The 62,579-nt window shown below is 38.9% G+C and overlaps 2 protein-coding genes across 2 annotated transcripts; both read left to right on the top strand.

The window, feature by feature from the left end:
- Positions 1–29,833: 29,833 nt before the first annotated feature.
- npm2a (nucleophosmin/nucleoplasmin, 2a) lies at positions 29,834–37,926 on the top strand. The gene is made up of 5 exons (XM_067413255.1): positions 29,834–30,046; positions 30,128–30,210; positions 31,031–31,141; positions 31,222–31,315; positions 37,663–37,926. Exons 1-5 carry the CDS (start codon positions 29,947–29,949, stop codon positions 37,764–37,766), a joined length of 492 nt encoding a protein of 163 aa, XP_067269356.1. The 5' UTR covers positions 29,834–29,946; the 3' UTR covers positions 37,767–37,926.
- A 219-nt stretch (positions 37,927–38,145) lies between these two features.
- On the top strand, positions 38,146–62,245 carry got1l1 (glutamic-oxaloacetic transaminase 1 like 1). Its single transcript, XM_067413254.1, has 8 exons — positions 38,146–38,427; positions 43,699–43,880; positions 54,233–54,356; positions 54,497–54,714; positions 55,169–55,319; positions 56,104–56,263; positions 58,720–58,862; positions 58,998–62,245. The coding sequence occupies exons 1-8, from the start codon at positions 38,301–38,303 to the stop codon at positions 59,135–59,137; spliced, it is 1,245 nt and encodes a 414-aa protein (XP_067269355.1). The 5' UTR covers positions 38,146–38,300; the 3' UTR covers positions 59,138–62,245.
- Positions 62,246–62,579: the final 334 nt, after the last annotated feature.

The following is a 62,579-nucleotide window of genomic DNA, read 5'->3' as shown; positions in this document are numbered from 1 at the left end:
TTTATATATATATATATATATATAAAGTTTAGATTTTGTATAATATCTATCCTAAATTATTATTATTTATTTTAATCCCCACATTTTAGCTGTGAATGTGTAAAATGCCTGCCACATCAATATTTCTGTGTTGTACAGGTTTAGTATCCACTGATTTTTCCCAGCCCAGCAACCTTAATATAAGCTAAGAGATTTCCCACTCCGCTGCAGAAAAAAAACTGAACTTTCCAGAGAACGTTGAGAGCATGTGGACAGCTTCACCGATTTGAATGGGATCAGTCAAATATGGTTGCTGTAAGCTGTTGTAAAAAGTTGAGGAATGCCAATTCTTTACTCACTTAAAAATAGGGATGCAATGATATTAAAATTCGATTGTATACTGATAAACCAGATGAATAGCCAATGATACAATTCTACAAGATTTTGTCTAAAGAAATAAACACTAAAATCAATTGTGAATTTATAATATACAGTATGAAAATTGATATTTTGATATTGTGATGTGCTGTTGATAAATTCTTACTGTGTCTAAAAATTGAGTGTTAGATAATGGCAAAGGTAATCAATTATACACAATAATATATCTAATATTATGGCATATCAATAAATGTTATATATATATATATATATATATATATATATATATATATATATATATATATATATATATATATATATATATATATATATATATATACACACACACACACACACACACACACACACACACACACACACACACACACACATGTAGTATCATCCGACAATCAATATATCATGCATTCCTGCTCAAAAAAAACAAAAAACAAAAACAAAAAAAACATTTACTTTGACCCTCATCAGATTTATATGGAGAACCTAAAGGAATATGGCGAAGGAAAAAAAAATGAGATGGAGGAAAAATGATTTGTAAATGCTTTTGCAGTCTCTCGCAAATGTTTTGCGTTCCCCCCAAGAAACTTTGTGTTTTCTCTCAAAGAGCTCAAGAGGTCTCGGGGGAACACAAAACATTTTGCGAACGAACACAAAGTTTCTCAGGGGACCGGGAAACATATGCTAGAGAACGTTAAAGCACTGACTTATTACTTTCTCTCCAATCTCATTTTTTATTTTCCACTGCCATGTCCCTATAGGGGCTCCGTAGATTGATCTGTTTTACTGGCTCATGTTCAATGCTGCTATTTTTCAGATTATTTTGGAAATTTAGAAGAAAAAAAAAATAGAAAAAAAAACAAAAACAAAAAAACTTTCCACTTCTCCAACCATTACAATATACATATTTGTTTCTTACCATTATAGGCCTACAACATAAGCAATCACCTGAACCTCACATTAGAATGTATTTTTGACATAGTGGGCCGAGAGGGAACACAGTCATCTATTTGTTGTATATCACTTTCTATGCTTAATGTGATGCTTGCCAAAAAATCTTGTTTTTGAATTTTTCCTGTTTGCGCTGATCACAATTCCATCTCATTCAAAGCAGAAACAGACCACTTCCTCTTTCCCTGATTTCCTCTGCAACAGCTTGAATTACAGTTTCTAGCAAGGATTGTACAGTTGTGGCAACTTTCTTTAATATGTTATCCAATGATGGAGTTTTGATGTTATGTTAACAGGACAAATGTAAGAACAGGATTTTAGGTACATTTGTTTTTGTTCAGGTTTTTGATCAGGTACAGTGGTAGAGATAAATGTGTTATTTAAGTGAAAATACAAAGGGAAACCAAAAATGAAATATCAGATGAATACTTATTGATATTAAATACATGTTAAGCAAGCACATTAGTCTACCTGTTAAACTCTGTATATAAAATTGTGTAATTGTCTATGTGGTGCAAGAGAATGTTGACAGAAATGGTCAAAATTATGAAATAATAAAAAAAAATCTCTTAAAATACATTATATTTGTTATGTGGCTTCAGATTGACTGTGAGAAATACATGTTTGATGGTTTAAAACAGTGGTCACCAACCTTTTCAAGCCAAAGATCCCTGATAAAAGGCAAGATCTACCGATAGATTTTTCATGCCCGATTCAGAGTTTGTTTGCTTTTTCTGACACATCTGTCGATTTCTTTTTGTCTTTGTTTAAGATAATTCATTTGTTGTTTATTTGCTCTACAACAAACTGGCCTTAAAAATAGCCTCTTGAAATAAGAGGCAACCAATGCATTTTAATCATTTTAATCATCCAAACAAAGATACACACGTGCCATGAGCAGTTTTTTTATCTTTATTTATTTAAATTAGATTGCACAATTTCAAGCTTTTTGAAATTGTTTCTTAAGACACCCGCATACAACAAAAATAGATGGCCTGAATACAAATGCTAATTCCCACTCTTACAGTAGGTGATGCTTATGAGAAATAAGTATTTTTTTGGGTAACCCTGTAAAAATTATATAATGCTGATTGTGATACGTTTCGTAGAGGGTCAGGAAGGAAGAAGACTGGGTCAGCGTGACTGGGACTCGCACCTCTTTATTAGTTTCAAACAGAAAACAACACGCTCGGTGGCACAAATACTCAAAAGCTCCCGATATGGATCGCTCCAGTTCACTTCTTTTTGACAAACATCTCTCTTGGTCTCTCATCAACAGTTGCGAAGTCCCAGTCCAACTCTCTCTCCTCTCTCTCCCAGCAGCAGCTTATAAGTGCTCTCTCCACACCAATTACTGCAATCAGAGACAGGTGCTACTTACTCACCGCTCGGCTCTGCTCTCTTCCTCCCACTGCAGACCTCAACCACGCCCCCTCCGCCACATACCCCCACCGCCTGACTCAGGACAGGGAGCCATCTGGCCTGCAGACCACCTTGAACTTAAACCTAGCATCAAACTTACCACCGCAAACTTGACACCGCATTGACTTTTCGATAGTCCACACAGAATCGGACTGAACTGTCAGGTTTAGGCACTAAAACTATCGGGCTCGCCCAATCACTGCTGGACCCTTCTATTACTCCCATCTCTAGCATTGCTTATAATTCCGCCTGAACCACTTTCTTTTTATGTTCCGGCAACCGATATGGCCTGCTGCGTACTACGCCCGGCTCGGTCTCAACGTGGTGCTGATTAAGGTCAGTCCCCATGCACTCCCCATGCACACACCTTAACCACGCGGCTTTTACCCCACGCCTCAGGCTGAACCAGGCTTTGATGGATGGAGGTCTGGTTACAACCTGAATCCACCAAAGCCTGATAAGTACCCCCCTTGATACTTACGGGTATTTGGTACAGGCCAGCTTGTCCCCACCACCATCACCGGACTCTGATCAATAAACGAAAGTATAAATAAGGCTTGAGACGGGGCTACGCGGAGCTGAGCTTCGAGGCTTGGGTGTGACACCCTTAAGACATAAAAGAGACGAGAGGCTAATATTAGGTGCGTCTTAATCAGCTCCCTAGTTCAGTAGTCAGGGCACTGATCAGGACATACCGGTAAGTCAATGGGCTCACTCCTTGATCAGTGCCCTGACTGCTGACGGAGCAGATTGAGGCGCACGCATTGTGAAGATCGATATTTGTAGCCTGCGGCATTTAGACACGGCATTTTCACAGACGTTGCATCTCTCATAGAATACAGTAGCCTATTTAAAACGGCACATGCAACCGTTATGTTCTCAATTGCATTTACAAAGCAATCCCTGTAAAGTGTTTAGGTTAACTATAGAAGAGACCAGGATTAGTGTGTGTCGCACTGGCATGACTAGCATCGGGGCGCATGGCATCAGGATGGTTTTGCAATAAATGAACGGCATTTAGGAGATTATCCACTAGGGTTGTGCCGATAGACGATAGTATCGTGTATCGACGATAGGCAGAGAGATCGCCGAAAGCTGAAGCTGTTGGCGATTTCAAGGCGATATTTGGCTCGCTCCCCATGAATATAATAAATAAATAAAAATCATTATTAAATGAAAATATTATGATAATAGTTATTATTATTATCATCATCATTACATTAATTGTCCTTATTCTGCTTAGCCTTACTATTCACATCAACATCAAAGCGCGTGGTGTTGCACTCACAGCTAGGCTATGTGCCGCATATATCCTACTGCGAGTGCAACACCACACGCTTTTAAAATGTAAAAATGAGTTACTCTTCAGTGAAAAAATGTTTTTTTAAAGACTAAAAAACTACGTAGTTTCAGAATTTAATTGCAAGGTTATCAACCTAGCCCTATATTCACAAATTCACATAAGCCACGGCGAAAACGGCATCATCATCATCATCATCATCATCATCATCATCATCATCATCATCATCATCATCAGGCTAAAGCATTTTTTTTCATAAATGTACATTTATTTTATACTTATAATAATACAATAACAAATTGCTATATTATAATTATAGGCTATAGCCTATACATTTGAACAGAGCAGTCAAAAAGTAAAAGCAGCTTGATTTCAAATGACTTAACGACTGAACAACAATGAATAAAAAATATTGCACTGGCCGTTAAGCTAAGATTTCTTGTTAAAGTGCAATGAAATACTTAAATGTCAGCAGACAATGTATTTTCTAATAATGTGTTTTAGCCCTTGCCCGCTGTATGGGCTACAGAAATAAATAGTCCATTAAAATAGACAGGCTGCGACACCAGGTTGACGGTAGCCTAAAAATAATAAATAACGAGATAGGCTTTAATAAATAAAAAACACAATGAAAGAACTCAAATAAATCGGCAAAACAATTAAATCACCTAGGCTACTCGAATGAACTTATTGCTAAAACAAACACAAGGCCACAAACAATTAAGACAACAATTATTGTTATGCAATTCAGGTATCTATTCCCAAAAATGTTTTGTATAAAGAAAACCAGCTGGTTTACTCTCTCGGGTTTGAGAAGGTTGCGGTGGGGAGTTATGTTGCCCGCTGCACTGAACACGCGTTCCGATGGAGCCCGTTTCACACATACGCCCGTTTCACACATACTCCGTCTGCAGTGCGTGTGCGGCGCGTATTTTTTTCCGTACCCATGTTAACGGATGACCGTTTTCACACTGCACGCGAATGCTGTCCGTTAGTCCGTTCCAGGAGCGTTGCATCTGCAGCAGTGCACGGATCGTTTTCGTACCGAGTCTATTCTTTGCTGCGCTGCGTTGCTGCATTAAAGAACAGAACATTGTTCGCATTAAAATAAACATGTAGGCTACTGACGCGAAAATCTAGTAATTTAACCACAGATGCATATAATTTAAAATATAGGCCTACTCTTGTTTCAAAGTCAACACATGGATTTTTTTCTCAAGTTAAGCAAGGAAACGAGACTGCAGGATTTCCTTTAAAAGGTTTAAAAACGAAAGAAAAGACGAGAGTCGGCTGTTTTTGAATAGCCTATTGTAAGTTTCTAATTTAAAATGTTTGTGATTTAGGCTATAACCTATGTTTAAATGTTTTGCCACTTGTGTGAGCTAAATCTAAATATGAATAAATGAATTGAATAAAATGCTGTTTATGTAGGCTAGTACGTTAACCTGACTTAGAAGAGTAAACACAGAGAATTGCAATTCTGAGGAGCCATGTTCAGTAAAAACTTTTGGATTTTAAATAAAAAAATAATGAATAAATGCTGTTTGTGGTATGCAACAGCGGACCAGTTGCAAACGGATTGCTTCTCGGATGAACATAATACAAACACAACACATCTGGTTAACAAGAGCATCATTTCGTTTGTTAAATAAGAGGCGATCTGGCGCAATTGCCGCTGTTTTCAGTGGTGGAGATTTCTCTCGTGGCTCGTGCATGTGCAGAGCACTTTAATCTAACTTGTTTATTCGTTCCGGTAAAATCACGAAACAAAATGCACAAAAACTGTCCCTGCTCTTGATGTAAATCACTGATGATATTCGGTTTTAATGAGAAAAAAATACGAGGATTTAAAGTGTGCAAATCTATGCCTTTATTCACGTGAAAAATCTGGACACTAACGCTATATTGTGTTTAAATGCATCCCCTTATAATACGCCATAAAGTGTGTATCATATGCACACAAAAAACTGCGTAGCCTACCATTTGTAAGCCAAAGCTCATTTGGACGTATACATTCCACGAGATTGCACACACAATTTATACGCATTTTCGTGTGACTGTCCCACCCACTTTTTAAAACAAAGTTACACCACTGAATGCTCCGCCCCGACGCGATAAGATCGTGTATCGGCGATCTCACAGGCTGACGATATGACGATTGGAAAATTAGGCATATCGCCCAACACTATTATCCACTCATTTTGCCCTGGCCTTTATTTGAGACCGGCCTTTATTTGTTCGTGTTGACCACGCCCCCGGCCACTATCAGAGGCCCGCCGTTTATTTGACTAAAAGGCTTTTATTTGAGGAAACACAACTAATCTAGTTGCTCAAAAGCAGTCTTGCATTTGAATAAATATTTAGATCAAACACTAGATTTATTTAAATGTGATATTTTAAAACGTTAATAATTTATGCATCATATTAGAACTTAGTATCCTAATATTTTAATGAATAATGATACTTAAAAGCACACACAAGTGAATATTAATGAATGCGAGCACATATATTTGACCATTTCAAATAGAAACATTTAAAATAGTGTTAAAATAGTGCCAAGACAAACTAATTTTTCCTTATTATCTACAGTAAGCTATATATTACATATGAATTGATACAAAATTAAGTTCGAAATAGACCCCCCCCCCCCATCTCCCAAAAAAAAAAAAAAAATCTCACTCCAACCTGAACATAAAAGTTGGCAACCCTGAGACAGATTGATTTATCTGACATTATTGTGAATTGAGGAGAAATGTTTTTGTAATAAAAAAATAAAACATTCAAGCTGTTCTTGTGCAAAATACAGTGTTTTCATTTAAACAATATTGAATGATTTTTTTTTTTTTAATTTACAACTTGTAATGTATTAAATGTTTTACTAATTATTTATTTTATTACAAACTGAATTTTGTAGTATGTCTTTACAGACATAACACAATTCTTACTGTTCTATTCCTCTTTACTGCACTCTCCCGCATTACTGCAGATACTGCACTGATCCGTCTGTCCATCTCCCGTTCCATCCTTCCCTCACTCGTGAACAATACCCCAAGATACTTAAACTCCTTCACTTGAGGCAGGAACTCTCCACCAACCTGAAGTGGGTAAGCCACCCTTTTCCGACTAAGAACCAAGAACCGAGGCGGACTTGGAGGTGCTGATTCTCATCCCAGCCGCTTCACAATCTGCTGCAAACGGTCCCAGTGCATGCTGAAGGTCCTGGTCTGAGGTTGCCAACATGACAACATCATCTGCAAAGAGCAGTGACAAAATCGTGTGGTTCCCAAACTGGTCACTCTCCGGCCCTTGGCTGCGTCTAGAAATTCTGTCCATAAAAATTATGAACAGAACCGGTAACAAAGGGCAGCACTACTGGAGACCAACATGCACCGGGAACAAATTTGACTTACTGACGGCAATGCGAGCCAAAGCTCCTGCTCCGTTTGTAAAGGGACCAAACAGCCCTAAGCAGGGGGCCCTGGACCCCATATTCCCAGATCACCTTCCACAGGGTGCCACGAGGAACACATTCGAAACAGGTCGAATGCCTTCTCCAAATCCACAAAACACGTGGACTGGTTGGGCAAACTCCCATGAACCCTCCAGCACCCTAGAAAGGATACAGAGATGGTCCAGTGTTCCACATACCGGACAAAAACCACACTGTTCCTCCTGAATCCGAGGTTCAACTATCGGCCGAATTCTCCTCTCCAGTACCCTGGCATAGACTTTCCCGGGGAAGCTGAAAAGTGTGATCCCCCTGTTTCAACTCAATTTTCAACTCAATATTTAAATAACTTTTCAACTAAATTACTGATATGCCCGCATTGTCACTATATGATAATTGAAATAAGCTGAATCATCATTTTCTCTAGCCTAGAAATCTAGACGCACCCTAGCGGCAGCAAATTTAATTTGCCCGCAAGTGTGGTCTAGCAACTCTCAATTCCTATCTGAGCTGTATTCCTCAGAATCTGGACGGCCCAATCACATCGTATATAGAGTCGGTGGGCGGGCCATAATGACGACGGCCGAGTTGTGTTTGCGTGCTTCTAGTAACACAGAAACTGCCGAACGGCGGCGGTCTTTCGAATCAGCTCTGCCCATGCCTCCGGAAGACTTGGAGTTAAGCTTTCCTCTGAGAAAAGAACAAAGAGCGGCACTGAAGTCATTCTTAAAAAGGGAAGATGTGTTCGGAGTTTAGCCGACCGGATACAGCGAATGTTTAATCAGTCAGCGAGCTCCCCTTCACCGTCGTTGCTCCGGTTGGTGTAGCGCTATCCTATCGCGTGCAGAGGGAGTTTGAAAGACAACCGTTTATCCCGCCCCTCTGATTGAGCCCTGTCTATGGTGAGTTTCCAGACCAAACATCTTGATGTGGGTCTGGCTTGTCAGGCTACATTTTCTCCACAGCAGCTGTACAAACCGAATCAAATTCTGTTGAATTATTTTTCTGTTCACACTGCAAATCAGTATTGCAAAAAGCGCTATAAATAAAGGTGACTTTATAACAATTGCATCAGTAACACTTGCTTTTGTACTATAATGCAAAAAATCCACACCACTGGACTATTGCAATGCCCTTCTGGCTGATCTTCCAAAATATGCAATCAGACCTCTTTTTGTTTATCTCTTGCACTGGTCATTGTTTCCGGTTTGCATCAAGTTACCCTTTAGCACCCTCCTACAGCCACTGTTGTAAGTCTACGTCCCCTCCAGAAGCCTGTGGTCAGAAAGTGAGCCGCACCTTGTGTCATCACAGAGAAGAACAAAATAGCTTTCAAGAACATTTTGGTCCACTGTTGATTGCTGGTGGAATGATCTTCTCAACCCAATCCAGACAGCCAAAAATCCCTGAAAATATTGAAGAAACAGCTGGAAACTCATCTCTTCCATGAGCACTTAACTGCACCTTGCTGGAAAAACAAACACAATCTTCGTCTATGCTTATTCATCTATCCACTTTCTAGCTTGTAATATTCTGACCGACGTCTGAAAGTACAAGCAGTTCTTCTGTTTATTGCCTCCCTAAGTTGAATTGCTTGTTTCTTCTCCTCATTTGTAAAAGTGTCTGCTAAATGAATAAATGTAAATGTAGGTGTCAGTATAAGTCCATATGACTCAGCGAAACACAAACAAAAGTTGCACCATAAATAAATTCAATACATCTCACCAGACATATATACTGCCGTGCAAAGGCAAAAGGCCGTAACTTCGTTTTTGGTCGAAAATGAGTTATTGACATTTTTGGGACTTTCAAGACCTCCTTTATCATGTGGATAAATATCGTTAGTCAATTATGTTGTTTTTTCGAGAAAATTATGGATTGTCTGAACAGTAACTTCCAAAAGCCCAGGAGAAACCAAGGCAGAACACCGTAACAGCAGTTACCGCTCTTTGCCTTGGTTTTAGAACACTCAAACTGAGTTACGGTACTCTGCCTTTGTTTAGCCATGCGTCTAAATTAAGTTACGGTACCGACATGCAGTTATGGTGTCCCGCCTTTGTATTAATGTCTATTAAAGTTTGCCGCGTTTGAGTTACGGTGTAGCCGGTGTACTGTCATACATGTTTTCATAATGCAGAATATTCTCTCAGCGCGCTGTCAGGCAGTCTGGGGCTGCCCACTGCACGAGTGTGTGTAGGCTACTCGAATGCAGTGACAGCGTGCGATCACGCATACAATCAGTAGGCTAGTAACAGTTCGCAATTATATGCATATATCCTACCTTTTCTTGTAAACCCGATAAAATCCATGCCAATGAACGTCATCGGAGATGTTTAATCCACAAGCATTCTGAGAATTATTCCTGTCGTTCACATCAATCTAAAAGTTGTCCTTTTAGGCTTGGCGATTTTCATTCATAGATGTAAAAGTATAAGCTATGTAGCCTATTGTATCTTTTTTTACTAGATAAAAACATTAAAAACATATTGCAATAAATAATTACTCTGTTTAGCCTATGAATGGGCAATCCGATCCAGTCAGCGCTGTCATTAGCCAAAATATAATAGCGTGATAGCCAAACTTAACCCTTGATTAACCAGCGGCACTGTTTGCTATTTATCTTATTCCAATCCCATGCATTTTTACAAGATTTTTTATTTGTTCTATTTTTTATATCTTTGCATTATATATGCAAATGTTTACTCATTAGAAATAATCTTATCTTGTTCATATAATTCAGTGTCACCTATCAACCTGTAAGTTTTGCTGCACACCAATGAAGATTCTCTTTACTAGAGGTATTGTGTCCTTAATAATAATAAGATGGCTATAATTAATTGTAAATCATCCAAAATAAATGCCATGATCATTAGATTTTATAAAGGTGTTACTATATTGATTTTGCAAATGGTGATCAGCAACCAAATATTGATAATATGGAAGTTACTGCCTTTTGCCTTGGCATGACTCCACATTTTTTGCAGACAATACAAAGGCAGAGTGCCGTAACTTCAAAATAGGGGTCAAAAGTCAAGTTTGAGTAAAAAAAAAGTGTATGTAGATAATTGTCATTACTAAAACATCGAAATGCCAGATTTCCAGTGTCCTACCTATAACTAATTTGGCTGGACAACAAAAAAATCTTTAAAGTCATTTTTCTCAGTTCCACACTCCAGTGAGTTAAGGTCTTTTGCCTTTGTAGGGCAGTATAGATATAGCATGCATGAGTATTCTTGTTTACCAGTTCATTTGGTGAATGCTGCATTAGAACAACCCAGGATGTAACAGCAGTCTTATCACTCTAGCTTAACTGGATGGAAACAATTAAAGGAGAAACTCTATTCACAGCATAAGATGAGCTGACGACAAAAGCTTGTTGGATACGGTGCAAGGCGAAACAATATCCTTAGGAAAAACGTCAGAACTGGCATTTAGACTGGCAGGGCGATATTTTAACGTCACCACTGTACCTACTCCCGGTCAATGACCTCCACCAAGACCGGCCTAAGTACTGAAAAAGAAAAAAATAATCTCAGGAGATACTGATCTCCAAACCTCCCATGCAGCTCAAAGCCATAATAAACAGCATCATGTCAGGAGGGAAGATGAATTTTCCTAAAGAGGTATATCAGATCATGGATGAAGATGAACTGAGCTGCTCAGAATCTCTAAAACAAATAAATGTTGGAATGTAGGGGATTCAAGATTCAACTAAGGGAATCAATGAAAAAAAAAAAAAAAATCAATCTGTTACAGATGTGTTTTAACTAAATCAGAATTATACTAGTGGGAAAATAATAATTTGAGTGGTTCTTCACAATAAGCAACATTTTAAAAAGTCACAATAAAAATGGTAACACTATTTTAGGGCTCAATTCTCACTATTAATTATAGTTGCTTATTAGCTTGCATATAATGATATTGGCGGTTTATTAGCACTTATAAACAGATATTAATGCCTTATTCTACATGACCTTATACCTTACCTAAACAATATCTAAACTTATATTAATACATTGAGGCAAAAGTCATAGTTGATACTGCATGTGTTCCACAAACTAAAGTGTGGTGTTGGATAATTCATAATATTTATGTTTTACCAAGTTTAAAAATATTTGAATATATGACTCAAAATAACCCAAACAACTTTAGTTTCATGACTAGCATGAAAAAAAGAAGATAATTTGAGTGGTTCTTCACTAAGCAAAGTTTTAAAAAGAGCTGTTAAAGGTGCACTATGTAGTATTTTTGCAGTAAAATATCCAAAAACCACTAGGCCGGTGTTATATATTTTGTTCAGTTGAGTACCTACAATATCCCAGATGTTTCCAACTAGGGCTGGCCGATATGACGAAATATATCGTCTGGACGATAGAAAATGTCTATCGTTTTATATAAGGCTCTATCGCTTACGCCACAATAAAGCGTTTACGGCAGAATTTTATGTCAAGATGCACCTCACGCCACGGCATGCCCATGCACGCTGCAATACATAAACAACAAACATGGAGTAGTAGACGCGGTTCAGACCAGGGTAATTCTCAGAGTAATTAGCCTATGCCAGAGTGGTGGCATAAGCGCTCAAAACAAACTTCAGACACAGACGCGACAACAGGCTTTTACGCGTGGCACACCAGCCATACATTGAAATATTTTAATGGCAGGTGTACGGATGGCGAAAACGGAACCTTTTCTTGACCGACCACCGAGCCTCATTAGCCGGTTGAAACCGGTTAACGAATTAGTTTAAAATATGCTGCGCTATTTGAAATAACAGCTGCGCTCCTGCTCTTTCTCTCTCTCTCTCTCTCTCTCTCTCTCTCTCTCTCTCTCACACACACACACGCACACGCACCTCACTGTCCTAGCGCTGCCGCCTCCCTTCCACTCACGTCACTTTTTTTAAATCCCCCACAGCGCGAAACATGAGTCCCGCAAACGCGCCGCCGATAAACTTGTTTGTAATCTGAGGACAAATGGCTCCTTAGTTTCGAAATGGTTTGGGTACAAGGTGATCGCGTTGAAAATAAAGGCATTTGTCTAGCGTTAGAAGCTCATTTGTAACATTGCCGCGGATCATTTAAGAAAATGACAGCTCCGAAGAGATGCCGCTTTAGTTCGAGTTAGAGCTAACAATAATAAAGAAAGATGATCAACACCTTATGTGTTACCACCTAAATGTAGATGTAATATACATTTCCAAATGTAAGCCCATCTTAAGCAAAATGCACGCTTCATACTGTCGTCTGCCCTGGCTCTAGCCTCGAGTGTTTTAGCCGGTTTACTTTTTGCAAACCTTGTGAGCGCGCAAACCCAACCGCTGTGACCTCGCGCCAAATGTTTTTATTGGTTTATTAAGTACAAACAGGCGAGTTATGAAAAATTGAGTGCGAGGGATATGTTCACTTCACACAAAAAGATTTTGGAATGAGATGGCTAACTGTAGTAGCGTTTAGTCCACTGTATAATAGCCTAATTTAGAGATCACTTTTTTTTTTCAACCGACAACTTTGATCGGTTAGCGTTGATACGGTCAACCATCGGTCAAACGGTCATCGGTTAACATCCCTAGGCAGGTGTTAACTTTACCAACAGTCTTGCTTGAAAAAAGGTTCTAAATAAAATAAAAATGTAGTCCATACTTCCTTTATTTGTTTTGTATATCATTTCAAACTGCATTTCCACATTGCAATTTTGTATAGACTATTCATAAACTGAATTAACAGAAAAATTGCTATATCGTTATGCATATCGTTATCGGGATATCAAATTAGCTATATCGTGATATGAATTTTTGGCCATATCGCCCAGCCCTATTTCCAACTATTTGTAAATTGTGAGAAAATTGCTATTTTAACTAAGGACAGGGACGTTTCAGCATTGCATTTGAGGGAGTCGCCTGTCAATTGCGTCATATCTGCGCTACCCTCGGTTTCGGCTTTTATTTGGCAGGAACGCTTTACTCTTAGCAGTGTGAACAAGTGAACGCATGGAGTAACGTCATAACATCGTTTTAAACACACTTAAATGTATCTAAAATGATAAACAGAGCTGCATTACCTCAAAATCAAAACCGGAAGAGCGGATCTGTGCAGGCGCCCGACGACTGTGTCCCGTCCCGTCATAATAAAAGTCCCGGTATTCGCGAGGCGTTTATTTGTTTAACAATCGCTCCAGCAGCTGTGCTCAGGTCCAAAACACTTGGTCCTGCTCTGCTTTAGACTACAGTAACGTTAATAACCGCATGCATGAACGTGATTTCTGCCCGAGTCCTATTTTCCACCGGCTGTAATGAGAAGACCACATCTCCCAAGATGCTGCGCTCACACTTTAAGTCATCAAACTACACATTTGTTTTGAATAGGCGCCCTCCAGTGGACGGAAAGTTGCATAGTGCACCTTTAAAGTGGAAAGACCTATTAATGTTTGATGTTCAGATGTGTAGAAGTTTTTTTTTTTTTTTTTACTTGATCATTACTTGCATGCTACAAATGTAGGACTTGGCATGTGAACAAATGCTGTGCTGGTTATTAGTTTTTTTTTTATTAGAATAATATGATAATTTAGTTTGAGGGCAAGCAAATAATTTACAGTCTATATGGTCATCAATTCTAAACCTCTCAATCAAACAATCATGGAAGATGTATGTGTATATACCACAGCTCCTCACAACCTAAGCACAAGCTGACCTCTTTACCACAGTGGTAACCCCCCAACCCAAAAAAAGTGTCCAAGTGCTCAAAATAACATATATAAGTTGCACTGGACTATAAGTCGCATTAAGCCTTGTTTAAGCCTTTTTTATACTCGACGCGTCTGCATGGGAGCAGAAGCAGAGCGGGAGCCGCGTCCACATGCGTGCACCAGCTCGCGTGCACTCGCTCACGCCCACTCACTGTGCATCAGCCGCACGAGACAAATACTGTGTGAATCGTTCTTGGCTGCATATTTTACTTCATGCAGTTTGTATTTTGCGGAATAAGATTTTCTTTATGGGGGCATTTTGTTTGTGTTCAGTCTTTCTAAATTGTAGTTTAAGTTAATATTTCAGTTAAGAGTTATTTTTCTGTTTTCAGTTATTTTTTTCAGGGGTAACGTTAGGCTTAGGGCTGTGAATCTTTGGGTAGGCAGCGAATCGATTCGATTCACAATTCATAGGTTTTCGATTCGATTCAAGAACGATTTTTGCCAATTCAGACCGTTTCGATTCGAGACTATTCACATTAAAATTCGATACGATACGATTCGATTCGATTCTTCTGAACACCTGCGCACCATCACCAGTCACACTACATAAGCACTCCTCACCTTCACACTCACTGTCTGGTCTTGCATCGATCCAACCTTGACTACCCGTCCTTCCTCTAAGCCCTCACCTGTACCCATCCATGTCTTTACCATCATCATCATCTTCATCTTTATCGTCCTTCGTCTGAGCGTCACCACCCTTCTAAGTATCACCTGTGTCCGTTACCTCCGATAATAAACTTAATGGTTATCTGCCTGTGGCCTCTCCTCACCCACTGCCTGCAAGGAGACTCCCCGAGGGCAAGCTGGTCCCTCTTCCGATCCCCGAGTGTCCTTGGAGCCCTCTGGGGATCAACTTCATGACTGACCTTCCATCATCCCAAGGATTCACCTGTATCCTAGTCATCGTATACCGATTTTCGAAGTCCTGCAAACTCATCCACTTCAAAGGTTTACAGGCACTCTTCACCCAAGTCTTCCAACATTTTGAGGACCCCAATTCATTTCTAGAGTGTGGACCGCCTTCTTCCGTCTCCTAGGGGTATCCGTCAGCCTCTCATCAGGTTACCATCCTCAGACCAATGGCCAGACTGAACAGAAGAGCCAGGAGATCTGGAGATTCCTGAGGGTATACTGCCACCAGAATCAAGAGAGCTGGAGCCAGTATCTGGCCTGGGCCGAATATGACCAGAATACACTCCAGCAGTCCATCACAGGGCTCACCCCGTTCCAATGTGTCCTCGGCTACCAACCACCGCTCTTCCCCTGGATGGGTGAGCCCACGGAGGTCCCAGCAGTGGATTACTGGTTCCGCCAGAGCGAGAGGGTCTGGGACTCAGTGCACGTGCAACTCTAGCAGGCAGTCCGGAGACACAAGCACCACGCTGACGCCAAACGCGGACCCACGCCGCGGTAAAAGCCAGGCCAGAAGGTCTGGCTTTCCACGAGGGACGTCCGTTTCCAGCTGCCGTGCCGTAAGCTGAGTCCCCGGTACATTGGACCGTTCACGGTAGACAGGCAGCTGAACGAAGTCACCTACTGCCTTCACCTTCCTTCCACCTTCATTAAATGTGTCACTGCTCAAGCCCTTCACTGAACCTGTCCCTTCTTCACCCACAGATCCTGGTGATGGTGCAGTACCTCCTCCTCCTACCATCGGAGAGGACCCATCAGTCTACCGGGTGAGAGCCACCCTCGACTCGCGGCGACAGGGTTCCCGGATGGAATACCTGGTAGATTGGAAGGGACTACGTTCCTGAGGAGCAGAGCTTGATCTCCAGGAATGATCTGCTGGACCTAATCTTCTCACTCAGTTTCACCAAGACGTCAGGAGCCGCCCGTGGAGGAGGGGGTACTGTCACACCCTCACAGCCATCAGACACTGCCACGCCCACTCGTTCCCCATCACCAGAATTCTGAACACCTGGGCACCATCACCAGTCACACTACATAAGCACTCCTCACCTTCACATTCACTGTCTGGTTTTGCACTGATCCAACCTTGAATACCCGTCCTTCATCGAAGCCCTCACCTGTACCCATCTTCGTCATCATCATCATTGTCCTCACCTTCATCGTCCTTCGTCTGAGTGTCACCACTCTTCTAAGTCTCACCTGTGTCCGTTACCTCTGATAATAAACTTTGCACTTGCAGTAATCCATCCTCGTCCTCGTCTGTCTGACAATTGGATTATTAATATGCTTCCCCTAATGTGTCTTAGTCAGGGTGTGAATACATTAAATACATGAATACATGAATTAACAGCCTTCAGAGGTCAGAAAGTGGGCAACAACCCAGTAACACTTTACAATAAGGTTCATTAGTTAGCATGAACTAATAATGAACTGCTCTTATAAAGCATCTATTTATCTTTGTTAATATTAATTTTACCATTTACAAATGCATTATTCAAATCTTGGTAACATTAGTTAATGCACTGTGGACTAACTTGAACAAACGATGAACAGCTGTATTTATATTAACTAATATTAACAAAAGATGAACTAATGCTTAACAGAGGTGTTGGTTCATGGTAAGTTCATGTTAACGAATGCATTAACTAATAAAACTTGTAAAGTGTTACCAAAAAAAAACTAAACAATAAGGTTTCAATAGTTAATGTATTAACAAACATGAGCCGTACATTTGTTACTGTATTTGTTAGTCTTTGTTAATAAAAATCCAGCTGTTCATGGGTTGTTCACGTTAGTTCACGTGTTCACAGTGCATTTGTAACGAGGACTCAGGTGGATTGGGATCCATGTGCAGTTTATTGGAAACACACAAACTCACAGTAATAACAGGCGGAGGTCGGTAGCCAAGAATTAACAGTAGTATCACAGGCAAGGCGTAAATCTTAATCATACCAGGCAAGGGTCAGGGCAGGCAGCAAACAGTCGAATAACCAGAGTCCAGGCAAACACAGGTTAAGATGGCAGGCAGCAAGAATCAGAGTCGATAAACAGGCAGGTTCGTAAACAGGCAGATCAGAAATAACAATGGGAAAACGCTCAGAAATGTCGCCGGGGCAGAACAAGACTTCGCAGTGTGTGTGTGTGTGCTCAGAGAATATATAGGCCAGTTGATGGGGAACAGGTGGATGGTAATCAGTCCCGGCATGTGGGATTATGGGAAATGAAGTCCGTGAGTGAGTTAGTACTCTGGTGAGCACGACCTCTGATGGCCGACGGTGGGATCTTCACCAGCGGTTGTGACAGAGCCCCCCCCCTGCGAGCGGCTCCTGACGCGGGCGCACATCCGACGCCGGGGTCTTCCTCGGGGTCGTGGGGCCGGTTTCTCCGGGTGGGTCCTATGAAAGTCATTGATTAGGTTGGGGTCCAGAATGTCCTCTGAGTTGACCCAAGACCTCTCCTCCGGGCCGTACCCCTCCCAATCGACCAGATACTGGATCTGCCGCCCCCGGCGTCTGGAATCTAGCAACTCCCGCACGGAAAACGCCTCCTCGCCATCCACGATCATCGTGGGGGGCCTGCTTCACTGGACTCTTGCTCCACCCTCGGACCATCAGCCGGTTTCAACAGAGACACATGAAAGGTGGGAGAGATGCGGTAAGTGGCAGGTAATTCTAGACGATATGAAACTGAGTTAATCTGTTTGACTATTTTGAATGGACCCACATACCTGGGACTGAGCTTCCTACACGGTAGCCGTAATCGTAGATCCCGAGTGGATAACCACACCCACTGTCCTGGTGTATAGTCAGGATGAGGACGGCGATGACGATCCGCTTGTTCCTTGACCCTGTTTATTGCTCGTTGGAGATGTACATGAGTTTGGTTCCAGATGGTCTCGCTGCGTTGAATCCAGTCGTTTACTGCAGGAACCTCGGATGGCTCCCCGGACCATGGGAATAGTGGTGGTTGGTATCCTAGGATGCATTGGAATGGCGTTAACTTGGTAGCAGGTTTGAGGATAGAGTTTTGCGCATACTCCGCCCAGGGAAGGAAGCGACTCCAGTCTGTTTGGTTCTGCTGGCAGTACATTCTGAGGAATTTGGATATATTCAGGCGTTCAGTTTGTCCATTAGACTGTGGGTGGTAACCAGAGGTGAGGCTTATATTAACATTTAACAATTTGAAGAAAGCTGACCATACCCTTGACGTAAATTGAGGTCCTCTGTCCGAGACAATATCCTCTGGAAGACCATAGTATCTGAATACGTATTGAAGCAGGTGTTCAGCAGTTTCGAAGGCTGTGGGTAACTTAGGTAGAGGGATTAGTCGACATCCTTTGGAAAACCGATCAATCACAGTTAGTATAGTGGTGTTACCTTGAGATGGCGGTAGATCAGTAACGAAGTCGATAGCTATGTGAGACCATGGACGCTGAGGGATGGGTAGTGGTTGTAATAGACCTGCTGGGAGTTGTTTTGGGGTCTTTGCTGCGGCGCATGTGTGGCAAGCATTGACGAAGTCTGCAACATCTGCTTGTAACGAGTCCCACCAGAATCGGTTCCTTATTAGCCTGGTTGACGTGGTGATTCCCGGGTGACCGGAGCTTGTAGAGGAGTGTACCCATCGAATTACCTTCTCCCTGAGCCCTGGCGGCACAAAGGTACGATCGTTGGGACATGCAGCGGGAGGCGGGTTCTGCTTGTGTGTTTGTGCAATCTCTGACATGATGTCCCATTGAACTGGAGCGACGATGAGGGTGGGTGGGATAATTGGGTCTTGCAAGGTATCCTGTGGAGCGCTGTCAAACTGACGTGACAACGCATCTGCCTTGATGTTCTTGGAACCTGGAATGTAGGTGATAGAGAAATCAAATCGGGTAAAGAAGAGTGCCCATCTAGCTTGCCTGGGGTTTAGTCTCTTGGCTGAGCGCAAGTACTCGAGGTTGCGATGATCCGTCAGCACCAGGAATGGATGTCTCGCTCCCTCAAGCCAATGACGCCACTCCTCAAAAGCTGCCTTCATGGCTAGAAGTTCGCGATTGCCCACGTCATAGTTTTGCTCCGTTGTTGACAGTTTTCTGGAATAAAAAGCACAGGGGAATAATTTAGGCGGGTTACCTTGCCGTTGTGAGAGAATGGCGCCAATTCCCGTGTTAGAGGCGTCCACCTCCACCACAAAGGGTAGTTGAGGGTCCGGGTGGTGCAGGATGGGTGCCGATGTGAATCTATTCTTCAGGTTACTGAATGCTTGCAAGGCCTCGGCGGACCATCGTAGCTTGTTGCCTCCTCCTCTTGTCATGGAAGTGAGTGGTGCGGCGACTGAACTGTAACCTCTGATAAAGCGCCTGTAGAAGTTGGCGAACCCCAAGAATGTTTGGAGCTCTTTCAGAGTGGTGGGTTGAGGCCATTCCACGACTGCCCGAACCTTTCCTTCATCCATCGCCACTCCCTCTGGGCTAATGACATAACCAAGAAATGTTACTGAGGTTTGGTGGAACTCACATTTCTCTGACTTGGCGTACAGCTGGTGCTTGATGAGGCGCTGCAAGACCGTTCGTACGTGTTGAATGTGTTCTTCCATGGTGTTTGAATAGATGAGGATGTAGTCGATGTATACCACCAGACATTGATGCAATAGGTCTCGAAAGCTGTCGTTGACGAAGGATTGGAACACCGATGGACTGTTGGACAGGCCGAAGGGCATGACGAGGTATTCATAGTGCCCATTACTAGTGGAGAATGCCGTTTTCCATTCGTCACCCTCCCGGATGCGAATGAGGTTATAGGCAGACCGAAGGTCCAACTTGGTAAATACTTTGGCAGATCTAAGTTGTTCTAAGGCAGCGGGTACCAGTGGCAGAGGATATCTGAACTTCACCGTTATATCGTTAAGCCCACGGTAGTCGATGCAAGGACGAAGGCCTCCATCCTTCTTCCCCACGAAGAAGAATCCCGCAGCAGCAGGTGAGGTAGATGGTCGGATGAACCCCTTGGCCAGCTCCTCTTGAATGTATGTTTTCATTGCTAGATCCTCCGGTTCGGACAGAGGAAAGATGCGACCCCTAGGCGGAGTGGTACCAGGTAGCAGTTCGATGGCGCAGTCTGTGTTGCGATGAGGAGGTAGTTGTGAGGCTTTGGTCTTGCTGAAGGCTTCTAAGAGGTCCGCGTATGCCGAAGGAATACCTGGTGTGGAGTCCTTGGTGTGGTGCATGCTGGTAGATCGAATGGGTAGTAGCCTGACAGAACGGATGCAGCGGGAGTGACATGAAGGACCCCATTGGGTGATCTGCTTATCCTGCCAGGAGATCTGCGGGTTGTGGTCTTGTAGCCAGGGGAAGCCCAGAATAATCGGGTTGTGTGGAGAATGAATGACGTAGAACTGGATGGATTCAGTATGTAGAGCACCCACTTGTAAGTGAAGATCGATGGTGGTGAACTGTACTTGTCCGGTCCCCAGGGGGCGCCCATCTAGCGCTGCCACTGCCAGAGGAAAGTTGCATGGGTTTAGCGGTATTTCATGTTGACGAACCAGACCTTCATCAATGAAGTTGCCTGCAGCTCCAGAGTCTATTAATGCCTGGGTTGTAATTACTTTGGACTGGTAGGTTACTGTGACTGGAAAATCGAGGCAGTTGTGGTGAGAAACAGTGGAAATGAGCAAACTCACCCGGCGGGGCTGTGGTTGCGATGGTCGGGTCGGGCACTCGGCTCTGCGATGTCCGGAAAGACCACAGTAGAGGCACAGATGATTTCGGATGCGGCGCTCTCGTTCCTCAGAAGAGATGTGTGTGTGACCAATTTGCCTTGGTTCATCACTGCTGTCGAGGGGCTGAGAGAGCATCGGATTGCCACCACTTCGTGGTCCTCGGCGAGAGCGGATGAGGTTGTCAATGCGAATCGCCAGTTCGATGAATTGATCCAAACTCTTGTCCTCATCGCGGCATGCGAGTTCTGACTGTAGTTCCTCATTGAGGGCTTGGCGAAACAGGGTTTTCAAGGTGTCCTCTACCCACACGGTTTGTGCTGCTAGGGTGCGGAAAGTGAGCGCAAATTCTGCTGCCGTACATCTCCCTTGCCGGAGGGCGAGCAGCTGTTCACCTGCGTTTCGTCCTCCCTCAGCATGGTCGAAAACTATGCGTAGGCGTTGAATGAAGTTGGCATATGTAGTGCTCTCGCGGGTTCGTTCGTCCCAGACTGCTGTTGCCCAGTCAAGTGCTTTCCCAGTGAGCAGTGAACAGATTAGTGAAATCTTACCAGAGTCTGTGAAGTACAGGGTTGGTTGTTGGGCCAGAAAGATGGAGCACTGCATTAAAAATCCCTTGCATTTGGCCGGGGTGCCGTCAAACTTTTCAGGGAACGCCAGACGTGGGCTGCTCGTTGGCGTTGTAACAGGTGTGGTTGGCGGCTCTTGGCGTGGTAATGGTGCATCGGCCGTTGCTGGTGTAAGATGGAGGCTCTGCACGGCCTTAACCAGTTCCTCCGTCATGCTGGTGAATCGTGTGAGTTGCTGGTGATGCATCATTAGCTGGCTGGCTTGTACGGAGAGCTCTTGTGTGAAGCGAGAGAAGTCTGCTGGATCTGTGTTTGGCGAAGTCTTCTGTAACGAGGACTCAGGTGGATTGGGATCCATGTGCAGTTTATTGGAAACACACAAACTCACAGTAATAACAGGCGGAGGTCGGTAGCCAAGAATTAACAGTAGTATCACAGGCAAGGCGTAAATCTTAATCATACCAGGCAAGGGTCAGGGCAGGCAGCAAACAGTCGAATAACCAGAGTCCAGGCAAACACAGGTTAAGATGGCAGGCAGCAAGAATCAGAGTCGATAAACAGGCAGGTTCGTAAACAGGCAGATCAGAAATAACAATGGGAAAACGCTCAGAAATGTCGCGGGGGCAGAACAAGACTTCGCAGTGTGTGTGTGTGTGCTCAGAGAATATATAGGCCAGTTGATGGGGAACAGGTGGATGGTAATCAGTCCCGGCATGTGGGATTATGGGAAATGAAGTCCGTGAGTGAGTTAGTACTCTGGTGAGCGCGACCTCTGATGGCCGACGGTGGGATCTTCACCAGCGGTTGTGACAGCATTAACTAATGTTAACAAGATTTTAATAAAGTAGGAAATATTGAAATTAACATTCACAAAGGTAAATAAATGCTTCATAAGTGCAGTTCATTATTGGATTGTAAACTAATGAACCTTTCTTTAAACCAAAAACAAACCAAAAACATTTGTTCATTCTTAATGTTAGTTCATATTATTACTAAGGGTGTAAGAAAATATCGATAGACGTGAATATCCCGATATTTTGTTTGCTGATACTGTATCGATTCTAAAAAACAGTTTATTAAATATTTATTTATTTATTTATTTATTTACATCCAAAATTCGTGGCTTTGTGTTCGAATTAAACCACAGACTGTATACAACCCAACCACTAGATGGCAGTGTTATCTCAAAACGTAACTGACGGGGAGCAAGAGAAGCGCAAGGTGAATATGTGTGTGCGCGCATAGTAAACCCCACAAAACAATAGAATTATTCCGCTCCGGCGTTTTACAGAGTTGAAGTGTGGACTCATTTTGGCTTCAGCTACAAAGAAGCCACTAAGAAAATCAACAAGAGTCATTTTGTTTGCAAAATAGGCAGAGTTAAAATCCAGTATTTGGGAAACATTGAATCTCATGAGCTGAATCATAGATATGTATATGTATACATATATATGCGCTTAACATCCAGACGTCATCCGTGTTGCTGAGAAGCGTTTCGGTAGAATATAGCACATTTTCCTCTCAGTAACAAAATAAACACACTCCAAAACTGACTGCGGTGGCATCAGAACGAAAGCATCTGATCAAAGCGATGTGGATATGGATGCACCAGCTCTGCAGTTCAGCCTTCTTGAAATGGGACTTTATACAATAGACTGCATTAAAGAAAACAGCTTTACAGAATTAAATATAAAACAAACAGTCATCCAGTCATGGAATGAATGAACTATGCACTTTCTTTTGCTAAATAGTTTAGAAATGAAAAACTGCTATACTGTGAACCTTTAAAACAGGTAGAATAAAGAATCCTGCAGTCACTTTACAGTTTCCCTTTACTTAGATTGCACAAAATAGTGATTAGTGATATAAATTATACTGTATTAATTAAATAAAACATAAATAATATCATGTTTTATGCATATGGTTGTGTTCTTTATTCTTTTAAATTAATCTTTCTAAAAAAAATTAGTCTTTTTTTTTCTTACAATATCGCAATATATCGTACTGTAACCCCTGTATCGTGATACGTATCGTATCGCCAGATTCTTGGCAATAGACAGCCCTAATTATTACTTTGTTTTATTATTATCACACACTTTACTTTAATAGCCTAGCCTATATAAAATGCCATTTGTAGGAATTTAAATAAGCCACAATTTAAAACGGCTTTTAAAGTGCTAACTATTGAGTTAATGGCTACATTACTAAAGTGTTCCAGGCATTAAACATGCAATGCTTCCATGGAGAGGAAATATCAGGCACTTTTCCAAATAATCCTAAACTAACTTTGCTTCACGGTATAGAAAGAAAAGCCTTCTTTGATCTCTTTATTCTGAACATTTTCCTTATGATGATGAATCTGAAAGTAAATGTGCTGGTGTCTACTGCTGATATACTATCGGACACAACTTTAATGCGCCTCTGATTGATAAACCATGCGCTCTTATTTCAGTGTTGGTAATTTTGTAGTTAGTTGGTATATTCAGTTAAATGATATCAAGTCAAATTTCATGTATATAAATCTTCAGAACTGTGCGTATGCATTTTAGACACTTACAAATGTGTTTGCTCCATCCATGCAATAAATGTGCATCCTAGATCGAGTATCGGTCTAAATGAACAATTCAAAATACATGTTTCAAAATCGATGCATATGCATCGTCAGGATTTGTAATTGATGCATCAAGAAAACGAGTGAACCGTTACAGCCCTAGTTAGGCTACAGGAGCAGCATAGAGCGCCCTCTCGTGGCTATATGTTTATTTTTGTCAGTCAGTATGAATTAAATTTAATATACAGTATAAGTCGCACCTGATTATAAGTCGCAGGACCAGCCAAACTATGAAAAAAAGTGTGACTGTGATAAGTGTGACGGAAAATACGGTAATGGTGTGGTGGATGTTTTCTTGGCACACTTTAGGCCCCTTAGTGCCAACTGGGCATCGTTTAAATGCCACGGCCACTATGTACCCATCCTCTGATGGCTACTTCCAGCAAGATAATGCACCATGTCACAAAGCTTGAATCATTTCAAATCGGTTTCTTGAACATGCCAATGAGTTCACTGTACTAAAATGGCCCCCACAGTCACAAGATCTCAACCCAATAGAGTATCTTTGGGATGTGTTGGAACGGAAGCTTCGTACCCTGGATGTGCATCCCACAAATCTCAATCAACTACAAGATGCAGTCTAATCAATATGGGCCAACATTTCTAAAGAATGCTTTCAGCACCTTGGTTGAATCAATGCCACAAATAATGAAGGCAGTTCTGAAGGTGAAATGGGGTCAAACAGTATTAGTATGCTGTTCCTAATAATCCTTTATGTGAGTGTATATCAGTTCAGCTGTGTGGAAATTAGGTGTCATAATTGAATGAATGAATTAGTTTAGACCAACAAGCTATTTTGTTTAGTGTACTAGCATATTGGCTGTTTATTAGTACTCACAAAGCACATAGTATTGCCTTATTCTACATGGCATTCTATATCTCTTAATCCTAACCAAATACCTAAACTTATCCACTACAACAACTATCTTACTAACTACACTGCAAAACAATATTTTTATGATTTGTTATCACAACTTTTTATTTTGTCAAATCAACTTAGATAATTAATGTGGTTCAGATAACATATTATTGTTTATAGTTTCTATGTATTAAACCGATGTCCTTTGTTGTATTAACTCAATTTTTATTTCAATGAACTCAACATTTTAAGGCAACCAGGTAACTTACGTTTTAAGTTAAACCAACAATATTTTATAAGCAATTAATTAGGAGTTTGAGGCAAAAGTCTTAGTTAATAGTGAACATGTCCCTTAAACTAAAGTGTGACCAAGTATTAATTAAGTAAACAATTATTAATGATGAAACATAACATTTAGATGTTGAAAGAAAATTACTGTAAATGTGATCATTTCTATGTTCTAACAAGTTTAAAAATAGCTGAAAAGTATGACTTAAAATAACTTTAGTTTGATGACTATGTAAAACAATTATTTGAGTGATTCTTCACAATAAGCAAAGTCACAATACAAATAAAATATTAGTAGTGCTATTAATAGTACTAAAATAAATTATAAGGTAACACTTTAATTTGGAGATCAAATCTCACTATTAACTACTTGCTTAACTAGTAGTAGCATATTGACTGTTTATTAGTACTTATAAAGCACATAATAATGCCTTATTCTGCATGACCATCACTTAAACATATCCAATACCTAAACTTAACCACTACAGCTACCTTCCTCATAGTAAATTACGAGTTTGAGGCAAAAGATGTATAATATAATAATAAGTTACCTTGTTGCCTTAAATTTTTGAGTTCATTGAAATTATTTATTTTTTAGTTAATACAATGAACATTTTTGAGAATAGACAACCTTTATTCAAATATTATTTTGTAAACATATTGGGTAATTATGTGTGTTTTATTTGTGATTATGCAGTGAAACAAGCCAACTTGTGCTATTTTCATAATTTATGAATACACATTTTTTAAATTTATTTTTTAATAAACCAACACAAAAAGTACATTGTAGTTTTAGTGAATGTGTTCTCCAAACTAAAGTGTGACCAATTATTTATTTAATAAATGCTTATTAATGCTTAAATATATTTTTAGATGGTGAAAGGGGAATTACTGTAAATGTGATCATTTCTATTCATGTTCTACTAAGTTTAAAAATATCTGAATACTTCACTCCAATGACTTAAAATAGGATCAACCCAAACAACCCTATTTCACCAAAGTATATCAGCACAACATAATTCCTATTTCCTTCATAATTCTGAGTAATACTGTGCTCGTTTATGCATTTCTGTGTTCCTCAAATAAACTGCAGGTCTGGGCAGGGTGCCGATGCCAAGATAACAGAGACATCAGAGATAACATGGGTAAGAAGAGTGTGGAGTGAGTGGGTATGCACTATTTAGACTTGCTAAAAAAAGAGAATGTTGAGAATTCCTCAGAAAAGAAGAGGTAAAAATGTCATAGAGCAGGATAGATAGGTTAGCCATCTGATAAGCAGCACCGCCAACAGTCGGACTCACCCGCCAAAACAATGTGTACAAGAATTTCACCCCAACAACACCAGTGAGGCATATGTGAAAATCATAAAACACTGAAAATCTTAAGAGGTTAACTAAAGGTCAGAAGTGTTGTTTCTTCTTCTTCAGTGATACACAAGTACTCACACAGATCAGATTAAACTAAATGTAAAAACCCGATGAAGAAACCACTGGTACAGTCCATCCACATATTATAAGAGATAAAATGTTGCTCAAAAGTTTTGGGGTCAGTAAGATTTTTTTCTTTTTCTTTAAGACATCAATAATTGTATTCTGCACAAATTTTAATTCATCAAAAGGAAAACTTTAAAATTTCAAATAAAAGCTGTTCTTTAACTTTCTATTCATAAAATAATTCGGAATCACGGTTTCCACAATATGTATAAGCACATAATATATCTGTTTTCAACATTGATCATAGAAGTTAATGTTTCTTGAGCACCGGATAAGTATGTTATAATGTTTCCGAAGGATCATGTGACACTGAAAACTGGAGGACTGATGCTGAAAATCTAGCTTTGAACGTTTTAAAATATATTACAAAAGAAAACTTTTTAAAATTGTAATAAAATTTTACATTATTAGGTTTTTAGTGTTTTTTTTTTAATCAAATAAATGCAGCATTAGTGAGCAGCATAAAAAACAAAACACTACTGTAAATCTGATTCAGTCTTACCTTACTGACAGAAAGTTTTTAGTAAAAATGGGAAACTTCTCCAGCTCCATGGCACCCCTGAGATGTGGTCTTCCACAAGGCTCTATTTTGGCACCCTCTCTATTTTCTCTCTACATGATACCGCTGGGCACAATTTTTAGGAAACATAGTATATCTTTCCACTTTTACGCAGATGACAGCCAAAGGTGGAACACCATGCCTCTGGAGATCAGAACTGCTCCCAACCTCTCTGTTTTTAAGTCTCTGGTCAAAACGTATCTATTCTCGTTAGCATATTGATTATTATCTTAGACTGTTCTTATTATTTTACTTTTGCTTCTTGATTCTATACTTAATCTTAGCTTAGTTGTTCTCTATGTTCTTATGTATGTTTTGCTGCTTTTATTTCTATATGCTTGCTCTGTAAAGCACTTTGGCTGTTTAAATGTGCTATATAAATAAATGAACTTGAACTTGATTATGGTTAAACAATGAGCAACAAATTAGATAGAGGTAAAGAAAAATCAAGTACATACATCAAAGAGTTATAAACACATCTAAAACTAATGATTTGATAAAAAATTAAATAAAATAAATAGTAGACAAAACAATAATACAGTGAGCCACACAAATTTACAATGAAAGACAGAAAAAGGAATTACAATAAAGCATTTTGACCAGAAAATCCTAACTGGGTACTGATATGAATCACAGGGAACTAGCATGTTCAGGAAATAGGTTGATACTCAAGAACATGACACAGGAATTTAATCACCCATATGTGAAATTTCCGGGTAAAACAATAAAATATAGAACAGTTCCTGTTATACAGAATGGAACAAAGGTAGAAGGAAAAAAAAAATGTTGGTACATCCACATTTAATAAATATGCACTCTTGGAAGGCTATAAGCTAATCAAATGCAAGGACCGAATATAATATAATAAATACAATATAATATAATGTATGCAATTAATAATTGTATTAAAAAGTAATATGTCACTCAACTGCTATTTATGCCATACTTTATTCTTTTGTTGAAAAATCTAGTGTAACAGCGAGAACAATCTACTGTAACAGTGAGCCAGCCTACAAAAGTCAAGATCTAGTAGGTGTGTGGTAAAAATCGATGAGCATTTACCTGCCTTGACAAATAAAATAAAAAATAAATAAAAATAAGCCTTCATTTAAAAAATAAATAGTGGAAGACAAAAACTGTTGCTCTGTCAGAGCACAAGATATTGCCATCATGTAGTTATCATCAAAGAAAAATGTAGATTATTATCATAAAGTGATAATCTCTCTGTGGGAATCACACCCTCTGACCCCTGGACTTATACATGTTTATAAATTCCACAGTATGGCTGTGATCTGACATTTTTATGATTTTCCCCAGTGGCGCAATGTATAAAAATAGTGAAAACCTACATACAGAAAGAAGAGAGATATTAGTGTGGGCTAAGAAAAAATGAAATTAGCAGTCTCACTGTCATAATTTGGTTTACAAAAATAAAATTATACATTTTACACAGCCATTTAGCCTTTTTATAAGCATTTGTTTATACTTGATTAAATTGACTTAAAACAGGTTATGACTTTAAACATGTTGTTTAAGGCAATATTTAAAAGCTGAAGGCTTTAAAAAAATAGATAGTTAAAAAGAAAAAGTGCACACAAATAAACTGCCATTATTTATTACATGTGCATTATTACTATTATTTTTTTAAGTCTGAGAATTAAGATAATTAATAGATGAATTATTGGATTAATGGATGATAAATATTCATTAATTACGCTATTGATTTCCTTAATTCTCAGGAAAAAAGCACATAAATATCAGCACTCTTGGGAGGCCATTAAGACAATCAAATGCAATTTGACCAAATATAATATAATAATTCATTATATTAAAAATAACATATTACTATCGTGATTCATATCAGTACCCAGTTAGGATTTTCTCTTTTGTCCAATTAATGAGGATTTTATTTTACAGAAAATCTACTGCCACAGTGAGCGAGTGTGTAAAAGTTGAGATCCAGCAAAATGCCTGCAGAAAAGCGAGGAGCATTTACCTGCCACTTAGACAAAATAATTATTAATTAGGCTTTTTTAAGTAAAAAAATAAATAAAAAATGCTCAGTCAAAGCATAAGATTGCTTTGAAGAAAGAAAGAAAGAAAGAAAGAAAGAAAGAAAGAAAGAAAGAAAGAAAGAAAGAAAGAAAGAAAGAAAGACTAATAAACTGCCACTCTATTAATTAATCTATTCATTTCCTTAATTCTAATACTTAAATAAAAAAAAAAACAGTTGTTTACGCAAACGTTAAGTTAATGAAAAGTTGTATTTAAGAAATAACTAAACTCCTGTGGGAAAAACTCCCCATAACAGCCTTAGGAAACAAACTTGATAAGGCATCGCGCGCCCTCTGGTGTCTGATGAAGCGTCTCGCACGCTCAGGCAAAAACACCTGAAGTTCATCACTAACAGATCCAATTTATCACAGTTCTGCGTGCAGTGTTTTCTCGCTCGAATCGATGTGCAGACAAACAGCACTGTTTAATATTAAAACATCATAGTTGTTCAATCCTTGTGCCAGCTATTACTTATGTATTGGGTTTGATTATATTCTCAAAAAAAAAAAAAAAAAAATAGGCCACTTGCCTCTTACTTACTGTGTAAACAAACATTTACGATTGTGGCCGTGCTGGGTCGTTTTGGAGAAGAAAGGGTGCAGACAGACTCTCTTCTCTCGCCGTTTGACCTGAACAGCGTTTGTGCTGGCTGAAATGACAAGCTGCTTTTTCGAAAATGACTCTGTAGCTTCCATTAGTCTGTCTGAATTATCCAGCTCGTCGTCTGTGTCTGACAGAGCCTGTGTTCACTGGGGTAAGATCATTTACCTCTTGTACAACGAGCCATGTCAAAAGCCTACAGTATTTTACCTTCTTTTCTTTTTTTTCCTGAAAGGTTGCGTACTCAGTGGCTCGGAGACCACAGCTGTCTTTCAAGCAGAAAATGATCTTCTGGAGAATCAGTTTTTCATCAAAACGGTATCAGTTCTTATCACAAACCTAGGTTCGGGCTCAAACTACGACCAAACATGAAACCTATCATTATTTTTAGCCTACTCACCCTCGTATCGTTTAAAACATGTAGGCCTATTGATTCTCTTTTCCCGTTGTGATTCAGCTTTTCCTGCAGTGAGCCGTTAATCGTTGTGACTGAATTGAGCAAATCTGATTCATTTAAATCATTCTACTCAGTCGAATCTTTTCATTGGGCAGGAACACAAACACAAAGGGAACCATGTTCGTTTGACATTTAATTATAAAAATAAAAAAACATGCTATCATTTGTTTATACTTTCATTTGTATTGTATGAGGTGGTGGGCCGAAATAATTTGCCATTTGCAATATTTTTTATTTGATGATAAACTGTAATGTGTCATGTCCTGGAACTACTTTATAGAAGTTTATAAAATGTGAATTGTGGTTTGACTGTACCACTCCATATTCACTTTAATTATAAACAACTTAATGTACCCTTTGTGTTTACGGGTCTTTAGTCAAAATCTGTGTTGAGTAGTTAAAATCGCTAGTGTAATTGCAGGATAACACACAGGCGATTTACATGCAATTTATCAAACACAAAACACAGTTTATTACTGAAGATTGTTCTCATCCCTTTTTATGTGATTTGTGTGATAAGGTTTCTTTTTTTTTTTTCTTTTTTTTTTAAGCCACTTGTGACCAAAGTGAATAACTATTAACTTTAACTTTTCATTACCTGCGGGTGAGTAAATAATGAAGGCCTCTGTATATAAAGTGTACGAGTGGGCCTGAAATGACCTGCTTTCTGTATTTTCACAGATATGTCTTAGTGAGGAGGCAGGAGATGAGATGCATATTGTTTCTGTCTGTGATGGTGTCGGAGCTTCTAAACCATTGCCCATTGCCACGCTCCGCCACTGCATGCCAATGGTGAATTTATTATTGTGGCTGAAAGACTTAAACTGCCCATCATAAATGTTCACGAGTAAATATTTTGTCATATGTTGCAGATCAGTTTTCCTGGTTTGGAGCTCATACCACCTGTCACCTTTAAACTGTGCTCTGGTAAAGGACCTGTGTTCATCTCTGCTCAGCATATCACATGTAAGAGTTTGCATTAGAACACTTGTATTCTGTTTTCAGTGTTCTCCAGGCAGTGCCGTTTCTAGGCATAGGCAAACTAGGCGGTCGCCTAGGGCGCCAACAGCTGGGGGGCGCCAGTGAGCCCCCGCCCCAACAAGATTTTTTAGTTAGTTCATATATAGTTTTATTATTAATATTTCGTACTTTTGGTATTTTAAGGCATTATGATTAGTTGCGATTATTGGAGTGAAGTCGCCATGGTGATAGTGGCGCTGCTGTAATGAAATGAGATCACGTAGAGGGCGGCAGGGAACGTTGTCACCCGTGGCGCTGTAACGCTTGTGTCCGAGTGAAAAATGCGGATAGCTCCTTAATGTAACTGGAGTGGATGCAAACACGGAGGCGATTAACATCGAACAGATCGAACTTTATTCCCCACTGAACTCTCATCACAAACTCCCTTTCCATCCACAGCATTACTTAATAAAACAAAATAACTGACTGTTAGCAACAGAAAACAGAAAATAATCCCCACACATGGGAGCTCAAGACTACTTGTTCTCTACTAAAATATGTGATTAACCTTTAAAACATATGAAACTGGCACGAGGCTTCGGCTATGGCTTCGTCCGGTCTTTTAGTCTTTGTGTTACTCTGTTCTTCAATCCGCAGCGGCGCTGAGTGACATGGTTTTCAAGCTAATGTTATCTAATTTTTTGGCCTTCAGAACATCTTAAAATACACATATGTAGATCATAGAAATAAAAATGTTCACATGTACAATATGCCCATGAAATAAGTAAAAAAAAAAAAAGTGTATATATATATATATATATATATATATATATATATATATATATATATATATATATATATATATATATATATATATATATATATATATATATATATAAAATCCTGGTGGGATTGAGCTATGAATAAGTTTACTAATACTTTGTTCAATGTAAATAAATTAAATAATAAGTTTAAGTAATTGAGTGATTCTGCATTTCCTATGCATGGTTTTTTTTATTGCGTGATATAGGTCTTAAATTTAATTCATAATGGTCTTAAATTTAATTCATAATGGTCTTAAAAAGTCTTAAATTTGACTTGGTGAAACCTGCAGATATCCTGAGGTCCGCATGACCACTTTCACATTACCAATTTTTCATACGAACTGTGCCCTGCTCTGAATTAAACTGCCAGTGTAAAAACTCCCTTTATATTCTTAAAATAAGAGAAATCACTGCCTATTCTTAATTTTTAAATTTAGGCTTAAGAGACATGAACAATTTCTTTGATAAACATCTATGACCTTTGATACGTCTAGTCTTGATGTCTAGATTTCTAGGCTATGGCGGAGGGTTAGTCAACAAACGGTTCTAGTGACGTCATTACATCCCTGCACTTCCTGCTGTAGTCCAAACCGGCCGTTCGCTGTAGGCTTTGAAAGGGAACTTCTGTTAAATAAAATATCTCGCTTGGCATTCGCTCAACTTTGAGCTTTATTATTGTACAGGTATTATTTATGCTCTAACAGCAACATTACACACTAACTAAAGTTTGAAAGATGGAATCGCGAAGAAGGGGACCTTTAAAACACCGGTAGATTCAAACAAGAAACTGCGTATTTGCTCAAAGCATTTGGGACTAGCTGACTATATGGAAAACGTGGATAGTGTTGCCATGGTACGGCATCTAAAGGATATGGCCAGACAGGGAGAAGTGTATCACCCCCTTGGCTGTAAGTATAACAATATTTTTTTTTTGGTTAGCTTCAACGACCAGATTGAAAAGCACTGCTGTTGTCTTTAGCTAACCTGTGAATGAAATCAATAAATGTGGGGGTTTTGCGCAGCCATTTGGTTTATACAGTATATTAACGTTAGTAATTTTATTTTTAGCATTCTAGTGAGGTAGTGTATAGTTTGATTAATAGAATGTTAATTGCCTGTATTTTTCATCTACAGTTTCTATGGTACAAAATACTACGTTAGTGATGTTACGTTCTGTTCCAAGGCTTCGGAGCGTGTCTCATGCATTGAAAATTATTTGGCGGCCACCAAAAAAATTGTCCCATCAAAGCCTTATTTGATCAGTTTTTCGTGATTTATGAGTGAGATGACTGGGCGCATGTTAACTGTGTGACAGAGAGAAACAACGGAGAGCGCGCACTCTCTCTGTCTTCATAATAAGCAGTCTTATTATGCATTATTAGCATATTTCGTTCACATATTGCGTTAGTTAAAATCAAAAGGCCGGCAGACCGAATCCATGTCAGACCATTTTTCCTTGAAGTTTGACTCTTCTCTGACTCACCAGTTTGAATCTGCTCTCCTCGTCCCTTCTGCCCCAGTCTGTTCAGCCACACTTTCTCTTTCACATTTCAAAAGCTCGTCTTCAGTGTAACTGTTATTCCGGTTCAAATAGATACGGTTCGGGATCTGCACCAAGTAAATATCTTCCAAATCGTCTCTCACAAACATTTCCATGGTTACAACACATGCTCTCTGAGCAAGCAAGATCGTCACGCTGGTTATGTTGACAAAAGTTTGCCTATAGACCCTTTTACAGCCCACGTGATCAAAGAGTTGCGCGCACATTTTGGCAACGGAAGTGTTTTTCCCTAGTTGTTCTAACGTGTTAGCAACTCCGAAAGTTTATCAAAATGGTTTCCCAGCATCAAAATGTCTGGCTGTTGCGTTTTCGGTTGCACTAATCGCTACTCCACCAATGGGCTTAAGTTTTATAGGATTCTGACAGGATCACGGCCGTTTCAGAAGAACCGGCAGTATCTGTGGCTGCAGGCGATTAAATGCATTGATTGGAACGAGGGCATAAAAATGCTCGCATAAAATTTTTTAATTTGTAAAACATTTACTGCACTTGAAACTTAATGCTTTATAATAAACCTCCCAACATTGGCTGCCACTGGTGTGTATAATGTACCCCCCCCCCTACCCCCAGATTATCATATCAATAATCACAGTACTTATCAATTTCATTTGTAATGATTTTATTAATAGTTTAATTGCAAAATAACCATCTGAGAAATGTATGCAAGCAACATAGTTGCTATTAAAGTACTATAGCATTACAAAATTAAACTTTAAACAGAAGTGTGTCGACACATACGAATCAATAACAACCGGTAGCCCAATACCATTTGATAAAGTCAACTTTTTAAAATAACTTTCTCGGTTTGTGTGTTGCTTAATCTGCTCACGTAGCTTGACATGCTGCTGATTCTCACCACAGTTTGTTGCCAAAATGCGCGCATACGTTGCTATGTCATCATTGTATACAAACAGTAAAAGGGTCTATTAGGCGCTGTGTAATATCATTGCGCTGCTGCCCTCATGACGGCCGCAAAATTCCTACGCCGGAATGAGACTGTAGTTCCTAGCTATTACGGTCTAAAAAATATAAACTTTTCATTTTTCATTGGTCTTAGAACACGATTTAACTATAGAAGAGTCAAGTTTTAAATATTAAAATATTGAGAGTCTTTGGTCATTTTTTGATCACTGATGCTTATGGACCTATATGATTCAATGATGTATGCTAAGCTATGCTAAAAGTGCTACCGCCAGGCCAGATACAGAGATCGGCTGAATGGATTCAAAAAGGGTAAAACTCAACTGTTTAACTCTAAGGGACATGGAAAATGAGCCTATTTTCAAAAAAAGACAGCAGTGAGAAGGTTTGTTAAAGGTTTAGTTCACCCAAAAATGAAATTGATGTCATTAATGACTCTAATGTTAATCCTCACCCGTAACGATGAGATGACCTCCGTTCATCTTCAGACATAGTTTAAGATATTTTATATTTAAATCCCAGAGCATATGCAGTCTATGCACACTTTACTGTCCATGTCCAGAAAGCTAATAAAAACATCATCAAAGTAGTCCATATGTGACATCACTTGGTTGATAAGAATCTCAGCATCGAAAATACCTTTTGGTCCATAAACAATAAAAACTAAGATTTTATTCAACATCATTCTTCTCTTCCGATTTTGTTTTCAAACCTCAAATAAAGATTCAAACGGTCATGAATCAGTGAATCGATCAATGATTTCGATTGCCAATGTCACGTGATTTCAGCAGTTTGGATCACGTGTGTCAAACTGCCAAACTGCTGAAATCATGCGACATTGGCGATCCAAATCACTGATCGATTCACTGATTCATGACCGTTTGAATCTTTATGTACCGTATTTTTTTTGTTATTTTTGGACCAAAATGTATTTTCGATGCTTCAAGAGATTCTAATTAACCTGACGTCACATATGGACTACTTTGATGATGTTTTTATTAGCTTTCTGGACATGGCCAGTACAGTTCAGTGTGCATAGACATGCTCTGGGACTAAAATATAAAATGTCTTATGGGTGTGGACCGACATTAGTCATTAATGACATCAATTTCATTTTTGGGTGAACTAACCCTTTAATCCATGGAATTTGCTTCTTCTCAAGATGTCAGCCTGCATTATTATTTGAGCTTATTTTTTAAAATAATCATGTTTAACTTTTTTTTGTTCTAGGGATGCAACGGTTATATATTTTTTTAGTATGATTATAGTCTGATAAAAACGGTTTCACGATTATCATGATTATTATGCATTCATTAATTTCACAACATTGTATAAAATCACATGAACACTTTAGATTTCAGGGTTTTTTTGTTTGTTTGTTTTTTGCTACCTTTTGAACTAGGAATAGCACAGTAACCAAATAATACAGCACAAATTAAGACAAAAGTCCATCTTCCCCTTTGGAATTAAAGAAAGGATTTAAAGGAAGGTGACCTGCTCTGTAAACATCTATGTCAATAGGAGGGGAATAAACTGAACTTTTACTGTCACTAACTGTCATCCGTAAGTATTCATTTTCATAATCGTTTTGATGCATCAAATTTTACATGTGGCCTAAGAAACTTTTTTTTTTTTTTTTTTTTTTTTTTTTTGCTCGCGTGCCACTGACTCAGGGGCAGGCACGTTTGAATTTATCAGAGACAACATGCTCAGTGCTTTTCATATATCGCTGTTCATATATCACTCTTCCACCACATAATGTTTATTTGTGGTTTCAGAGATTTAAATATACATTAAATATTAGCCTATAGCCTATATAAAAAAAATAAGTTTGTTAAAATTTTATCCCATACGCATATCTATGGAAGCTGCAATAATAATGCTTTCAATTGTAATTTAAATAAATGTTTTATTCACATCAGATACACAATGTGCATGAAACAAAGTTCTTCTCACATGTTCACTGGCCACCTATTTCTATGCATCTCAGGGAAAACTGATGAATTTATGTAATAAAAACAGATCCTCTGGTGCAAACTCATCACGCATTATATCAACTAACATGGCCAAGGTGTTTAAACGACAACACATTCACTTCCATGCATTTAACAATTGGAATATACCATAATTCAAACAAAACAAGTTTGTAAAAAATAAAAAAAAAAGTGCCATGGCATGGAAAAATACGTTCTAAAATAACGGTCGCTTTTAAACAAAACCTTAGTTTTCGCTTTGTCCAAGTTGCATTTCCGACCGAAATTCGAAAATTCCACCAATCAGAGTTGAAAAACAAAAGCGCAAAGGTAGCACTTTAGCTCCACCCACTAATTCATTAGTTGCACTGTCATGCTCGTGCTAGCGAGTTGTTCATGATAACTTTTTCATTGAGCATTCATCCTGGATTACTATACAGATTCCGCCATTGCTGTTGCCTGTGTTGTGTATATGCGGGGAGGAGCTATCGATATAGGGGTGTGTTTGTTTTGGTGATTTCAAAAATACCAACGGCAGTTTCCAGAAAGCACTTACCTCACCTTTAACACTTTCAAGGAAAGGTAGTAAAAAGGCATTGTTAAAATAGTCTAATGTGACTCCAGTGGTTCAACCTTTATGAAGAGACGAGAATACTTTGAGTGCAAAAACATACAAAAAATACAACTTTATTCAACAATTTCGTCTAGTCTGTGTCAGTGTCATACGCAGTTTATGTTGTCATCTTCACACGCGTGCGTTGTGGTGCTCACGTGAACGGCATCAGCTGCTGTAGAATGAAAAGCGCTGTATTTACAACATAAATTTAATAGGAGACTAACACAGACAAAATTGAATAAAGGTGTTATTTTCCATTGATTTTGCTCTCAAAAAGAATTTGACACTGTAAAACCAAAGAATATCTTGTTTCTGTCTAATATTTTTTTTTAAATGCTTTGGATTTGGTTCAAGGCTTTTTACCTTCATGGGATTAATGAATGGAAAGAAATGCACTTTAAATTTTTAATGGTGTTCAACTATTAAATATTAATTTCTGCTTTATTTAAATTTTTCAGTGAATCCCATTGAAATGACTGGAGAAGAGGAAGAGGAGGAGGAGGAGAATGAAGAGGATGATGATGGTAAAATGGCAGTGATCAGAGCTTATTTTGACAATTGAACCATGGATCCTGTGACTGCAATATGGACCCTGCCTATTTGTTTCTAAATCATCACAGTGATGGTCAACTTTGAAAACTGTATTAACTTCAAGTGTTTTAATGCTGAATAAAAAAACAGCCTTGTAAAATAATAAAATATGAGTGTAAATAATACCACAATTTTATATGATGTGTTTTTGCTCATCTGTAGAAGATATGCATGTTGTTATAGAACAAGTTCTTTTTTTCTTTCTTTTTTTGTAAAGGCAATGACTAAGTGCAGTGGGAACGGGAATCTGGTTTGTGACCTGATTAATCCAACTTTTGGTAGAATGTTGTTAATTGATTTTAGAAAAATGTTTACTAAGCAGTGACCACATTAGATGAAGTAGTTTTGATGTGGGTATGATGGTTTATGGCAGAGATTATAACGTTAATGAGTCGTTGCTTGGAAACAGTCACGCATCTAAGCAACAGACAGTAAACAAACCGTTGCACTTTGTCATAGACATAGAGCTGGAGAATTACTCGTGTTTACAGTGGGAAAGAACGTAATGCACCAGCACAAGATGTCTACTTGCTCTGTGTTTGATGGAGCAGTCTTCATATCATCCGAGATGAAGCTTATAGAGGATTTCAAGCGAGACACGCACCCTGATAAAGTGAATCTCGCTGGGAGGGGTAAGTGATTTTATAGCCTCTGCCTCAAACTGGACACGGACTTCTAACGTTATAACGATGATGGTTACATTAAAGACCCTATAAAATCAAAATTGAATTCCAGCTCTTTTGCTCTTAAAGGGATAGTTCAGGCAAAAACAAAAAACAAAAAAAAAAGTAATTTACTCACCCTCAATTTGTTAAAGGCCCACTGAAATCAAAAAGGAAGTTTTTTAGCTTTTAGTATGACTGTGTTAGCCTTAAAGTTATGAATAAGCTGGTATGTTCCAAAACAGTGACAACATTTGCATTTAGGAGATATAACTTATGCAATCAACTTCTTCCATTATGATCTTATATTTTGATAACTTAATCAGACTTCACCTTCTTGTCAAATCTTACGTCCAATCAAAATGCTCTCTAGAATCTAAAGCCCGCCCCCTTCACTGCAGAAGCTTCAGCTGAAATCGTTCAGTTGTTAACACACATTTACTAATTTCTACATGGTGAAAGGCACATAGCACACTATGTGATAGGAAACGATTCAGTGCAAATATGCTTTCATTTGAGGCGAATGAAGACTGTTTTCACGTTAGTTTCACGCGCAGCAGCGCACACACCAATAGCTCTGGTCTAAATTTAGACTACAGACAGGAGATTGCAGACCATGTCATTAACTACTTACCCTAATGTCGTTCGACACCCGTAAGACCTCCGTTCATCTTCGGAACACAAATTAAGATATTTTTGTGGAAATTTAATGGCTCAGAAAGGCCTTCATTGACACCAATGTCTTTTCCTCTTGACCCATAAAAGGCACTAAAGCCTAAAAAGCCTAAACCTAGTGATTTTGCAATGCTTAATATTTATTGAAAAGTGAAACGTGTGGGAAAAAAATATTACAGGGCATGGCTATAAGCCAATAGATGATCTTCTGTTGCCATACACATAACATTCATAACAGGCATAACATTATGAATTTGTCCTATTATTGTGTTGGTCTCATTGTTGCTGCCAAAACAGCCCGGACCCGTTGATGCAGACCCCGAAGGTGTGCTGTGGTGTCTGGCACCAAGATGTTAGCAGCAGATCCTTTCAGTCCTGTAAGTTGTGAGGTGGGGCCTCCATGGATCTGACTTGTTTGATCAGCACATCCCACAGATGCTCGATTGGATTAAGATCTGGGGATTTAGAGGCCAAATCAACACACATTTATTGTTGTGCTCCTCAAACCATTCATAAACAATGTTTTTTTTTTTGTGCATGGAGGACAATCATGGAGAAACTTTTCTCTTTTTTTATTTCCTTTTTTTCATGAGACTGACCAAGTGTTTGCATAAGAAACCAAAAGTTGCAGTTTCTGTTTCAAAGGTTTAAAAACCTTGCATGCATTATATTGCTGAAAGAGACTACAGCCCCCAGGAAATACAGTTTCCTTGAAAGGGTGTACATGGTCTGCAGCAATGCTTAGGAAGGTGGTACGTGTCAAAGTAACATCCACATGGATGGCAGAACCCAATGATTCCCAGCAGAACAGCATCACACTGCCTCCATCGGCATGCCCTTCTTCCCATAGTGCATCCTGGTGCCATGTGTTCCCCACACACACCCAGCCATCCACGTGATGTAAAAAAAACCGTGATTCTTCAGACCAGGCCACCTTCTTCCATTGCTCCGTGGTCCATTTCTAATACTCACGTGCCCACTGTTTGCGCTTTTGACGGTGGACAAGGGTCATCATGGGCACCTTGACTGGTCTGTGGCTATTTATCACTTATCTGATTCTTTTGTTTTATATTTTAATGATTTTGTTTGACCCTTTATGACCCTTTTAGTTTAATTCATTTTGACCCGTGCCTGCGGTCACCCGCACAATGATGGAAATTAACTTTTTTGTCCACCACCACTGTGGCTGGTGGATTTCAAAATGTTTTTACCAGCCACTTTCTTGTTTTTAACCGACAATTTGTAACTGCATGTGAAAATTAATACTACAAACCTCTACAATAATTAAGGAGTTTATTTAATCTCAAGTCTAATCAGAAATACTGACATTTTCTCTTTCACACAAACCATGAACAACCCGATCACACATAAATGCGTATAAATAGTACGAGTGTGCAATGTCGTGGAATGTATACGCCAAAACTCATTTTGGCGTGCATATGATACGCTGTTTTTCGCGTGCATATGATACGCACTTTATGGCGTATATATGACACGCGCTTGGGTAGGTTTAGGGTGGTGGGGTGGGGGGTTCGTTTGTATAATACGCCATAAAATGCGTCTCATATGCACGCGAAAAACAGCGTGCCATAGACACGCCAAAATGAGTTTTGGCGTATACGTTCCACGACATTGCACACTCGTACTATTTATATGCATTTTTGTGAGAATACCCTGGATATACAGTTCATTAAATGAGTAGGGCTCTGTGCGCTCTTTTTTTTTACCTTGATGTGGCATTTGGATGATTTGTGGTCTTTTATGGCTTTCAGTTTTAGGTTTTTAGTCCCAACTATTCGTTTTGGCATGCCGAGCAGAGGCATGCAAAAGCACATTGCACATTGCAACAATGCACAGTATAAAATAAAATTCAAACTAAAATGTTTAACTTGACCTCACTTATGTGTACATTAAATAATAATGTTTAGGTCTACTGGCCTGCAGAAAGGTACAGAAATTGAATAAAGTAATCAAATGTAAAATAACTGCACATTTAACGGTTTACATGAAAGATTAATCCTTATTAAACTTACAAAAGCTATTCAATAAAGAGCAGTGAGAGTTGTCTTTATCTTTTGTTTGACATTAAACAGAGCAGTAAAGGCTACTGCCCCTTTAAGAACCAATGCAGGAATATGCGTTGCGTCGTCTTTCGCAACTGTATCAAGTTCACTTAAGCCGTATACAGACTGTCTGCTAGGATACTTATCAAGATTGATATGTGTTGACATACTTCTTGTGTGAGTTTGTCCATTTAAGCGCAAGACTTGAAAGAGAACTCAATATGTGCGTGCTGTGAGATGTATGAGCCCTTTCGGATGATTGCACAGAGACAGATCTTCTCACAGCGCGTTCAAGTTCTCATTTGCGTCTTCTGGCTCTACACCCGGGTAATGACGGCGAAAACGACTGGTCATATTCGAACATACGACTGGTCATAGAGGCGAGAATTAAACCGTCTCAACCCAGGGAGATTCAATTTTATTTCTATACAGCGTGAGGAAAGGTAAAAATAAGTAGGCTAATCTTCTGTTTTAGGCCACCAATGGCACCTTATAGCCTAGAACTTTTACCCCTTTTCCTGACACGAAAATACCCCATTGCCGATTTCCAAACACGCTAAACTAAGCAATGCCATTGTAAAGTTTTAATAGGCTACTTTTAAACACACATAGCTCAGTAATGTCAGTTTTATGTATTTTCTGAGAGGTGGTGGGATTTTTGTTGGGAAAGTCGGGGGAGAGACTTACACTTCGATTAGACTGGATTACCACATGCAGCACCTGAATTGTTAAGAAAATTAAACAAAATAAATTGATAAATAGACGCTATGATCAGCATTTACTACTTTTAAAAAATGTGGGTCAGGAACAGGGGCAGAGCGGGGGGGTGGCTAATTGGGCTTAAGCCCCAAATGTTTTGTCAAAAGCCCAGAATCTTTTCGTTAAAAAAAACAACAACAAAAAAAACTTTAATTTTGTTTCATTTCATTTCCTCTCAGTCTTTCAGACTGGAGCGGCAAAAAATGAAACAAAACCTCTATTACCGTGTGTGTGGCGGTCGACAATGCATCGCACATCACTCAGCTTGTTTGCCAATGCCAACTGCCAATAAAAACTAACAAAGAAGAATATATATCTTCTTCTTCGTCGTTGTCATCAGGGATTGGCGGGCTTTTGAATTTCACCTGCGTAGTAGTTAACTATAATTAACATGGACATTACACATTTTTTAAAAGGAACACTAAACCTCACCGGCCAGAGAGAGATTCTGCGTCAGACGAGCGTGTTACAGGTTTCTGAATCCGCTGTTGTAACACTTGAGTTACAGGACTGTATTGGTGGCTAGCAAGCGAGTTAATGTTAGGTGTTACTTATTAAGGCGAGACACGACAGGTGAAAACATAGTCAATTTTGAGATTTTGGGCCAGTTTACTCCCTTAACATGTAAGCTTTCATGTCAAAATAAAAAAGGCAACTTTTAAGGTGGTTATTTCTTTATATTTTGTCACTGTGCGCCTTCAGATTTCTACCTAAAATAATCCAAAGTTATTCTAACGCGAGCTCCCGTGCCGTCTCCATTCACAGAAGCATGTCATGCCTGGTGTCATTATAAAGATCTCAGTCACACACACAGCGCTGTCTAATCCAAATATGGGCATTTCCTTTGTGGAACTAACCAACTGCGAAAGTTTGCAGCCGAAAACAACATCTGATTGGTCATGGATTCTGATGTAGCAAATTTGTCAGCTAAGCACAAAGTAAACCAAACTGAACTCTAAAGATTAATAACGATGTTTACACCAAATTCCAGTTTTACCTATGCAGGCTAACTTAAAAATAGTCAGATAATGGTTGCCTCTACTGGGTGATATTTTTTTTTTTTTTTTTTTTTTTTCAGAGAGTATATAGATTTTGAGGCATTCTTTTATCTCAAACAGCCTGAAAAATAGTGCATTTAGCTGATGTAAATGGGGAAAAAATCTCCCCGGGGGAGTGTACCCCCTGACCCCCCTAGGTTTGGGCTAAGCCCCGAATGTTTACATCGTCTGGCTCCGCCCCTGGTCAGGAAGTGGGTCCTGTACAATATTTTCTGCTTTTTTTTGCTGTCCAAGTTGCGGCTGGGTTATTTGAAAACTTTGGTCGCGTGCAAGTTGTTTATACATTGACCCGCACATCACTGAAGTGCATCAATGAGCCTTGGCCGTGCATATGGTCATTTCTCACCAGAAACTATATGGTTACCCACATTCTTCAAAATATCTTCTTTTGTGTTCAACGTAAGGAAGAAATTCATACAGGTTTAGAACTTGAGGATGAGTAAATGTTTGGGTGAACTATCCCTTTAAGATCATTGTACACCTAAAATGTCAGACATACAGGAAAATGGACCGAACATACTGACGATGCATTTTGTACCAGTGCCTTAATACCATCTATTTTTAATGAGCAGTAACAGTTTTTAATTGTAAGATTCTCAAATGATTTCATAGTTTATTTAATATATATATCTTACTTTACAACACTGTCTGTTTATAACCAAATGTACATTTCTCTCAATGACCAGAGTATGTTGGAGAGCATGGACACACCACATGGCTTCCTCTAGTACGAAAAATTAAGCAGCAAATTGCCACAGACCCGACTCTTTACCCCGAGTACCCACCCATCCTTGGGATCCCAGAATTCACTAGGAGAGCAACTGAACTTGCACTTGGCAAAGATAGCCCCGCGATTGTTGAAAGCAGGGTAATGTCCTTTAATTATTTTCAGTAACCAACGTCACACTGTAGACCAATGTTCCTAAAATATATTCCCACAGTTGTTGAATGCTTATGTTAATCCCTAATCTCGCAAGTGATCAACATCAGCTCGCAAGCTGAATACACTGATAGCACTGTGGAGGCTTGGTAACTGTACATATCCAGTGTGTATTTTGTTTGTAGATAGTTTAAAGCTGGTCATCTTTAACACTATCGTGAAATGTCAGTACATGCTGTAAACCGCATATAGCTTTTTATAATTGAATTACAGAGAAGATGTGACGCACATGGATTAGTCACCCACGTCAGACATTGGAGATATTGCTGCTGAATAGAAAATAACCTCCACTGATCCCTTTGCTATGTTTGAACTGATTTAAATTATACTTTAGTTTTCATGTTCAAGACAAAAGTTCTGACAAAAACACAGTCTTCACATTTATGTCAACCTTAAGCATTTCAACCAGATAGAATATCATATTAATATAAAGAGAGGAAGATAATGTGATTACCAGGGGTCATGTGCGGGTACATGAGGTTTTTAAACTTTTGAAACAGAAACTGCGACTTTTGGTTTCTTATGCAAACACTTGGTCAGTCTCATGAAAAAAAGGAAATAAAAAAAGAGAAAAGTTTCTCCATGATTGTCCTCCAGAACTGTCTAAACTTGCGCCAGACAACAAGCGCAGGCGTCTTATTATGGTGAGTCACACACAGTCAGGAGTGCCATGCAGAGTTTAAAGGAGTCAACGTTTGCCCACAAGCTCACTTGTATGAGCCATGGTGGTTTTGAGTGCAACTTCCAAAAAAATCGTCTTTGATAATTAAAATGCAGGATTATTATGGAATCTGAAGAAGTGTTTAAAATTGACAGAAATCACGCACAAAATGAAAATGTCAAAGCTGTTTAGCGGTAGAGAAAGATTAAAGGGTAAATAACACAGTTTCTGCCAATCTCATGTTATTCTTGAGTACCTACCTATAAAGTAGTATTGCGTCCCTCATATCTTCGAAGAGTCTTTAGTTGGATCATATTTATAAAAGACAGATACGCTGTACCGATTCTTTCCGAAAACAGCTGAAATCGTGGCGGTGTGCAGTGGGCTAAGCAAGCACACACACACACACACACACACTTACAATGCTGCTCCGGAAAAACATACTGCATCCATTGTTTCCTTAATGCTGGGTTACTTGGGAAGCTGAAAAGGTTATCTTTCCCTTACAACCAAAAACACACTTCTTTAGTGGTCTAAAAACATAATGACAGCACTGCTGATGGCTTCCGTAACCCTAACAAAGCTCGCTGATGCACACGCTTTGATTGCTCCCACTCTGGTTGTATGTTTGTGTGCATCATTAATGACTCACATTAATGTTGTTCCACACTCGTAAGACCTCCGTTCATCTTCGGAACACAATGTAAGATATTTTATATTTAGTCCGACAGCGTATCTAAGTGTATGCACATTTTACTGTCCATGTCCAGAAAGCTAAAAAAAAACCTCATCAAAGTAGTCCATATGTGACATCAGTTGGTTGATAAGAATCTCAGCATCGAAAATACCTTTTGGTCCATAAACAATAAAAACTAAGATTTTATTCAACATCATTCTTCTCTTCCGCTTTTGTTTTCAAACCTCAAATAAAGATTCAAACATTCATGAATCAGCTTATTGATTCATGGTTTGGATTGCGTGTCAAACTGCTGAAATCACGTGACATTGGTGATCCGAATAAAAAGAATAAAACGTGGTGCTTTTCTAAGCTGATTAAAAAGGAGAACTATAATGTATTCCGGAATAGCACATCTGAGAGTACTTCGACTCGGGTATTCCGCCATACACACAGAAAAATAGGGTGTCAAAACTGAACCATTAGGGCTACAACAGCTTGTCACTTGTCCCTTTTTACCACAAAAAGGTTCAAAGTAGTAGCTTAAGGTACGCATTTGTACTCAAAGGTACTAATAAGCACCTTTTAGAAGTAAAAAAGGTACAAAGATGTCCTTTTAAGGGTACTGTTCCAGCGACAAGCTGTTGTACCACTAACGGTTCAATTTTGACACCCTATTTTTCTGTGTTTACATTATAGTTCTCCTTTTTAATCCGCTTAGAATAGTTTTTTTGATGGGTAGGATTAGGGGCAGTGTGTGTGTGTGTGTGATGGGTTGTTTTAGGCTTTAGGGGTAGAGGCAGTGTCGGGGATATAATGAAACGGCGTTGATAAACAGCCTAAAAAGTGATTATCTGTCTTTATAGCACGCCAAAATGGCATACGAATTGGCTTAACATACATATGCCGTTTTATGAGATCAGTCTGAAGGTTTAATAGGCAGACGAATTGGATAGCGTTGGTGTTTGAATTGAGTTCCCAATCTTTTACAGATTAATCGTGCAGCTCTACAGTCTTATCTCTCTCTCAGCGTAGCACAAGGTCTTTTCAGTGCATTCAGTCTCACATCTCTCTCACGCGTCCACGTGAAAGGGATATTATGTCACAACACTCGTAGATGACATATTTCACCATCTATTAGAAGAAAAGCGGGTAACTGTCTACCTGGTCTACAAGCAAGGACTAAAATAAAGCAATTTCATTTGAATAAATATTTTATAAAATAAATTCTTAAAATCTATGCGTAATATCTTAAAGCAGCACTCGGTAACTTTTCAACCTTCATAATATATTTTTTAAGACTCTTGTGATGATAAATTGACTTACAATAGGTTGAATGACACGTCTGCCATAGCCTGATGGGGTCTGTATCGTTTTTAATCGTACTTTTAAACTTCGGGTTTCGGGTAGTAACCCGAGAACAAAAAGAACTACAAAATTCGACTGCTTTACGGCATATACGTCACTTCCACCAACACACACACTTCCTTAAATTCGGACGTGCGAGCCCAACTTTGTTCGTCGGATAGCCTAATATAGTCATGTCCGAAGCAGCAGAGACAAATAAGAAAGAAAAGGTTTTGTTGGAGGAAAGCAATAAGAGGAAACGAAAAAGTGATGGGATTAAAGGCAGGACGAGGATCAACATGTGACCAGCGTTTGCTCGTCGGCGTGAGCTGAAGGAGGCGTGCCCGACCGATGCTGTCATGCTTGTTACAGGGATTACCTACCACTCAAACATTGAATTGAAATATCATATAGATTCTGTAAAACGGTAACCAATAGACTACTATAATGACGCTGGCTTGTAAACGTGAGCCTCATGATTATTTGGCGTTTGAAAAAAATAAAACCCATGAAATTATATTCATATGACATGCTGAAACATGCCACTGACTGTAACGTTACCTGGGTTGAAGACATTTCACACGCGACGCCAGAAGAACTCTGAACTCCTCTTGCAGTGTTCAGGGGAACTGTTAGTGCTGCACCGACCCCGCCGCGCCACTTTTATGAAGTTATTTGGCCCGCAGCGCACCACTGTATATATTTTTACAACCCGCCCCGCTCCCGCGACCATTAAATAGACATACGGGGTCCGCGGGTTATGAGACGACCCACGCATCACTAGTTCAGGGCTATCAGGGTTGTCATGTCAACAAATGCACGCGCAATGGCATCCACTGTTGTAGGATGACAGATCTTACGACAGTAGTTAAGGACATTATTTTTTCCAAACTGTAGGGGGACCCCGAGAGCAAAAGTAGCCAAGTGCTGCTTTAAAATCTATGCGTCTATTATTATTAATGCATATTTTATTAATATAGGCAAATAAAAAGTGTTGTTAAAAAAGCCTGCAAGACCATTGTAAAATTATGTTTAGTCATATTCTACTTGTAATTGTAGTCGTGAATGTTTAAAATGAACACAAATAAAAAAATATTGACTTATCTCTCAGTAAGCAATGATTGCAAAGTCTTGAACCGTGTCCTGGGTCGACATTTAATTTAGTAATATTAGGCAGTTTTGATTTATATTGCTGTTTAATGTTGATGATCGCGTTATTTTACATAATGCATATAATGAGAGATCGCTAGTTTCTATGTCTTCTTCACATGTGTTTTGATCAGGAGTTTCTGTACTCTTTCAGAAGATGCGTCATAGTGCCTCCTAGCGTATAACAGTGAAAACTTTTTTTGTTTTGTTTTGTTTTTTATAAATAACAAAAAATTCTGTGTATGGCAGATAAGAGTTAAAAAATGAACTTGAAAAATGAACCATTTTTGAAACTTAGGAAATGGACAGTGGCCAACACAAACACACTCCTATTACTTGACAATAAAGCCATAAAGTAGGCTATCTTTCAACTCAGGACAGCTATAGTTCCCACAAATCCAGTTAAACTGTCACATAATAAAAGCTCTGGAGCTAGCTACAGTATTTAGCCATCACAAAACACAACTTCAAGTTAGTAATTCACTTACTTGCACATCTAAACGCAGTCCCAAAAACGTCTCCCGATCACATGGACATTACCGAATAGAATTTTCATTCAGTCCAACTGCACCGATTGCATAGAGCAGATACTCTTTATTGCCACACTCTGCTCCTGGGGTCCTGTTTTTGCCAGCTGTATGGCAGTGCACTTGATATGAGAATTGGGTGACTTGTGGTCTTTTATTGCCTCTAATTTAAGATTAGTTGTTCCTCTAACAAATTAATTGTTTGCATTTTCTGACGATGGCTAGGTTTTACAGTAAGTACAGTGCAAGGACTGGTCATCGGGAAGTTAGGCTAACCATTACCTCATTTTCACTTCGTCATCAATGCACCACTTGTTCAAAAATACCTTCTCTTTTCATTACTTCGCCCTCAACAGTTTGTACATTCATAGCTACTACTACCCCGCAGCGGGCCTCTTAACACCGGCGATATGTGTCGCCACATATTTTGAACCAATAATTTTCCTTTCGCCTATACCTCAGCTTAGCTATACGTGTCATGGTCTGTTCAGTGCTGGAAACCAATTAAATTAGTTACTCGAAAAACATGCATTATTGTTACTTACCAACAGCAAAAAAATTGGCTTTGACAAAAGCTATCCAGTCCGTTACAAAGAATGTGTTCAGTAACCAGTAAAAATATATATTACAATCCACCTGCCACTGTGACAGGCAAAGTCATCCACCAGTTTGAATGATTAATTCCAATTCAGGTTTAAAACACTGGAGAGAGTAAATGACAGAAAGATTATACAGAAATATCAGTTATCAAAGTACTTAAACTGTAATAATATATCGGCCCTAAAAAAAAAAATATTGGTCGCCCCCAGTTCCTTTTCATATGATAAAAATAAATGGTGACCAGTGACTGAAATGATTAGTTGCTGTTGTCTTGGTTCATGAAATAAAAAATAATCATATGTTCAGTATTTAGTCTTATTGCATGCTAAACACATCAAGGGTTTCAGAAAAACTCTGTTAACATGCTCCAGGACCGGCTTACAGTAAGCACTGAATCAGACTATTAACATTTTGCTCAAGCAGTCAATTAGTGCCATGTAGTAAACCAGACTTTCCCAACCCTGTTCCTACACCAACAGTGCACATTTTGGATGTCTCCCTAGTTCATTGTATGATTGTACGCTGTCCCAGACGAAAAATAATAATAATAATAGTAATAATAATAGTAACAATAATACGTTTTAATTGTATAGCGCCTTTCCCATGCTCAAGTCGCTGTACAAGAAAATAACATACATCATCGATATTGAACAGAGATATAAAAATATACAAAGAGAGAGAAAAAAAAAGAAAAAAAACAGCAGGAAATGTTGTAAGAAAAGATTTTTTTTAGTTGCGATTTGAATTAGGATATAGTAGCAGTTTCACAGAGTAAGAGGGAGATAATTACAGAGTTTCGGGTTCACAGCACAACCCATTGTTGAAAGACCGAAACGAGGTACAGTAAGCAGTTTTAAGTCAGATTACCGAAGAGAACGAGGAGGAGAATAATAGTGAAGAAACTCAGATAAATAATGGGGAGCAAGTCCATTAAGACATTTAAAAGTGAACAATTGAATTGTATTCTTGATGCGGGCAGAAACAGGAAGCCAGTGTAGATTATAGAGCAAAGGGGTAATGTGATTAGATTTCTTGACTTGATTAAACTCTGGCAGCAGAATGTTGTATATATTGTTCTCTAGCAATTGTTCTGGCATGCAGCCCAATAACAAGTGAATTATAGTAGTGAGACATGATGTTATTAAAGCATTGATAAGAGTTTCAGTATATTTAGTGTTGTGAGCAGGTTGAAGTCGGGAAATGTTACGAAGGTGGTAGAATTCGGTCTTGGTAAGATAACTTATACGAGCTTGAAATGTAAGTGAAGAGTCAAATGTTACACCCAGATTTTTGACAGTGTGAGATGGGATTAATGTTGCCCCATCAATAAGTAGAATCAATTCAGACTTTTTTCAAAAGGGATAGTGGACCGAAAACAGTAACCTTGTTGTATCGTGATTAAATTTAAGGAAGTTTCTATGTAACCAGATTTTATTGTCCGTAATACAGGTATTCAAAGAGTCCAGGGGAAGAGCAAAGACGGCTCTGGCTGATATGTAAATTTGCAAGTCATCAGCATTACAATGATAGCTGAGACCATAACTTGATAATGTGACCTAGAGGCAACAGATAAATATTAAACAGAAATGGTCCAAGAACAGAGCCTTGAGGAACACCATGAGAGAGAGAGAATACAGAGAAGATTTGAAACCATGAATAGTAAGAAAAAATTGTCTATCCGTGAGATATGATATGAACCACGATAAAGCACTACCTGTGATGTCGATAAATGATAGCTGAGGTAAGTATATGATGTGATATACTGTCAAAGGCAGTTGTAAGGTCAAACATGATGAGAATAGTAAGACAACCAGAATCAGCAGACATTAGCGGGTCATTAGTCATTTTTACCAACGCTGTTTCAGTGCAGTGGCCTGATCAAAAGCCAGATTTAAAAAAATGATCAGGAATATTTTTAGCAGAGAGATGAGCTTGTAGCTGAGAGGTAACTACTTTTTCAAGCAGCTTTGCAATGAACAGAAGATTAGAAATAGGTCTGAAATTATTCATCACATTAGAATCCAGCCATTTTTTTTTTTTTTTTTGTATTTAATTTTTTTATATATATAAGTGTGACCGCAGCTGTTTTAAATGATAGCGGGACAGACCCAGAGGAAAAAGAACAGTTGATCAGATGAGCAATAGAAAATGAGAATACAGATAGGCAGTTTTTAAAATGACAGATTGTGGCGATTTCTGTGGTCGTAGTCTTCTAAATGGTGGCCCTACATCATACAGTGTGAGAGGTTGAAAGATGGCCGTTGTCATTGAGTTGCGACTAAAAACAGTGATATTTTTTTGACAGTGTCATAAATTCAGTATGATGATCTCACATTGTTTGACATTGTTCAACTGCTTGACATCTGTGTGGCATGGAGTCAACCAACTTGTGGCACCTCTCAGCTGTTATTCCACTCCATGATTCTTTAACAACATTCCACAATTCATTCACATTTCTTGGTTTTGCTTCAGAAACAGCATTTTTGATATCACCCCACAAGTTCTCAATTGGATTAAGGTCTGGAGATTGGGCTGGCCACTCCATAACATTAATTTTGTTGGTTTGGAACCAAGACTTTGCCCGTTTACTAGTGTGTTTTGGGTCATTGTCTTGTTGAAACAACCATTTCAAGGACATGTCCTCTTCAGCATAGGGCAACATGACCTCTTCAAGTATTTTAACATATGCAAACTGATCCATGATCCCTGGTATGCGATAAATAGGCCCAACACCATAGTAGGAGAAACATGCCCATATCATGATGCTTGCACCTCCATGCTTCACTGTCTTCACTGTGTACTGTGGCTTGAATTCAGAGTTTGGGGGTCGTCTCACAAACTGCCTGTGGCCCTTGGACCCAAAAAGAACAATTTTACTCTCATCAGTCCACAAAATGTTCCTCCATTTCTCTTTAGGCCAGTTGATGTGTTCTTTGGCAAATTGTAACCTCTTCTGCACATGCCTTTTTTTAACAGAGGGACTTTGCGGGGGATTCTTGAAAATAGATTAGCTTCACACAGACGTCTTCTAACTGTCACAGTACTTACAGGTAACTCCAGACTGTCTTTGATCATCCTGGAGGTGATCATTGGCTGAGCCTTTGCCATTCTGGTTATTCTTCTATCCATTTTGATGGTTGTCTTCCGTTTTCTTCCACGTCTCTCTGGTTTTGCTCTCCATTTTAAGGCATTGGAGATCATTTTAGCTGAACAGCCTATCATTTTTTGCACCTCTTTATAGGTTTTCCCCTCTCTAATCAACTTTTTAATCAAAGTACGCTGTTCTTCTGAACAATGTCTTGAACGACCCATTTTCCTCAGCTTTCAAATGCATGTTCAACAAGTGTTGGCTTCATCCTTAAATAGGGGCCACCTGATTCACACCTGTTTCTTCACAAAATTGATGACCTCAGTGATTGTATGCCACACTGCTATTTTTTTGAACACACCCCTTTCAACTAATTCAACTAATTGCCCAATTGCACAGCCTTAAGAGCGTGCATATCATGAATGCTGGGTCTCATTTGTTTTCTGAGAATCTACTGAACCTACTGGTAACTTGTTTGCCACGTAGCAATAACAAAATATACGAAAAACCTTGATTATTCTGGTTAGTCACATTGTACTGCTATTATTTTGAACAATACTGTACACTGCTGATCAATAACTACTAATATCTATAATATTTTTCTCCTATATTTTATGCCAATTTTATGATTGGTTTATGTACTTCAAACACTTGTGCATTAATTATCCATAGATTTTATGCAATGTAAAAATAATAATAATATTTATATTAAAAAACGTAATACAGTGAAATATTATTCTGATGTAAATCAGTTGTTGTCTTTAATATATAATAAAGTGCAATTTATTTATGTCATCAAAGCTGAATTTATCATCATTACTCCAGCCTTCAGTCTCACTCATCATTCTCATGAGGATTTGATGCTCAACAAGCATTTATGATAATTATCAGTGTTTTAAAGTTTTGCTGCTCATGGTGCTGCTTCATTTGTGGAAACAACCATACCATTCTAACATTTGTGGTAAAATTAAAGAGAGAAATTATTGCTTTTATTTATCAGACATGCATTTTTTAATTGATCACAAGTGATATTTTTAATATTACAAAAGATAATAATTTATTTAATAAATGCAAATAATTGCTGTCCATTGAACCTTCTATTCATCAAAGAATCCTGAAAAATAAAATGTAGGCGTATCATGGTTTCCACAACATTTTTAAGCAGCATTACTATTTTCAACATTTTTTTGATAATAATCATAAATGTTTCTTGGTTATAAAATCCTCATATGAGAATGATTAGTGAAGGATCATGTGACATTGAAGTCTGGAGTAATGATGATAAATTCAGCTTTCAGTTTCCATGTAAATACACTTGCCCTTGACTTTAAAAGGCACACTATCAACTGAGTTTAGAGAAAGCTGCGTGTCTGTTAACTTGCCCGGCGCCACGCAGGTAACGCCGGTTCGAATCCCTCTCAGAGCGGGTCGACTAGGATCGGTGAGACCCAGTAAAAGTGCGGGGGATGAAAATACATTTTATTAAAAGTGTGGAGGACACGTCCCCCCCATCCATACACCCGTGATTCTGGGAGCTGTTGTCTTTCATCCATATGAGACAATTTTCTGGCTTTTCTCAGTCTAGAAGGCACCGACTTCTAAAGTAATTTCACACTTCTACTACACAAATGACCCAATTTAAATACACATTCATATTTCCAGCAGTGAAATATCCCTTTATGTGCCAGATTTACTAAACAGGGCAAATTAGCATGAAAATTCAGTAAACTACTGACGACGCACAAATTAAAGAACACAGACGCAGCCGGATAATTCTAACGCAATCTACCACGAACAGCACAAATTAACATCTGGTTTATGACATGCTCTTTGGGGCTGTAAATAAGCAAATTACAAGCAAATTACAAGCAAAAACACGTTCTGTGTGAATGGTTCCTTGAAGGCTCTTGCACCAAGCAACCCAAGACTTCCACTGACCCAAGACTTCCACTTCCTCCAAAAATGTTTTGCATGAAATCCCTGTACACATTATTAAATGGTTTGTTGTTGTTGTTTTAAAAGTAAACCAGGATTAATAGTAATAATGGCCACTTCTGCCAAATAAATGATCATCTTGGATAATACCATCACTCTCTGGTTTGGCAAAAGGGTATTTAAGCTTTATTGAGGGGGTTGAGAGGGTACAAAAAAGTAAGGAAATACTTATTTTGTGAATTAGTTTTAGTTTCCATATTACCAGCTCAATCTGATATGTGTTTGGAAATGCGGTAGGTGTTTGGCGTCCAAACAGTTGGATGTACCGGAGCAGTGCGCCTGGGCGCTGAGTTATTGAGATCCTGGTATTATTCAAGTTCTCCCTCGAGTGGACCCATCTTGCTCTCCTCTCCCTGTGACGGTATGTACAAAATGTGCACTTGCCATAATGAGGAATTTTTCAATGTAGAAATTAAATTAAAACGTTCAGTAATTTTGGACCAAAATCTGAAGATAAACCATACAAGCATCCGAAATGTAATTCTTTGTTGTTTCTTGAAGACTCACTGGCAGGCATCTTTAAGGCAGCAGGGATTGATGATGTGCAACATTATCGCTACTGGGATGCAGATTCCAATGAAGTGTGTGTGGAAAACATGGTGCATGACCTGGAGAACGCTCCGGAACGGTGTTTGGTGGTCCTGGTTGCTTCAGGTCACCATCCAACTGGTGCAGAACTCTCTCAAGAGGACTGGAAACGTGTAGCTGAGGTCATGGTGGTACGGTCTTGGAATTAAACAAGAATTAAGCTTAAAAGCTGAAATCTTTCCCTTGATTTTTTTAAATTCGGTTATTCATTATCATGTGTTTAAGGCCAGTTAGACCCTCAGGGTAAGATGAAATATACTTCAGCCTCACTAAACATCTCACCATGAGAATTATAGAATATTTAAACACTTTCTTTCATGTTTTCAGACCCATCATTCAAGTAAGTCTCTATGCACTTCTAGTGCTCTGGGTAATACTAAATGCTATTGGATGTATACTAGACTGACCATTAATGTATTGTCTATTGCTTTGATCTCATCATTAGTATGTATACAGTATAGTATAGTTCAAGCTTTTATCACTAATGGCCACAGAGTGTGTCAGGAGCATTTGATATAAAGGGATTCCTAGAATGAAAAACCTGTTATATGTACGTTTTTCAATCCCATTCTTTCTTTTGATTAGAAGCGACAGTTGTTTCCATTCTTCTTGATGTCTACCCAAGGCTTGTGCAGTGGTTCTCTTGAGCACGACTCCTGGGCTGTTCGTCACTGTGTGGCTGTGGGGCTTGAACTGCTCTGCGCTCAATCTTTTTCTCACAGCTTTGGCCTCTATGGTGTGTTTGCTGTACAATTTGATATTGTGTTTAAATGACTAAAAAGCATGTCTAAACGTTAAAGGGTTTGTTCACCCAAAAATGAAAATTCGGTCATTAATTACTTACCCTAATGTCGTTCGACACCCGTATGACCTCCGTTCATCTTCGGAACACATATTAAGATATATTGAAATCCGATGGCTCAGAAAGGCCTTCATTGACACCAATGTCATTTCCTTTCTCAAGACCCATAAAGGCACTAAAGACGTCGTTACAAAGCCCACCACACTACAGTGGTTGTACAATCATTTTATGAAACAACGAGAATATTTTTGTGTGCAAAAAAACGAAATAACGGCATATTGTGACGGGCCGATTTCAAAACAAAGATTTGAACCCATATGAAGCAACGTATTGATTTATGATTCAGATTGCGTGTCAAACCACAAAACTGCTGAAATCACGTGACTTTGGCGATCCGGGGGGGGGGGGGGGGGGTATTTACATATTCTCGTCGCTTCATAAAATTATTGTAGAGCCAATGTAGTGAGATGAGCTTTGTAACAACATCTTTAGTGCCTTTATGGGTCTTGAGAGAGGAAATGACATTGGTGTCAATGAAGGTCTTTCCGAGCCATCGGATTCCAACAAAAATATCTTCATTTGTGTTCCGAAGATGAACGGAGGTCTGACGGGTGTCGAACGACATGAGAGTAATTATGATGTTATTATTGACAGAATTTTCATTTTTGGGTGAACTTACCCTTAAAGCTGCTAAAATGTTGGCTAATTATATTGACAGGTGAGAGAGTGGGGCATCTTCTCTGCGTGTTAAAGCAGAACATGCTGGCAGTGCAATCTCAAGCTGAGAAACTCGTTCGGAGACTTTGGTCTTGCCCACCGATGGAAGGTGCCAGGGTGGTTGCCACCATATTAAGTAATCCTGCCCATTTAGTTGAGTGGTAAGAATTATTCCATGCATTGATACAGTTGATGATAAAATTAATAAAATGTTTATTTAACAAGGTCATAACATGGAATGTTCCTTGAGGTATGCGTGGAAAATATGCAGAACATTATTATTGTCAACCCTCATTTAGTTTTTCTTAAATTATCTGTTTAAGAGGGATAATTCACCAACAATTCATAATTTACTCACCAAATTCATGTGATTTTTTTTCTTCTTCTGCTAAACACAAAAAAAGATATTTTGAAGAATATGGGTAACCAAACAGTTGATGAGCCCATTGACTTCCATAGTATGGGGGAAAACATACGTCAACGACACGTTACCGACTTTGTTTAAAATATCCTCTTTGGCTATTCATACATGTTTGGAACAACTTGAGGGGGAGTAATTGATGACAGAATTATAATTTTGGGGTGAACTATCTTTTTAAGTGCCAGCGCCTTTTACTAATTGTTACTAAATGGCCACTGTTATAATTGGTTATCGTCATTGCATAGGCAACAGTATTAACACCCGCTCGCTATTTATGACATAAGTATTTGAAAACATTATCAATAAAACCATAATTTAATGGCAAAGCAACCCAGTAACTATAATGGGTTCTATTTGCTTTTGACGCGACACAATGCTCACATATGGTGTCAGCAAATTTCAGTCGTTAAGCAACTGAACGGCAGATTGAATTGTGCGATGATTTAACTATTCTTTGATGTCTTGCTCTGGAGGCAGCCATATGCAAATGTATTTGTAATTTAGCAAATCCCACAATCTCCAGACAAGCCATTTTTGTAGCTTGGTTAAGTAAATGCTTTGTTTGTAATGTTGAGGACATTTTAAACTTTAGGAACATTGCAGGATTTTTCTAATGAACAGAGGCCTCTTATATGTAGAAAAGATCAAGACAAATTTGATTTCATGACCCCTTCATTTCACTTCTGCTCTCCTTTTTCCTAGTTTATCTGTCTAATTAACCTGTGGCAGGTTGGATAAACTGCTTACAATAGTCTTAAAAGTTATTCATACTTTTCACACCCCAAAAAAAAAATCATAATTATTATTTTTTTAATTATAATAAATAAAAAAAGACTGATTACCTCTTGTCTTGCTGCTAATTCTTAAGACATTGTCTTGAAATAGTGACTAAGTTTATGCTTAGCATAACATTTTTGAATACCTAATATTGTTAGCTCTGAGGAATTGCGTATCTTTCTCTATTGTAAGTTGATTAGGATAAAATCATGCTAAATGCTTTCTGTGCGTGTGTGTGTGTGTGTGTGTGTGTGTGTGTGTGTGTGCGTGCGTGCGTGCGTGCGTGCGTGCGTGCGTGCGTGCGTGCGTGCGTGCGTGCGTGCGTGCGTTTTTCACACAAAGTATAAACCTCACAAAGTATTTGGATGTTTAAAAGGACAGTTCACCCAAAAATGAAAATGACCCCATGATTTACTCACCCTCAAGCCATCCTTGGTGTATATGACATTCTTCTTTTTAGACGAAAACAATCGGAGTTATATTAAAAAATGTCCTGGCTCTTCCAAGTTTTATAATGGCAGTGAATGGCAGCCCATGGCTCATTCACTGCCATTATAATGCTTGGAAGAGCCAGGACATTTTTTAATATAACTCCGATTGTTTTCGTCTGAAAGAAGAATACACCTGGATGGCTTGAGGGTGATTAAATCATGGGGTCAATTTCTTTTTTGGGTGAACTATCCCTTTAAGTCACACTTTAAACGCACAAATGCCACTGAATTACAGCACACAAAATATCAAACCAAGAGGCATGTGGAAACAAAAGCGTTTTTTATTTTATTTTTATTTTTTATAGAAGACACCTATATTTTGCTATGATTTTTTTATCAAGATGCTTTCAAGGTGAGTTTGCACAGGTATCCTATAATCAGGTAATTTATCACATTATATTTATGAACATTTGTATTAGTTTTGAGCAGTATATCTATTGTTTTATAAATTAAAACATGCCTTTTTGTCGAATGAAAAAAATAAATGAATAAAATTATAAAAAGTATTATCTCTGCATAATGCCATTTGGTTTGACATTTTACCGTATAATGCAAAGACGACATTCGTGGCTTAAGTATCTAAACATGTTTATGTGCATGTGTGCCCTTGGAGCTTTTGTATTAAAACATCTTATTATGACAGTGTCTTTCTAAAATATCTGCCTGAATAGATAAGTTTGTCTTTGACCAAAACCATTTAATTTAAGCTTAATGTTCAAAAGCAATGTGAAATCACTGAGTCCTGAAATTGCCATGTTCAAGAACATCTCGATCTGAACATTACACTTGTGATCACGCATAAATGCAGTAATGATTTTGAGATTAAAAAATGCCCAAGGCTTTCAATTCTTTATGCAAACATTCTGCTGAAATTAAAAAATGCTCTTTTTATTATTCAGTAAATTACTGAGTCTGAAGTTTTTCTCAGGCAGGAAGGTATGAAGGGCATTGCTGAACGCTGCATGCTAATCCGAGAACGTCTGCGTGAGAGACTGAGGCTTTTGGGTGGTTCGGGGCGTTGGGATCACATAACAAAACCTGGAGGGCTTTACTGCTGTCTTGGACTGAATGGTAAGTGGTATATAATATATGCATGAGTTTTATTATATTCCCACTTTCTTCATATTTATGAGTTAGCAGTTCAGCATGACTAATGCTAAAATTACATGTAACACTAAAAAAGTAATGAATTTTATGTTCTCTCAGCTCAGCAGGTGGAGTTTCTGATTCAGAGGAAACACATCTACTTGTTACCCAACGGGTGTCTAAACATTAGTGCCATTAACAGCCGTAACCTGGACTATGTTGCTGAATCCATCCATCAAGCCATCAACTCTCAACTCTGATTTCACTTCATACTGAAGCTTACTTCAACACTTTATCTGCTGTATGCTTTTCGTCAGTTATGCAGTGGGATTTTTTCGGTCTAAATATTAAGTAGGTATATTTCATATATATTGAAACAGACTACGATCACACTAAAACTTTAAATTTAGGCTTAATTTTTAATGAAGACAAATTCAGGCAGGTTCACTAATGCCTGTGTATACAGTGCCCTCCACTAATACTGACACCTTTGGTAAATATGAGCAAATGCAGCTGTGAAAATAAAACTGCATTGTTTACTCTTTTGAACTTTCATTCAACAATTTCATAAAATTCTAATAATTTCATTGAAGTAAAAGTTGAAAGTGTGGAAAATTCACATTATGAAAGAATTTTTTTTTATCTAGTTCATGTTGGCCACAATTATTGGCACCCAATTATCGCAATCTCCTTTTCCAAGACAATCATTGTGGAGGCTATATGATATACACGCACACACACACTATACACTCACCTAAAGGATTATTAGGAACACCATACTAATACTGTATTTGACCCCCTTTTGCCTTCAGAACTGCCTTAATTCTACATGGCATGGATTCAACAAGAAATGTTGGCCCATATTGATAGGATAGCATCTTGCAGTTGATGGAGATTTGTGGGATGCATATCCAGGACATGGAGCTCCCGTTCCACCACATCTAAAAGATGCTCTATTGGGTTTGGATCTGGTGACTGTGGGGGGCATTTTAGTACAGTGAACTCATTGTCATGTTCAAGAAACCAATTTGAAATTATTTGAGCTTTGTAACATGGCGCATTATCCTGCTGGAAGTAGCTGTCAGAGGATGGGTACATGGTGGTCATAAAGGGATGGACATGGTCAGAAACAATGCTCAGGTAGGCTGTGGCATTTAAACGATGGCCACTAAGGGGTCTAAATTGTGGCAAGAGAACATCCCCTACACCATTACACCACCATCCCCAGCCTGCACATTGGTAACAAGGCATGATGGACCCATGTTCTCATTCTGTTTACGCCAAATTCTGACTCTACCATCTAAATGTCTCAACAGAAATCAAGACTCATCAGATCAGGCAACATTTTTCCAGTCTTCAACTGTGCAATTTTTTGTGACCTGTGAAAATTGTAGCCTCTTTTTCATATTTGTAGTGGAGATTAGTTGTACCCGGTGGGGTCTTCAGCTGTTGTAGCCCATCCGCCTCAAGGTTGTGTGTGTTGTGACTTCACAAAGGCTTTGCTGCATACCTCGGTTGTAGCGAGTGGTTATTTCAGTCAAAGTTGCTCTTCTATCAGCTTGAATTAGTTGGCCCATTCTCCTCTGACCTCTAGCATCAACAAGGCATTTTCGACAACAGGACTGCCGCATACTGGATGTTTTTCCCTTTTTACACCATTCCTTGTAAACCCTAAAAATGGTTGTGCGTGAAAATCCCCAAAACTGAGCGGATTGTGAAATACTCAGACCGGCCCGTCTGGCACCAACAACCATGCCACACTCAAAATTGTTAAATTGCCTTTCTTTCCCATTCTGACATTCAGTTTGGAGTTCAGGAGATTGTCTTGACAGGGACCACGCCCCTAAATGCATTGAAGCAAATGCCATGTGATTGTTTGATTAGATAATTGCATTCATGAGTAATTGAACAGGTGTTTCTAATAATCCTTTAGGTGAGAGTATATGTGTGTGTATATATATATATATATTGGGATATACTGTATAAGTATTGGGACATCAATACATATACAATGTGTTTATAAAATCAAGCACCTATGCATGCAGACACTTCTACAAACATTTGTGAAAGAATGGGTCTCCCTCAGGAGCTCAGTGAATTAAAGCATGGTATTGTGATCCTCACTACTAAATATTCCACGGTCAACTGTTAGTGGTATTATAACAAAGTGGAAGCAATTGGGAACAACAGCCACGAAGTGGTAGGCCAAGTAAAATCACAGAGTGGGGTCAGCGCATGCTGAGGTGAGCAGAAGTGGCCAACTTTCTGCAGATTTACTCAATAGCTTCCAACTTTTTTAATAGCTACAGACCTCCAAACTTTGTGCGGCTCAAGAACAGTGCGTAGAGAGCTTCATGAAATGGGTTTCCATGGCTGTTACAACACCAAGGGATGTAACACAGCCACTGGACTCTAGAGCAGTGGAGATGTGTTCTCTGGAGTGATGAATCACGCTTCTCTGGCTGGCAATCAGATAGACGAGTCTGGGTTTGGCCGTTGCCAGGAGAATGGTACTTGCCTGACTGCATTGTGCCAGGTGTAAAGTTTGGTGGAGGGGGATTATTGATTATCGATTATTGTGAGGTTGTTTTTCAGGGGTTGGGCTTGGCCCCTTAGTTCCAGTGAAAGGAACTCTTAATGCTTCAGCATACCAAGACATTTTGTACAATTTCATGCTCCTAACTTTGTGGCCCCTTCCTGTTCCAACATGACTGCGCACCAGTGCACAAAGCAAGGTCAATAAAGACATAGATGAGCGAGTTTGGTGTGGAGGAACTTGACTGGCCTGCACAGAGTCCAGACCTCAACCCGATAGACTTTCGAATGAACTAGAGTGGAGACTGCAATCCAGGCCTGCTTGTCCAGCATACATACTTGACCTCATAAATACACTTCTAGAAGAATGGTCAAAAATTCCCATAAACATACTCTTAAACCTTTTACTCTGAAAAGCCTTCCCAGAAGATTTATAATAATAATAATAATAATAATAATAATAATAATAATAATAATAATTACATTTATATAGCGCTTTTCTAGACACCCAAAGCGCTTTACATATAGAAGGGGGAATCTCCTCAACCACCACCAAGAGAGTTGAAGCTGTTATAGCTGTAAAGGGTGGGCCAACTCTATATTAAACCCTACAGATTAAGAATGGGATGCCATGTGCATGTAGAGGCAGGCTTCCCAAAAGTTTTGGCAATATATACACTGTGTATGTATGTATGTATGTATGTATAGTAATAGTAATATAATGAGTACAGTGCCCTCCTCTCACAATATATTTTTCGATAGGACAGACTGTTTTGATTGGGCGGAGAGAAGTAAGAAATTAATAAATAAAAGTACATTTGTATCACCCACAACCTTGTGTGATGTTATCGAGCAACATTCTCACATTTCCATAAAACACTTAGAAGTGTATTAATTAGCAAATACATAATCAGTATCATAAACATTTAGTGACATAGGCTTACCAATTTGTACAATTTATTTTACCATTTTTCTCTTAGATGGTGTTTTGACAAAATGTCTCAAAATGATGTTCTGATGTTAAAACCCATATATCTTAGATGCTGAACATCATGGCAGGCATCATAGTTGGTTCCTCAGTGAGAATGTGGGGCTTGGACCCCCTTGAAAACGAGATGTTTAATCTCAAGTGGTTATCCTCTAATAAACTGAATGTAAAGGGTTAAC

Source organism: Pseudorasbora parva, chromosome 13 (assembly GCF_024679245.1).
Source record: "Pseudorasbora parva isolate DD20220531a chromosome 13, ASM2467924v1, whole genome shotgun sequence".
Taxonomy (NCBI): Eukaryota; Metazoa; Chordata; class Actinopteri; order Cypriniformes; family Gobionidae; genus Pseudorasbora; species Pseudorasbora parva.
This window is presented reverse-complemented; position numbering and strand designations above follow the sequence as displayed.

Excerpts from the sequence above, each read along its gene's own strand:
- got1l1 (XM_067413254.1), top strand. The coding sequence starts at position 38,301 with ATGCACCAGCACAAGATGTCTACTTGCTCTGTGTTTGATGGAGCAGTC. Across the intron at positions 38,428-43,698 it reads AGTGAATCTCGCTGGGAGGG|AGTATGTTGGAGAGCATGGA; the intron begins GTAAGTGATTTT and ends CTCAATGACCAG. Across the intron at positions 58,863-58,997 it reads CTGCTGTCTTGGACTGAATG|CTCAGCAGGTGGAGTTTCTG; the intron begins GTAAGTGGTATA and ends ATGTTCTCTCAG.
- npm2a (XM_067413255.1), top strand. The coding sequence starts at position 29,947 with ATGACAAGCTGCTTTTTCGAAAATGACTCTGTAGCTTCCATTAGTCTG. Across the intron at positions 30,047-30,127 it reads CAGAGCCTGTGTTCACTGGG|GTTGCGTACTCAGTGGCTCG; the intron begins GTAAGATCATTT and ends TTTTCCTGAAAG. Across the intron at positions 31,142-31,221 it reads TCCGCCACTGCATGCCAATG|ATCAGTTTTCCTGGTTTGGA; the intron begins GTGAATTTATTA and ends CATATGTTGCAG.